This window comes from Brachyhypopomus gauderio, chromosome 4, assembly GCF_052324685.1.
Source record: "Brachyhypopomus gauderio isolate BG-103 chromosome 4, BGAUD_0.2, whole genome shotgun sequence".
In the NCBI taxonomy this organism is placed as follows: Eukaryota; Metazoa; Chordata; class Actinopteri; order Gymnotiformes; family Hypopomidae; genus Brachyhypopomus; species Brachyhypopomus gauderio.
In genome coordinates, this window is record NC_135214.1 from 7,139,189 (window position 1) to 7,211,277 (window position 72,089).

Here is a 72,089-nt window from a genome sequence, read left to right on the forward strand (position 1 = left end):
GGGCTGAGCTGTTATTGTTATGGGACTGAGCTGGTAACATGGAGCTGAGCTGCTAATGTTGTGAGCTGTGCTGCTAATGTTATGGAATGCTTCTAGCATTATGGAGCTGAGCTGCTAATGTTATGAGCTGATCTGCTAACGTTATGGAGCTGATTTGCTAATGTTATGGAGCTGATCTACTAATGTTATGGAGCTGATCTACTAATGTTATGGACCTGAGCTACTGACGTTATGGAGCTGATCTGCTAACATTATGGAGCTGAGCTGCTAATGTTATAGAGCTGAGCTGCTAATATTATGGAGCTGATCTGCTAACGTTATGGAGCTGATCTGCTGTTATAGAGCTGATCTCCTAACATTATGGAGCTGAGCTGCTAATGTTATAGAGCTGAGCTGCTAACATTATGGAGCGGATCTGCTAATATTATGGAGCTGATCTGCTAATATTATAGAGCTGATCTGATAACGTTATGGAGCTGAGCTGCTAATGTTATAGAGCTGAGCTGCTAATATTTTGGAGCTGATCTGCTAACATTATGGAGCTGATCTGCTAGCATTATGGAGCTGATCTGATGTGCTAATGTTATGGAACCGAGCTGCTTTGCTCTTCCTCAGCCTGCTGATGCTTCTTCATTAGAAAATATTAATTATTAAAAAGGATTTGAAGTAGGGCTAAGAAATAGTACTGGCCTTGAAAAACTCTTCTCTCTGTCTCTGTCTCTCTCCCTCTTTATCTCTCTCTCTCTCACTGTCTCTGTCCCCCCCAACCTCAGCTGGCTCGATCAGGTGCAGGGTCTGCAGACATAGGTCACATCCAGTGCTCTCTCTCAAATTGCTGGGCAGAAGAACTTGTATGCTTTTAAAATCATGGAGGGTGATTTTCTATAGAAGTGACAGCCACAGTGATACATTCTGTCCAATAATTAAGTTAATCTGAGTTAGTCTTACTTACAGTCTTGTTGGTATTGCGATCAAAATGAAACAGTATCCTGGTGATACTGAGAAACTGAGGACTGCAGGAATTGTGACTAATGATATCAAAGGACACACTAAAGTACAACAAGGTGTTATGCACATACATCAGATAGGAGCCAAAAGTGTAACAGCCCATGACAACAGGTTTGTCAAGAGAGTAACATCATAGAAACACGAGCAAAGTTACTGCTGGTCAAATATCACTGGTGCCTGCATTCACGGTTAAGCAATGAAAAACAATACCTTGTAAAATTGAGTTGCAATTTAGTATTCTTTCTGCTTCATGTATCTTTGCAGATGTCATTAAATTCAAAGGTTTGATCTAAAAGATTTAAATGATGTGAAGATGCAATCACAGCCTTAAATTGGGAGTTCTGGTCCAACAGTTTCTTTTGTAAATGTTGATGTGGTGTTGTGAGTGTCTCCTCTCAAACAGCCTGAGTGGTATAGATTTGTGGGTGGACAGATTGCACTGAACTGCCTCATGGTTCTCGCATGGAGAAATGATCAGAGTGCAGTGACAGGATCAATATGAGCACCAGACTGCAGAACCTTTAATGTCTTTAATCCAGCTCTGGTTCAGGTGAGACAGCTTACAGGTACACACACACACACACACACACACACACACACACACACACACACACACACACACACACACACAGACAAATTAATAGTGAAAAAAGAGAAAGAAGGATAAAGAAAGCTAAGGAAGCTATGAAGTGAACATTTAGGAATGCAGTATGAATGGTGTGAGTGGAGAGCACTGAACGCTGGTGGAAAGCCCCGTGGATGTCCTGCGTTCAGGAGAAGGTGTGTGAACGGCCACAGGCTCCACGGTGGGGTGGCAGGAACAGCAACAATTACACCAGCCACCTGACTCCATGCCTGCAAGAGAGAGGCATTCTTACCATAGCCGTAGCTCCCTCTGGCAAACACCAATCAAATTACAGCCCACAGAATACACCAGTGTCCACACACTACTGTTACTCTCTCTTCTACAGCCGCCTAACCTGACCTGGTTTCCCAATGATTTTATGCTGTTTTAATGAAGACCAAGCTGAGCTGTGCACACTTCAGTCACATTGTTAGTTAGACTGGTCTCCAGTGCGCACTGGAGGTGTTAATACAGTACTGCTGTTAAAACCTGAAAGTCCAAAATAACAATGTGTAAAACCTTTTAGCCTTCTCAAGGTCGCAAATGTTCTCCTGGTGGTCTCTCAAGGGAAGGGAAGCCCACTTAAGTTCTGAGGACTGAACAGGGCGCTATAATGGCAGTGCTGCATTGGTTACCATAAGGCAGGTAGCCGGGTCTTTGTTATCTATCGTTCTTCTCTTTCTATATATTTCTCTTTTTCTTTTTCAAATAAAATCAAATGTACTTTATTGGCATGACAGTAGCACTGCTGATACACACACACACACACACACACAATAATAATAATCATGAGGAAAGATGAGAAGAACATCAGCATGATCCAAAATTAAAGACAACAATAACAGTAAATCAAGACTTTAGACAGACTCTGTCTGTTTCTCTCACTCTCGTTCTCTCTCTCCACCCTCCCCTCTCTCTTTGTCTCTCTCTGTCTCGCACCACCATCTCCCCTTCTTTCTGTCTATCTCTCTCTCTAACTGGAGGTCTACCATCTATGCATCTGGCCCACTGTAAACAGGTCAGTTTTTGTGAAGAGGTCCATTTAAGGAGGTCAAAAAAGACATTTAGGTACATTTAGTTCCATTCTCCATTATACCTAAATGAAATATCTGAGTGATTAGTAGTGCTGCCTTAAATAGCCCACAGATGTTTCTTCCATCATGGCAACCCCCACTATATTGGCTAGTAACTTCATTAGGCTTTGAAGCAGCAGGTATTTAATGGTCATTTAGTCAAAGTATCATTGCACAAGTGTTATTACATGTTGGTAAGTGAAGCCCTGCGGTTGGCTTTGGGCCAAATAGTTAGACTTAACTACAATGATATACTGTATAATCTATCAGTTCACTTTGGATATCCTTGTGGTCTGGCTATTTTATTAAATAAAAAACAAACAGTGCCAAAGCAGTTAATCATGACTTGTGCATTAACAACAAGATATATAAAGATCCTCATTTGAAATGATGCTGTATTGGAGGTTCCTTAGAGCAGACATCATTATATGGAGAGTTGTGATTTAGCTTTCACACAGGAGCATTCTGTTTGTGACTGGTGTTTCTTCCTACAAAAACACACACACACACACACACACACACACACACACACACACACACACACACACACACACACACACACACACAAAGCTTATTGACTGTCAGACTGGTTTCTTGGGTGTGTAGAGACGGACCCAGATATTCTGCAGGAAAATCAAACAAGGACCCATTAGTTCATTTTAACCAATTCATTAATGATTTTTTAAATAAACTTTGTTTACATTATAAACTTTGTTTAAGCAAACAATGGGTCCAACAATGTCAACTTTCAGCAATCCCTTTTGTCTATTAAAGCAAAAACAATCAATTAAAAATATAAAAGTATATTCTTATATAAAAGTATTCTGGCAAAGTCAGTGGGCAAACATAGAATGAAAGATCTGACTCTCTTACCTTATCACATCATAAACATTCTTTCTTTCTTTCACACAAAAACTTTGATCTGTTTTCAATGCTAAGCAGTAAGTGTTTGGCTCTATATATGGTGCTTCACACACACATACACACACACACACACACACACACACACACACACACACACACACACACACACACACACACACGTCCTTTTTTTTCTAAACTCAAATCCTCAGCTCCAATTGCCCTCTCACATCTTTTTTCAAGTATCCCAAACAACTGTGACCATTTACACCTTTTAGATGTTACACAACACTGTGCAAGATGCAATCATGACAGTGTAGAGTTGGACGTCCCGTGGGTCTTTTTCATCTGGGTCTGCACAGCAGAAACGGAAAGTGTGATATTCATAACAGTAAAAGCTAAAGACGGAATGTTTACTACCACAAAGTTTCACCTAAATAAAGCAATGACTCACAGAAAGTAAATCATCTGTGTTTTTGTGTCTTCTTTTAGACGCCTTATGAGGGGAGCGCTCTGACTCTTTCAGGTTCTGTCATCTGTTCTCACTTCAGTGAAAGTTCTACCATATTAATACAACACCCCTGCCCCAGGAGACCTCCCCCAAACCAGCTGTACCTCTCCCTCTCTCTCTCTCTCTCTCTCTCTCTCTCTCTCTCTCTCTCACACACACACACACACACACACACACACAAACACACATACACACATACACACACATTGAAAATGAAAATGACTATGCAGCCTGTAAGTTCTCTTCTCTAGGTTGGATGTTTAAGCAAACAATGAATAGATTAATTAAAAGCACCGATAGCGAAGGAACCACTTCGTATTCTGCACGGCGCGGCAGCCGCTTCTGAAGGTGAAAGCACTGAACCGTGCCCACAACACGACAACCCGCCTCAACACTCCAGCACACCTGCTCATTTCAGCCTTGCATCTCAGCCACTTCTCAAAATGACCCCATAATCAACGCACTTTTCTGAACACAGCTATTCTAGTCCTAATGTTGCAGAACAGCATTAACGTCTAGTTGAACCATTACGAATCTGCAGGGGGAATAAAAACATTTCTCAGTTCTAAGCAAATGATTATAGACTTCATAAATATGCAGCTATAATGTTGCATCTTTCAACATCACACGTCTGCGTGACATACAGGGACCTCTGTCTGAGGTTGACAGCAAAGTTTGAGACAGCCCTTGTGTCTCATCACAAAGCCACCAGCAGGGGGCGTGCCACTGACTCCGAGAGCACATGTCATTTCAAAGACAAGGTCACGAGTGAGCGTGAACAGATAAAGAGGACATGAGAAGATTTATAGGTCTCATAAATAAAAATTGTAGCGAATTTAAATAAAACTTATTTTCACTCTAATGCCATATCGCCAGTCACCCTAAATGTTTACCTCTGATGACCAATACAGAGTTCAGTGATGCACTAAAATGAATAGCCTGTTGTCCTTGCAGGATTACAATGTAGGCCCAATAAGCCCAGGTACCTGGGAACACAGGTGTGGCATTCTCTTACTGTAACAATTGCAATGACCAAAGTGAAATGCATCAGGTTGTACATTAAAATATGCAACAATTTTATAGCACAAGTTGGTTACAACAAGACCAAAAACATTATACATGAGTGGTGTATGTTTCTTTAATTGCATCAGACCAGGCTAAAATCAGTTTGTGTCTATACTCTAAAACCTTTTTTTTCATCCATTTTCTATTTTATGAGAAAGACTTCCTTGTGTCACTGCACATGTCTTGGGCCACATTGTGAAGGAGTACACAGGCGTGTCCAGAGTGACTGGAGATATTGCAGCACAAGCCTGGACCATCTGACGCTCTCCTGGAGAGGCAGGCATGGAATCAGTGAGCATGCAGGTCTTGATGACCTCTGCTGGAAACCTCTGCTGGAAACCTCTGCTGAAGAACCTCTGCTGGAGAACCTCTGCTGAAGAACCTCTGCTGGAGAACCTCTTCTGAAGAACCTCTGCTGAAGAACCTCTGCTGGGATCCTCTGCTGGAGAACCTCTGCTGAAGAACCTCTGCTGAAGAACCTCTTCTGAAGAACCTCTTCTGAAGAACCTCTGCTGGGATCCTCTGCTGGAGAACCTCTGCTGAAGAACCTCTGCTGAAGAACCTCTTCTGAAGAACCTCTGCTGGGAACCTCTGCTGAAGAACATGTGTCCAGTGTGCATCTTCACTTGATGTTATACGTATTGATTTTGCAAAAAGGTGCATATAAAGACTTGTGGCTTATAGTTACAAAGACCCATAATAACGTAATAATTTTCAAAGTGAAGTCACTGATACAGAGAAAATAGGGAAATGAGCTATTTTTTATGTTACAGTGAGGACTGTCTAACATGAAATCATTAAAGCAATAAGGCGTCAGCAGGAATAGGTGTGTAGCACCAGGTCTGAGGATAGACTTCATACCAAAGATGTGATCACAGTGAAACGGAGACTTACTGGTGACAAACAAGCTGATCTGAATGGTGCCTCCTTCACTCTGAACTGCTTCTAGAATGAGATCACACACAATGGTGCAAATCATAAAACCACCACCACCACCAGTATGTGATGACTGTAGGGGAGGGAATGCCTTGTTGATGAGAGAGTGAACAATGGCCATACTGGTTTGAGCTGATGTGAATGTTATTGTAACCACATGGTATTGTAAGTAACCACTTTTTAAAACTGCATTGCCATGGTTGTCTCCACACCTGCATGTCCCCAGGTCTCCGTGTCCCCTGAGCACTAGTACATGTCGCTAGTTTCTCATCATCATCATCATCATCAGGGAGATGATTCATGTGCTCTGTGTTCCCTCACTTGTGAATCACACCATTGTCTGCTGTTTTGTGAATGCCCAGAGTTGGTCCCAAACCCCATTAGTCTTCCAGTATCTCATTGGTTGCTGCTGTACCGTGAGCACGAGTCCTTCGACTCCCATGAGCCTTTGGGAACGGATACCACATGAGATCAAGCAGCATCAAGAGCCGTCAGTAAGGATTCAGTGATTCTAACTGAGTGCTTCTCAAACCTTCTGTTAGCCTTTCTTTGAAGAAACAAAAAGCTGACAAAACAGACAAGATTATATTCCCTTTATGTTTATAAAATATAATGTGTTTATAAAATATAAAATGCAACTCCCACTTCAACATCTTTTTAGTCATTTTCCTGGAACGATAATCAAGTTTGTAAACTCTTTGTCAGCACTTGAGTGGTGTAACGACTCAACTGGAGTGTTGTTTCTCTTGGTTTCTTATTTAATTTTTAATGTAAAACTGTCTTTTTCAAGTATAAAACACCCACTGGTCTGTAACGCCACTGTGAACACACCCCCCTGTGTTCCCTCTGTGTGGGGAGGGCCGAGTGAGGGACTACAGGACCTGACAAATCAAACATGTAGATCGATCAAGGCCTGGGTTAGCATGGACCGCCACTGTTGGCCAGCAGGGACAGCCAGAGAGATGAGGATAGCAGACAGGAGAAGAGGGAGAGGTGGCACGAGTCCAAGAGGGAGGTGGCAAAGGCAAAGGAAAAGAGAGTTATATGAGAGGTTTGGATGCTAAGGAAGGAGGAAAGTACTCGCTCTGATTGGCTATCACGAGGCTCAGAGCTGGCCGGGATGTGTAGGAGGATAGAATGATGATGAAGGATGAAGAATGGGAGCGTGCTGATCAATGACCATGTGTGGAGCAGGTGGACGGAGCTCTCTGAGGGGCTGATGAGTGAGGAGCGTGAGGAACAGGGAGACGAGGAAGCGTGGTGTGGGAGATAAGACGGGCAGCTGCGACTGACAGCACTGTGGTTTGCTGCCAAGTAAGAGCATTATGGATGCAGTGTTTGTTCTGGGAGATTCTGATGGAGAAGTGTGTCGGTGCAGAAGGAGTTTCTTTAGCTCTAGAGAAAGTCGTAGCAGTAGCAGAATAGTATGTAACAGTGGTGTAAGATCAGTGTGGAGGTCAAACGGTCTGAAAATGGAGCGATGGAGCCCTCTCTTGTTTCCATTGGCGACCGACAGGTTGACGGATGAGATCAGGTGGGACTCTCTGTGGACTACGATGACTGCAGATGACGCCGTAATCCACAGTAGAGCAGACTGGAGAGTCTGGAGAGTCTGGAGAGGTGGAGGTGTTTCTAGGAGGGTCTGGAGAGGTGGAGGTGTTTCTAGGAGGGTCTGAGGAGGTGGAGGTGTTTCTAGGATGGTCTGGCGAGGTGGAGCTGTTTCTAGGAGAACCTAGAGGGGTGGAGGTGTTTCTAGGAGGGTCTGGAGAGGTGGAGGTGTGCTAGGAGGGTCTGGAGGGGTGGAGGTGTGCTAGGAGGGTCTGGAGGGGTGGAGGTTTTCTAGGAGGGCCTAGAGGGGTGGAGGTGTGCTAGGAGGCGTAGGCGCTGGCTGGAGGATGCAGCTCACCTCTTTGCTGCATACACAGACCACCAGGAACCTCGTCTGCATCCACTGCAGGCAGGTAGGGTTGGTCCCTCACCAGTCTCACCTGCGTTATTTCTTACAGACCACGCTCTAAAATCGTCATCTCTGTCCCGTATGAATGATCCTGAGCCTGGAGACCCCACACTCGCCACCCGTTTGCCATATGTCACCTGTTTACATGGCGCAGGACACTCCAGCATGGTACATCCCTAACAGCCAATAGCTGGCCACTGTTGGCCTACCCTTCAAACAACGCAGCCTACAAACAACATACAGCAACACGCGACCTCTTGTGTGGCGTGTGCCTGACCCAGGACACCATACTCAGCTGCCTGCAGGGAACCTGGGGCTTCTGTCTGGGCTGCACAACTCCCTGGACCATCACTGACCTCCCTGTCTGGAGGAAATACATCCATGCCAGCAATGGTTGATTGTTTTTCTAAAGACTGTGGTCTTCCAGGTTTCAATACTGCTAGCCAGATGGCAGAAGCAGTAATTTCACCACATGTTCTGCTATTTTGGACCACCTGGGGTTCTGTGTTGGCCAAAGGGTCCGAAAACAACAAAACAACAAAAAGCAAGATGAGACAGGGTTAGGCACACTTGTAATAAACACACACACACACACACACACACACACACACACACACACACACACACACACACACACACACACAGGATTGCATGTAGCATGGGCGGCCCTTTAAGGTCTTCCAGCAGGTCTCTTATCTTTAAATTCCCAGGTCACCTATGACTTTTTCTTTCTCCCCATATCTGTCTCGTCATGCCTGCTGTACCACGTCCTTTTGGGAGATTGAGCCCTTGAAACACACCAACCCCGAGCATGGTGGTACCTGATAAACTGAAAGGGTTACAGCCCAGAGGAGAGGTCCAGCGCTCCTGCTGATGTTATGATAGATGCTATGATGAGCTCCGAGTCCCACCTGCGCAGCACCTGGTGGGGGGGATTCTGTCACACTTCCTCTACACCTTCTCCTTCTCCACGCTCCAGCTGAGCACCGCTCCCCCTTCCCTCTGTGCTTGGTCTCAGTGTAGCTGGTGATCCATGCCACCATCACACCACTCTGTCACGCCACCACGCCGTTACACCACCACCCCGTCACGCCACCACGCCATTACACTACCACTCTGTCATGCCACTACGCCGTTACACCACCACTCTGTCAGGCCACCACGCCATTACACCACCACTCTGTCACGCCACCACGCCATTACACCACCACTCTCACACCACCACGCCATTACACCACCACCCCGTCACGCCACCACGCCATTACACCACCACCCCGTCACGCCACCACGCCATTACACCACCACCCCGTCACGCCACCACGCCATTACACCACCACTCTGTCACGCCACCACGCCATTACACCACCACTCTGTCACGCCACCACGCCATTACACCACCACCCTATCACACCACCACGCCATTACACCACCACCCCATCACGCCACCACGCCATTACACCACCACTCTGTCACGCCACCACGCCATTACACCACCACAACGTCACGCCACCACGCCATTACACCACCACTCTGTCACGCCACCACGCCATTACACCACCACAACGTCACGCCACCACGCCATTACACCACCACTCTGTCACGCCACCACGCCATTACACCACCACTCTGTCACGCCACCACGCCATTACACCACCACCCTATCACACCACCACGCCATTACACCACCACCCCGTCACGCCACCACGCCATTACACCACCACTCTGTCACGCCACCACGCCATTACACCACCACAACGTCACGCCACCACGCCATTACACCACCACTCTGTCACGCCACCACGCCATTACACCACCACTCTCACACCACCACGCCATTACACCACCACTCTCTCACGCCACCATGCCATTACACCACCACTCTGTCACGCCACCACGCCATTACACCACCACCCCGTCACGCCACCACGCCATTACACCACCACTCTCTCACGCCACCACGCCATTACACCACCACCCCGTCACGCCACCACGCCATTACACCACCACTCTGTCACGCCACCACGCCATTACACCACCACCCCGTCACACCACCACGCCATTACACCACCACTCTGTCACGCCACCACGCCATTACACCACCACTCTGTCACGCCACCACTCTGTCACGCCACCACGCCATTACACCACCACTCTGTCACGCCACCACGCCATTACACCACCACAACGTCACGCCACCACTCTGTCACGCCACCACTCTGTCACGCCACCACGCCATTACACCACCACAACGTCACGCCACCACGCCATTACATCACCACTCTGTCACGCCACCACGCCATTACACCACCACCCCATCACGCCACCACGCCATTACACCACCACTCTGTCACGCCACCACGCCATTACACCACCACTCTGTCACGCCACCACGCCATTACACCACCACAACGTCACGCCACCACGCCATTACACCACCACTCTGTCACGCCACCACGCCATTACACCACCACTCTGTCACGCCACCACGCCATTACACCACCACTCTGTCACGCCACCACGCCATTACACCACCACTCTGTCACACCACCACGCCATTACACCACCACTCTGTCACGCCACCACGCCATTACACCACCACTCTGTCACGCCACCACGCCATTACACCACCACCCCGTCACGCCACCACGCCATTACACCACCACTCTGTCACGCCACCACGCCATTACACCACCACTCTCACACCACCACGCCATTACACCACCACTCTCTCACGCCACCACGCCATTACACCACCACTCTGTCACGCCACCACGCCATTACACCACCACTCTCACACCACCACGCCATTACACCACCACTCTGTCACGCCACCACGCCATTACACCACCACCCCATCACACCACCACGCCATTACACCACCACTCTGTCATACCACCACGCCATTACACCACCATGCCATCATGCCTCCATGCCACCACACCCCTACACTGTCATGCTTTCATGCCACCACACCGTCACACCGTCACGCCACCACGCCACCACGCCATTTCGCCATCACACCATTGTCTGCTCATCTTTTATTTATATTCTGTTTCCATGTTTATCTCTTTGTTTCTGATTGGTTGTGGCTGAGCTCCCAACTCTACTGTGTTTGTTCTGACGATGGCAGACAACTGGGTAATAATAAAGATAGCTACTGTAACATTAGCTGCTTGCTTGGACTACGTAGGCTACCCATCAGTGAAGCTAATGGTATTACTCACTGTGTACTAATGATGGAGCTTCATAGTCAAGGAGAAGTTAGTAGGCTGTTGTTAAAGATGAAAACATATGAATTTCCATGTTTGAGCTGAAAATTAAATTAAGAACACCTGTACACCTGCTAATTTACGTATTTATTCCATCAGCCATTCATATGACAACACTGCAATGTATAAAATAAAGGGTCAAATTCTTCAAATAATGTTCTCATCACTCATCAGATTGGGGGAAAATATGATCCAAGTACCTTTGCACATGGTATGGCTGTGGGTGCCAAAGGATTTGAGAATTTCTGAAATTGTATCTCCTGGAATTTTCCCTTCCAACTCTAAAATGAGTTTACACAGAATGGTGCAGACAGCAAAAACCCCTTCAGTCAATGACGGCAGTGCAGGTGGGAATGCCTTACAGTGGAGAGATGTCAGGATAGAATAGCCAGACTTGTTCGATGTGACAGAAATGTTACTTTTTACTGCGGCGGTGATCGTAAAAGCATGAAGCTTAAGAAAAGCTTTTAGATTTCTGAAGTACACAATACAGACTGGGTGGCCCAACTTCATTTTAATAAAAAGGACAAATCTATGTGACATTCTGCACGTCAATCAGACAGGCTTGCAGAACAGTCAGAGGTCAGTGTCTCTTCACACACTTCTCTACAGCAGGTGGGTGCCAACCCAAATTCAGTTACTGTGGCATTCTGTTAATCCCATCTAGCAGAAGATGTCTTTGCAGCCATTTTGGGCATTATTTGAATTTAGGACATGTTCAGTGTTATCCTCAAATAGACTTCCTAAGTTAGGGGGTTCTTAAGATAGAACACTTCCTTAGCATAGTCATTATCTTACAGTAAGACACTGGTTTGTCCCTAAAATCCTTTTTTCTGTCATTTCCAGCCAGGCCTCCATCATAGCCTCCATCATATGTGCACCACCAGGTAAACAGTGACTCCAACACCAGCGGCTACGTCAGGCGTTTGGCACACATCCACTCCATCATCTGCGTGAAGGTGGTGGGCACGTCTACTGCTGTAGACCTTGTGTGAAGGGTACTGCTGTCTGCTAACAGGATCCGCTGCTAATGAAACACTGCAGTCTTGCTAAAATATCATTCTATAATTTTTTTTCACCTTTAATTGGATGCCAAGCAACCTCTCTCTGAAAACAGAGATAGAAATAACTTATCTCACCGCCCCCTTCGTACCCGTTGTGATCAGTACCCATTTCCTGATATTTTCGTCCTGTCATTGCTGATAGGATGACTCTGCCACCTGATCCCCCTCTGCTCAGGGCGTCAGTTTCGTGGGTCATCGTTATAGGGGGCTATGACGCATAGCTGGTTTGGTGTAGGGGCATCAGATATCCAGTGAGCAGCTTCTGACTGGATGACTATGTCCTCTTATTACACCCACACTGTTGGGGTGGGCGTGGCTTCGCTGTTCAGCACATTGTTGGGGTGGGCGTGGCTTCTCTGTTCAGCACACTGTTGGGGTGGGCGTGGCTTCTGTGTTCAGCACTTTACCTCACAACCTTCCTTTCCTCCATGACCTCTAAACAACAACCTTACCCTTATTCCCTTATCTGCATTTGAATCATAATCATAAAAAATATCTAGACTAGCGGTTAAAAAGTTAAAAATATCTCAATGCCCTCTGAATGCCCTCTGAATGAATGTTCAGCAATGAAAAACAGTATCAGTTTTGAAAATGTATCAAAAGTTACAAAAGTAGGCTTCATAGTTAGTAATAATAATAAAGATGCTACCCCCACATTTGGACGGCTTGACTGTGACTGATTACAGTTTGCTGATGGAGCCTCCTGCCTCCTCAGTCCTGCTCTGCGACTGCAGTTGACAGACCTCATGACTAGAAGAGCTCAGAGGTGAACTGGACAGTCAACAGGACAGGCTTTAGCTCAGCATCCATCTTGTATCATCAGGTCGTGACTGGGCCCACAGGGCCTCCGTAGCTGCTCTCACAGACCTCCTTCTTGTTGGCTGCAGTGTGTGCTGACTTCCTGGACCCTCCACACTGCCGCTGTTGGGCGCAGGGTGGGTTGGGGAGCTGTGACCCAGTGTGGCAGGAGCCCACATGGTCTGATATGAAACATACAGTGCTAAATCTTGGAATTCTTCATGTCGCCTGTTGTAGTCTTATACAGCTGTGATCTGGTTGGCCTCTTCAGCACCACAGTCCAGGTACACACAGTACTGGACATGACTCTGTGCCCACATAGCCTACTCCCATCACAGCAAAGACATAGGTTCAATCATCTTTTAAAAATCGTGTTGCCCTTTTCATTTTAACTGATTAAATGTTCAAATAAAACAATTCACAACGTTAAACAAATGCTAATAAAAAAAATTATTGTTTTATTATTGTTATAATTATTATTGTTGTTGTTGTTGTTTTTGTTGCTAAGCTGTGTGCGCGCTTACACTTGGCACAAGACTGATGCGATATCGCCATCTAGTGGTGAATCTAGAGACACAACCCGCGCACGCGTGTGAGTAGCGCGAGCGGCGCTGTAGTCGTACAGGAAGTTGCTGGCGTCATCACCGTGCGACGGAATGAAGTACATTGAAATGAAGACCACAGCCGATACGAAACTGACAATGTTTCTAACAATGATTTTTCGATTTCGTCACTAATAGAAAATTCATAAAAAGATAGGGTAGTGTTAGTTATATGGAATAATTTGAAACGCGTGATCAAGCACTATGTCTTTCTTCGTAGATTCAGTGATAATGTTCACCTCTCAGGTCAGTGTTTCCTCTGCTGTAATTGTCGCTCACACCAACATTCACCATATAAACGTAAATGTGGTCACTACCTACATAATCTGGCTAGTTTACCCCTCTTCTGTTTCAGGTGCTGTTTTTTGGCTTTGGCTGGCTTTTCTTTATGCGGCAGCTGTTTAAAGATTATGAGGTAAACTGTTAACACACAACAGTCCTTTATCACTTCACACCAGTTTTATAGGGATGCACCACAATAACTGACTAATAGCTCGTGGCCCGATACTTAATCTCGAATGGATTAATTTAATCCCGAAGTGAGCTATTTGGGCACATGCAATCAGCCAGCTTCCTTTAAACTACCCTAAAGAAACGACCCTCGGCACAACAAGTCCAGGACTGAGGGCTGTTCTGAGAGTTCACAAATGTCACCAACACCAGATTATATCTGCTGACAGATTATGCTGCAAAGGAACACGCACGTGGACATGTAAACAGAATGTTGTCCACGTCGTCAACCTGTCTCTTCTTTAATCATTCTTAGATTTTAATTTATTCTTGGATTTATAAACAATCCAGTATAATGTGAGTGCTGCTGACTAGGTCTGTTTGTGGACATGAATTTACTGAAATTCACAAAGAGGAAAGCTAAATCTTCCCACCTGTGTACAGATTTTCAGTGTGTGCAGATTTCCCTCTTGTGTGTCGGTAGCGTACTGCTACATGGCCTTTAGAGCAGTGACGTGATGCTTTATGTTCTGTCAGCAGAAAGGGCTGACCCTGATGAGTGTGTCTTCCCCAGAAAGGGCTGACCCTGATGAGTGTGTCTTCCCCAGAAAGGGCTGACCCTGATGAGTGTGTCTCTTCCCCAGGTGCGTCAGTACGTGGTGCAGGTGGTCTTCTCGGTCACGTTCGCCTTTTCCTGCACCATGTTTGAGCTGATCATCTTTGAAATCCTCGGCGCGCTGAGCGCGACGTAAGTGTCTCGGCCAGGTGGAAAGCTTGTACGTTTGGGTCCTCTTAATGTCTGTTCTTCAAAGTCATGTTTTATTTGCCTTTACAGATCCAGATACTTTCATTGGAAACTGAACTTGTATGTCATACTGCTGGTTCTAATCTTTGTGGTGCCTTTCTACATTGGCTACTTTGTGGTCAGTAATATACGCTTACGTAAGTAGATCCTCAGTTATGTCAAACCTAAATATTCTTTGCGTGTGATTGGTGGTGATGATGAGGTTGTTTCCACTTCTGCAAACACTGCTTCACTGACGACGATCTTCATCTCCTTGTGTGTCCTAGTGCACAAACAGAGGTTGCTCTTCGCGTGCGTGGTTTGGTTCACCTTCATGTATTTCTTCTGGAAGCTGGGAGACCCATTTCCCATACTGAGTCCGAAACACGGTAAGGCTGACGCGTCCCTCGCGGGTGGCGTGATGTTCATTGCTGAAGTTTGACTTCTAAATACTCCACGGTAACGACCCTCTCCGGCCCCCAGGCATTCTCTCTATAGAGCAACTCATAAGCCGTGTGGGGGTCATCGGCGTGACGCTGATGGCTTTGCTGTCTGGCTTCGGTGCTGTCAACTGCCCTTACACGTACATGTCCTATTTCCTGAGGTAGGTGCTCACAGGCAGGTCACAGGCTGTAGAGGCTAGAGCAGTTCGCTGCAGTGCGCTGTTGTCAGGACGTTGTGAGAACGTTGTGCCTCCTCCCCAACAGGAACGTGACGGACAGCGACATCCTGGCCCTGGAGAGGCGCCTCCTTCAGACCATGGACATGATCGTCAGTAAGAAGAAGAGGTGAGATGTGAGGGAAGCCGTTAATGGACGTCGAGAGGGAGAGAGAGGTCGTCCAGGGGTCACCACGCACTCTGAAGCTTCAAGCACGCTGGGCTGATCTTCTCTTCTCTGTCCAGATCAGCACTTCAGCCTCTGACATTAACGCGAGGGGTTTATTTTTCCTAACCAATAGCAGTGCTGCATTAGCCTACACAGGCCTGCCTTGATATCGACCCAGTGCTCTTCCCTGTGTAGGGTTGCCATGACGAGGAGGCAGATGTACCAGCGTGGCGAGGACCAGAACAAGCAGACGGGATTCTGGGGCATGATCAAGAGTGTCACGTCCTCCCCGTCCGCCAGCGAGAGTATCCTCTCACGTCCACGTGGGCACGTGGGCCTCGCCGAGTTGAGATTTGCTGGGTGGCACAGGTCATCTTGGATTTACTCAGATATCTTAATAATGCGGGAGGAGTTGAGGATGTGCACTGCGTAACAGGCTGCGTTTGTGTTGGACATCTGTTGACTGATCTGGGCTTTGCGTCGTGAGCTGAGGAGCTGTGCTTAAAAACAGCAGCTGTAGGGCTTCAACAATACCGTGTGCATCAAACATTTCTATGTTATATAGTCTTATATTCTGCATTCTATATTCTGTGTTTGTAATTTGCTGAGGGGTGAGAATCTGCCAAAGATAATTTTTTTACAGTTAAAAAATTCTTGTTTTTCGCTCATACTATTTATGGTATTAATTTTAAACTATATAAATTTTTAACTAGACTATTTGAATTATTGTCAGATTCCACAGTAGTTGGGACTGACATTCACATTCATCAAGTAGGGGGAATAAAACAGTGTGTGATCTGAGGCTCCTTGATGGTGGACGTCCAGACCTGTCCCTGATTCAACAGGAAGTGGACGCACTGGAGGAACTCAGCAGACAGCTCTTCCTGGAGACGGTGGACCTGCAGGCTACGAAGGTGCCGTGTGCACACCCCACCCACACACACCCCTCCTGCACACACCCCACCCGCACGCACCCCACCCGCACGCACCCCTCCCGCACGCACCCCACCCGCACACACTCCACCCACACACACCCCTGCAACCTTCACTGGGGTCCTGGACAAGGGCAAACCTCTCACTCATGTACACGGGCCAGCCTCTCACTCTTGCTCGATCTCTCTCCCTCTCTCTCTCTCTCCCTCTCTCTCTCTCTCTCTCTCTCGCCCCATCTCTCCTCATCTCTTTTTATCTCAAACACACTCAGACAGTGTTTAAGCTTCTGTGTTATCAACCAGTGTCAATCATGGTCATTTTAAACAATTAGACAGGAAATTTCCTGAATTAAAAAATAATTTTATTTTATTTTTTTTTTATTTTTCACTAATCCTGTTTCATCTCGTCAGCAGGAGCGGATAGAGTACTCAAAGACTTTCCAGGGGAAATACTTCAACTTTTTGGGGTACTTCTTCTCCATTTACTGTGTGTGGAAAATATTCATGGTAAGCATAAATTTGTTTCCCAGTCAAACTCGAACAATGGAACACACACACATACACACACACACACACACACACACACACACTGATTAACTGTCACACACACTGCCATTAACTGAGGGCTGAGAACGTGTCAGGGCTCAGTGACTGAAGTTCAGAGGGTGTGTTCTGGCCACCCTTCTGTTCAGTGGTGTGGCCATATTCCACAGGATGTTGATGTGTGTTCCTGACGGAGGAGGAAGGTGTGAACCTGCCTCTCTTCTTCTGCGCAGGCTACCATAAACATAGTGTTTGACCGTGTGGGAAAGACCGACCCGGTGACGAGGGGGATTGAGATCACGGTCAACTATCTGGGAATTCAGTTTGATGTGAGCCCCTTCCCTGAGCCTGTCCACACACACACGCACACAGACACACGCGTGGGCAAGCACAAGTCTATGCGTTTGCATGTTGCAGACGGTGACTGTGTTCCTGGCCTCTTTCTGCTCTGGTTATGAATTAGTCACCCCCGTGATAGGTTAATGTTTCTCCACCACCAGCCAATGATTGAGCTGCTCACCCTCGGAGCAGGGGGAGGGGTCGCTTCTCCGCCTCTGATCTGAGATCAGCTGTCTGATGTTCTGGCTCTGTCATAGGAAGGTGGTGTTGTTCACGCCTCTGTCATGTTAATTCCTCAAACTTCACTTCTCCACAGGTGAAGTTTTGGTCTCAGCATATATCTTTTATCCTGGTGGGAATCATCATTGTCACGTCTATAAGAGGGCTTTTAATTACTCTCACTAAGGTAAAGTACTTTAATTACACTCAATAAGGTAAAGTACCTTAATTACACTCACTAAGGTACACTCACCTCTCTTGTTTGACTCTTATTTGGGGCTCTGATAACACTTAATGTCCATTAAGTGATAAGTCAGTGTGAGAGATACTCACCAGTGTAGAGTTTAATTTATGTGATCATCCTGGAAACTAACATGGATCTCTTTTCTCCAGTTCTTCTACGCTATCTCCAGCAGCAAGTCCTCCAACGTCATAGTTCTGGTGCTGGCCCAGATCATGGTAACCGACTTGCAGACAACCACAGTTACCGCTGCGTGTCATGGGTGGTGTGTTGCGTGTGGAGGGCTCACGGTTGTCTCCGTCTCGTCTCCGCAGGGCATGTACTTTGTCTCGTGCGTCCTGCTCATACGTATGAGCATGCCCCTGGAGTACCGCACCATCGTCACCGAGGTCCTGGGTGAGCTGCAGTTCAACTTCTACCATCGCTGGTTCGACGTGATCTTCCTCGTCAGCGCCCTTTCCAGCATCCTCTTCCTCTACCTGGCGCACAAGCAGGCGCCCGAGAAGCACATGGCTCTGTGAGCCCGTGAGCGCCACCTAGCGAGGAGGAGGAGGAGGAGGAGGATGAGGGCCGGCGTTCTCCTCCCAACCTGCTCCCTCCTTCCACTCCTTTCTAAGTGACCTTTATTTCTGTTGGGACTGAGTGATTTGGGTTTCTCCTTCGTCTCCGTTGGACCGCTGTGGTGCTGGCAGCCCGTATCGACTTATCTGCGCCGCTTGGACTTGGACTTGCACACACAAGCCAACGCCAAAGCTCACGGTGTGAATGTGATTTGCTCGTGTGGACGTTTAGATGCAGTACACACAACCTCACAGGAAGCGTACAGAGTGCAGAAAGTCAAAGACTTTAGCAAGCAGGTTTGTTTTTACTGGTCAGTTTATTTGGTCTTTAAATCTGGTTTAGATTACCCAGATTGCACAGGGGTGCAGTTCCACTCGTCCATCAGACCTGACATTGACACACCTACATTGACACTGAAATTTGAATGACACTGTCAGTTGAACAGAAAAAATGTGTTAAATATAAGTGTACAGAGTAAAATCAATTCCCAAGAGCATTATTGTGCAAAAAAGCGTAAGATATTGATTTAGTTTACAGAATCATAAAACAGCTCTTCTTCATCACGCCAGGCCGCTGTTGTCAAGGAAGAATCGATGGCTGTACCCAATTCTTCATGTCAGGGATGCTGTCTGGATAAGTGCTTCTTGTTTAAGTTGTTGAATGTTCAGTCTAAATGTGAGGGATGTCCTCCACCGAGAGGGGAGGTCTTCGGACACTCGAATAAATAACTTTTTAATTATGCCTGCTGCTTTTCTTTTGATCAGTATGCAAAGCTGCTATGTCATCGGACGGAGTTTACCACTGTGCTCCAGTCAGATCAGCACCGCAGCTGTTTACTGCTTAAAGTAAAAGCGATTTACCATGATCGTGCAAAACTGATAATGTAAAAAAAAAAAGACATCCGAGTAGTCCAGTGTGAGCAGAAACTCGGCTGTCTTCTCAAAGCCTCTCGTCTACACTGTCTCCCGCCGAGGAGGATGAAGAGGATGAAGAAGGTGTCTAAAATAACAGAAGAAGATTGTTAAAAGAAGCAATGTAGTGTCAGACATTTTAGACAGACACATTTTAGTGTCAGACAGCCGTTCCTCGGCTGCGGTGAGCTTGTTTAATAGGCACTCACCCTCGCGCGAGGTTGACCCGGTGGCGTGGCTGACCTCTGAGGTCCAGGTTCCTCTAGGGTGACCTCAGGCTCCGTCAGCGCGGCCGTCTGGCTCGGGGTCAGCAGGCGCTGGGTGACGGGGATCCCTTTGGCTTTCAGGTAGTCGTACGCCTCCTTCTCGGCCACTAGGAGGACCAGCGTGTCTCCGCTGCTGCGGATCATCCCCACCACCTCCTCGTGCATGCATTTCTCCACATTCAGCCCGTTGACCTCCACCAAGATGTCGTCCTCCGCCAAGCCGGCCCGGTCTGCCGCTCCGCCTTTAACCACCTGACGCGTAGTGGATATTCAGAGATTGTTGAACCAGCTGTGGTTTATTTCTGTATATCTGTATTAGCTGCTTATTAGCTTTCATTTATATGGACGTGATGACGTGGTCTTGCCATAAAAAGCGTCCAAACTAGCACATGGTGCTCTTAAACTCTGGGAATTCCATTGAATAACTCCCACCTGTTTGATATATTGCCCCTGAACTCCTTGGATGCCATTGAGGTGGAAGCCGTATCCAGCTCCAGTCTTCTCCAGCCGACACAGTTTGGGTTTGTAGGCTCGTTCCGCAGGGACGGGCGCGGCAGGGACGGGGTGAGGGTGCGGTTCTGCCTCAGCCTGGATCATCTCGGGGCAGGAAGCCCTCGTTTCCGCCCAGTAGAGCAGAGGAGACGCACCGCCCTGCGGTAGGACAGCACGCCGTCAGCAGCGTCGTTTCTGCTTCGACAGTTACGCGTATTTGAAATCCAACTTACCATCTTGTACATTTTGTCCGTCTCTGCATCGACCACCAGAAGGCAGCACCGGTTCCCAAGCCGGCGTATTTTGTCTACCACCTGTTCGTGTGTGTGGTGGTCCACCTCCTCACCGTCCACCGCCACCACACGGTCCTTCTCCCGTAGGCCTGCCCTCTCTGCAGGACTTCCGGCGTCTATTTCTCCAATGAAATGACCTGCAGGACAGAAATATGCTGCAATATATAGATGTTTCCATGTATAGATGTTTTGTACCGACTCGGACGGACAAGCGTTTTATTTCTTGTGTAGTATACAGTATAGAATATACAGCTGGGTATTTTGTTGAGAGAAGGTTGCGTTGGGAATACTGATGCTGTACAGAATCTTAGTGATGATCAAATTGTTATAACACATTTCTGTCAGGGACATGACATCTCCATGTATGTGTGGTGTTTGGTCTTTTCCACTGCCAATTTTAATCTGTGGTAAAATATGTATTTGTAAATAAATCTATAGGGAGTAATGATCTATTTTCCTGTGTTAAGCACCATATAGAATGCAGTGGTCCCCTTAAATCCATCATGCGCTGGGAATTCTCATATGAGAATGTATATTTAATTTAACATAATTTTAAATCGCCATGTTTTCCTGGGTATTAGTCATGGCATGGTAGTGGGCGTTGCGCTGGTATGATTAAATCAGCGTTGCTGGACTTTTTCGTGTGTCAGTGCCATCGCTGAATTGGGAATGGAACAGATGGCTTCTGTGCAGTGTAACCCTGGAAGGCACGTCTACTAAATAATAGTGGCAAGGCACGCTGCAGCTTTGCAGGATCTGATGATGTTATTGAGGAGTGCACATGATGAATATGGGTGTGTGTTGCAACAGAATAGTGCTACACTACAGTTGGTTGCTATCTTCCTTTCGCATGCTGTCCAAGATGCAAAAAAACCCACTTGGTTACTTATACAAGTAGACGTGCTGCTCTTTGTATGTCTGTAGGGGTGATTCTGCGTTTGTGTCAGGCTTTGCGCTGTATGTGAGAAGATGAGTTGCTCATAAGGGGCAATGTGGGCAGACTAACAGCATCTCACCCTGAACCCTGTGAGAACTGTGAAGTGGAGAACAGGAGGAGGGTGTGGAGCTTTTCCGCTCCAGCCTGGAAAAGCTCAACTACCATATACCTGGCATTTTAGGGTCATCCATAAGGAAGTAGCCGTAACCGTTGGGCCCCTTGGTCATCTCCAAAATGCGGGGGGTCTGTGGGAGATGCTTCACTGTGGCTAGTCCCGCCCCCAGTGTGATGCGTTTATTCTTGTAATATTTATCTGTGGCTGCATCCACCAATAAGAACATCAAACCTCTTTCTGCAGCTTTGACCTAAGTAGACATAGATATAAGCTCCATATTAATGTCATTCTAAAAGAGACCTGTAAGTCAGTAAGAGCCAGGTGTCATGATGGTCTTACTGGTCATTATAGGTCATTACAGGTTTTTACACCGTTATTGTGTTTATAGTGTTAGAATGTTGCTTACTTTTACTACAATTTGATCATGTGCAGCACTCTCCACATTTTCTCCGTTGATCTCCACCAGGCGATCACCTGCTTTGACCCCGGCCTTGTCAGCAACTCCACCCGCGACCACATCCACCATGAACACCCCCGCTTCACCTGGGAACACCAAGGCACGTTTCAGCTCACAGTCTATAAATTACACATCCATGGGCCCATTTAAAAAGGCATAATCTCACCCTTAGTGGATTTGACAGAGAAACCAAAGCCACTGGTGGACTTCTGCAGAAAGCAGAGTTTGAGTTTAGGCGGTGGGGTGGCCACCCCGTTTGTGGTGGGCGGGGCCGCAGTGGGGCGGGACTGGGGGTCTGCCAGGTTCAGTCCTTTGCCTTTGGCCAGTTTATATGCTTCCTCCCCAAGGACATGAAATGTGACACTCATGCCGCTCCTCTTCACCAGATCTGCAACCTGATACAGGTGAATAAAGCAAGCATGCACTTCTCAACTCTGACAACTGTCTGATAAGAGTCATGACCCCACATTATAATCTATAAAGAAGCCATTTCAACTTTAATGTGGAAGCGTCCAAGCTTAAAAGCATGGTTTATAGTTTCAGATTCTAGAACCTGGAGGTGTTCCAGGTCGTCCACGAAAGTTCCATTGATTCTGATGACGCGGTCTCCATCCCTGAGTCCAGCTAGCTCAGCAGGACTGCCCATTTCCAAGGCCCGGATCAGATGGCCCTCCTCCCCGTGCTCGATCCTTAGGAAGAAGCCGAAGCTCTGACCTTCTCGCTTGGTGAGAGCGATCACTCGAGGTTTTGGCACATCCATCCTTCCTAATGGGAACGCACAATTGTGTAGTCTTTAAAGTAACCACACCTAACAGTAAACTCCAGAATGATTCTCCAGAATACCTGTGCAGAACCGTTCTTATCATCACATGTGTATTATGTATTTTATCATCGAAGGCACTCACACCCATCATGTTATACATGCCAAATTACTTTACAGCAGACGATGCTGTAAAAAGGTCAGTGGTGCTGCTCAGGGTTTATCAGTGAGGCGTACTCAAATCTAAGAGTGTAAATACTGGCAGTGACAGCATGTTAGACATGTTTCCATTGGCCAGACTTTTATGTGCGGTTTCTTTTAAACAGTGTCAATTTTAAAACAAAATTGTAGTAATCAGTGATAATTGATTATAATATAGTAGTTAAGTGTAGACATTTTTATATTTCTTAGATCAATCAACTCTTGTGTTGTTTGGACGGTCCAAGATTACTGGAGGTAATTTGAGATTAATAGCATAATCATAGCAATTATCTTCAGCCATAAAAACAAAACTGATTCATTATTGTTCATATAAAATGTACCAGACTGAAAAACATAATAATAATAATAATAATAATAAGATGAAGAAGAAGAAAAAGAAAAAATATGCTAATATGCTGACATTCTCAGAATATGATCCGGCTCTTTGATCGTTAATTGTTAAACTGGATGAGCTCTGACGAAGTGCGCTCCTTGAGGGAATATGTGCACTTTGCCTTGATAATAAAGTCAACAATATCAGTAATAATCTGTGCTGAGCATGACGAGAGAGTAAGGCTAATACCACAGGGGGATGAATCAATAGCTATTCATACACTGTAGAGCATATTTAGAATATTTTATGCAAAGAAGCACCAACATTTCACCTAAACACCGTGTGCTGTAAGCATTACTGATAAGAACTAGAAAATACCTCATTAACCATTAGCGTATGAGCTCTGTCACCCTTACACTGCGTAGGCTAAACCTGATAACTGAAGAACCTATGAAAGAGAAGGTGTACTATAATGAAACGAGAAAAGAAATTCTATGATATACGTGTACCTATGTTTTCACTGGTACATTTTATAAAGACATCAATCCAGACACATTCTTGAAGGTAATATAACATTTACTTTGTGGAGTTATGCATTGGCAGTATGTGTTCTCAAGTCATAATTTGTTCATATTTAAAGTCTCTGATGTGCTGGACAAGCCCGAGGGCCTTTTGTATGGGTCTAGGACTGATGTGAAGCCTCTCGGGTCCTGATGGGATGCCACTCATGTACTGCACAGGACAGGTAGACGCCACTTACCTGTATGTCGTCTTGACGGGCCAGTTGTAAGGAGCTGCTCTCCTCTCTCTGCACAGGTGTTATCTAGTCATGCCTTGGTGTGAAAAGGACTTTGACAGACCAAAGGTTGAGCTAAAGGCTGAGTTATTTAACCACATCTTGTGGCTTGAAGCCTGTTCACTGTGTTGCTATGTATACCCGTAATCAACCCAATGAACTACAGCAAATCCAAACTTTTTTCTGAACATTTTGACCAAAGGTGGCAGAGAGGGGAAAGGTCTGTGCTGTTTGAAACTAATGTTGGATTCCAATGCGATGTGACAATGTGAGTGTTCTTTGCCTGTTTGTTACCGATCCTTGTGCTTTTTCGGATAGTCTTTTTAATGAAAAATGGCTTTTTAAAAAGAGGTTGTTATATTTACAGATGGCTCAGTCCTCATGCTTTTGCACTTTGACTTGATGGCCGCTCATTTAAAGACATTCATTATTTAAAGTTGCTTGCTCATAATAAAAGTTGCTCAAGTTCATTCTTGTAAGCTATTTTCCATTATTGGTTATTTCTTGCTGTTGTTGCTAACTGACTAACAGTCCTGACTAAACTAGGAGACCATTTGTGGATGCTTAGTTCTAGTGTGCCTCCACCATACCAAAGAACACCCCCCACCACCACCATCCCCATAACCCCACCACCACCCCCACTAAACCCACCACCCAAACCACATCTCCACCATCCCCCCACCACCACCCTATTACCAACACAACCATGTCCACCACCCCCACTACCCACACCACCACCCCCACTACCTCCACCACCCCCACCACCACACCACAGGCTGGTGCTACAGTGATCTAAGCTCACATGACCCAAATCCCAGGCTGATTTCAATGTCAGAATTTTCTTTGGTTACACCATCACTCATAATGGAGGAATGTGAACTGCATGCTTTGTATGCATCCACCTGCCATCATGATTGTGCTGGCATCTCCGTCTGGATCAATACCAACATGTTCTCTGTCTGTACGCGTTTCCAAAACAGCTATTTACAGTCTAACATAATACAGCTGCACTAAATGGACAGAACTGAGGCTGAAAGGACAGCACTGACACTATGGTTTGTTTATTTGTTTGTTTACTGTAACAGTGAGATTACAGTGATCCCCAATCCATGAATTCTTATTCTAAGTGCTGTAAGAATACACACACACACACACGCACGCACACACACACACACACACACACACACACACACACACACACACACACACACACACACACACACACACACAAGCAATAACACCCTCAGCAGTCTGTATTTTCAATACTCTTTAATTATTGAGCAGAAGTCTGAATGTGCTGCAGTAACCTTGAAGGACCATCTTTATACCGATCAACAGTTAAACATGGTAGCCTAAGACATCACGAACACTGCACACGGCCCTGACACAGGAAACCAGGATAAAGTAAATATTTTAAAAACGTTTAGTTTTTATTTCTGGGAAATGCTGAAATGTTCCACATTTCAGTAAAAAAAATAGCTCTATTCGTATTGCTCAACTGAAGCAGTTTTGCAATGGCAAACTATTTGAAAAACACGTCTTGCCAAAAACAATTATTCGATTGCTAAGACGCTTAGCGTACTAAACTAATAATTACTGACATTCACGATTCTCAACTTTCAAACGTCATTTAATCGCAGACCTGCGCGAGCACGCCGCTGCGTGACAAACTCGCCGAACCGCCCTCGTCTGAAGGCTAAACGTCTGAAACAAGCGGCGGGTCTTCACAAAAGCGACATTAAAACGTCAAACAAGCCACATATCTAGTCAAAGTCTATTCCCACTTGAGGACATCTCGGTAAATAATATTTTAGTTCTTCGTTTGGGAGTTTTGCTCGTTGGTTTCATTGCGCGCGTGTAGTTTGTGGCCACTAGATGGCGCAAGTGTTTCGCTCCAGACTCGTAGTCGTACGTTTCGGGCTTGGCCGAGAGCTGAGATGTCTTCACACTCTACAAGCTCAAAGCATTCTCTCGTCTCTCCTTCTGCCTCCCTTCTCCTTGCAGCATGTGCGCTAACCCCGACACCAGACCCCTCCCTTTGTGCGAAACCTCAATAAGTTCTCTCGGCGCTCCTCCTTTATCTCCCAAACCGGCAGGACGCGAGTTGATGCCAAGAAGTTGTCTCACTCTCTTCCCCGCGACACACCGGGCTCTCACACTCATATCATTCTTGGACATCCGTCAGCAACGAAAGGGTCACAATTATCAACATAATAACGAGGAAGTTAAACACATTTCAAACAGCAAAATCCAAACTTGTTTTCAAAACAGCTGAAAATACAGTGGGTCTTTGTTGCTGAATGCTCCATTGATGTGTTCTGTGAACAAATAAAAAAACCGCATCTCTTCAGGCATTGTACAGAAACATACAGCTCTGTTTTGGAAGAATACAACCATTTGAACATTTCATTAGTAGCTCCGTCATGGATTTACAAACGCTGAGTGAAATCTTGGAGTGTCTGCGGTTTCTGAACAACACGGTTCTGAACGGGACAGCGAACCTGAGCCTTGAATTAGTCACCAACGGCACCTGTGGAGATGAGCTATTGATCCCTAAAGCCAAGTCCTCGCGTCCAAAAGGTAAGATATCCACTGTATCCCAACAGAACCGATATAAACACCACAAGCTGAGTCTTACTACAGTAAAATGCCGGAGGGGAGATTAGTCATGACAAAAGATGCACCATTCTTTGAAATAACTTGTGTAGACTCAGTTCCCTCCAACGACATTGCTTCAGCTGTTTGCAACTGGGCACCAGCCAAAACATCTATTGGACTGTAGTTTTAAACACTTTTTAAAAACTCTTTTTAGAAAACGTCAGCGACAAATATACTCAAATATCAAATACTTTTTAATAATTGACAAACATTGTTCTCGAACAGATCCCACCCTATATTTCCTTTAAAATGTTTCCCTAAAGTCCCCCTCCCCTTCACCTTAGAACCATTTACAGGTGACACATTAGAGTACGTATCACGCTTATAACAGTGTCCTGTATGTGTCCTGTAAGTGTCCTGTACGTGTCCTGTAAGTGTCCTGTCAAAGCATGTTATTCCACTCTAATATGGGTTTTATTAGAGTGGAATAACATGCTAACATGTTACATAACTACATAACTAAGTCAGGTGGCAGGTGACCATATAAATACGACGTGTGTAAAAATGCACGGAGCGAAACCAACTGACACCTGAAGACAGGCCAGTATACTGCGTTTTAAAAACACTAATATTAATAAATCATTTGCTGGAGACCCGTGGACATCTCAGGATGTAATCAATATTAAATGTAGGAAGGACTCTCTCATTGGACTCGCTTAGATGCCTTCTGCTTGTGACTGAATATTGCCTTTTCCCTACAGACGCGCTCTTACCTTTTGGTAAACAATACATCAATATCAGTTATGGATCGCTGTATGCGTTGACAAAACATGCCACAATGCACTGCTTTGAGTGCAGATTAAGCATTCTTGGATTATTTTCCATAGCCAAAAGGGATTGTCAGTTCTTAAATCCTTTAGACTCCAGGGGCTTAATCTCTGTCCAGAAATGTAGCTCTGCACGCTCGGTCTAATGTTCAGGATTGATCCCTGACGATGCAGCTACACAGAAAATTGAGGGTGCCATCCAACCCCTCGTTGGCACCCTCTTCTCTCTCTGTCTTTGTGTGATTTTAGGAAAAAAGACTCTAAAATGAACATTTAATGATAAAGCCTGAAGAGGTTCGTCCAGCCCTCAACCTGCAGTGTCTGTTATAGAACTGCTCAGATCCCGAGAGTCTTTAATTCCACCCTGACCGTTGTGCTGGTATCATTGCAGCTGTAATGATTCTGCTGTACTGATTCTACCTCGAAGGCTCACGTTTCTTGATGATGAGGATGGTGATAACAGGCAGGAGGAAGATGATGAGTGTGATGCTTCCATCAGAGAACTGAGGATCAGCATAATAACACAATCATTGTCAGAGGCAAAATCTGTTGTCAACCAGAGGTGTCTTCAAACTGCAGTGACCGTTTTCACATTATATCATCTTTTTGGTGCATACACCTATTCTCTGTAATAACTTTTATTTTGCATATTTTATGTAATTATATTTGTCAGATATACAGTGGTTGACAAATATGCAGTTGTTACATACCAAAGAATTATTTCCTTTAAAACCATAAACTGATACCAGTCTAGTAACATGTTAATCGAAGGGCATATGCTCACAAGACACAATGCCTCAAATCTACTGTAAGTATTGGGATCCAGAGACAATAGGCAAATGGACAAAAGCCATTTATTTAGGCTAATATAAGAATGTTCAGCATAGACAGTATGGTTCAGCACACAGGCAAGCAGGCACGCCACAGAAACCAGTGGTCAGAGTTTAAAACACAGGCAGATAAATCAGCAAGCACAGAGCAAGAGGGCTGTAATGACAACAGAAACGACTCAACATAGCAGAGAAGCAAGACCAGTGATGGGTGGGCGGTTACAGGGCGGGGCTTGAAATACAAACTCAGTGATGGTTGGGCGGGTACAGGGCGGAGCGTGAAATACAAACTCAGTTAAGCATCTTGAGAGAGAGAGAAGAGAGAGAGAGAGAGAAAGAGAGAGCAAGAGAGAGAGAAGACAGAGCCTTCACTTAAACATCATAGAGCTTTGCTTTCTTTCCAGTGTAGAAAGAATGATTAGAAACAGTTCACAAAAGTAAATCTGAAGAAAGTAGCTGAGAGGAAGGATGTTAATTGCAGAGCTGGGGAATCTGAAGGGTTGCTAAGAACAGATGGTTCACAAATTAGACTACATCTTTATAAGTATTATATGTTTATAATATAGGGATTAGAAATATAGAGGTTATACTTATTTATAAACCCAAGACTAAACCTTTGAATAGGATTGAATGTTAGGTGATACAGATGCTTGGTACAAACGAAAGGAGTTACAGAACGTCATTATAATAAAACCACACAAACAATGTTTAAATATTGCTCAGTTGGTATTAAGGGGCCCAAAGTGAGTCACTCCTCTGCTACGCTCTCTTCACTGGCTTCCAGTAGTGGCACGCATCAGATATAAAACTTTGATGCTTGCTTACAAAGCCAAAAATTGACTAGCCCCTCCCTACATGATGTCCATGGTCAAAAGCCGATCCGTACAGCGAGCACTCAGAACCTCAAGCGTCTTGACTCGAAACTCCATGCTTAAAGTCTCATGGAAGACAAAGCTCCAGACTATTCTCCGTCCTGGCTCCAAGATGGTGGAACCATCTTCCATTAGCTGTTTGGACTGCAGAGTCTATTGCTATCTTCAAGCGTAGACTGAACACCCACCCGTTTGTTGAGTTCTTAACAGAGCACTAACTCGGCACTTGCTGCTGTTCTCAAATTGTATGTCTGTCTATGGTTATTTGTGCTTCTTGGCAAATGTTTAACTTGCAAAACACTAGGTAATGATATTGACTCATGTAGTTTAGTAGTAGGATGAATTCTGTGATCAAATGCAAAGCACTTTTGTAAGTCGCTCTGGATAAGAGCGTCTGCTAAATGCCGTAAATGTAAATGTAAATGTAAGTATATATGCTTCACCCTATTACACCATCACCACCAGCCTGAACCGTTGATACAAGACAGCATGATTCGGACTTCATGGCCATATTAATGATAAATTGATGAAGCTTCCCATGTAGGCATGGTAGCACTGGGCTGGGAAATGTGGGTGGCTGGACTGGTTTTCATTGATGGGATTTACACTGTAGCGTCTGAGAGAACACATATTGATTTTACTTGAGTTTTCACTCAAAGGAGCTCCATCAGTGCCTATTGGCCACTGTAGCAGGGCTAAGAGTGTGTATACCGTCCCGGTGAGTCTGGGGATGATAATGATGTTAAGGATGTTTATGAAGTTCAGGAGTAGGCCATTTCTTCAGGACCTCATAAAACTGCATTCCAGATAAAATAGATGATGTGAGAGCAGGGAGGGAGTAATTGTGACTCTCCTAGATGTAGCCAGCAATAACTTTTAAGGGGGGGGTAATGAGTGAAAATGCTGAATAAAGCGCATTGTTAAATTAATGTACTTATGTTTGACATCTTTATCAGAACTGAAGAAGAAAAATCCCTATATTAATAAATTAAAAACAATAATAAAACATATATTCTCCTTTTACTTATACTATTTAGTAAATTTTATCATTCACATTTACAGACTTATTCTCTTTTATTATTATTATTATTATTATTGTTGTTATCTTCTGTAGGTGACAGTCTGCACTGCCTTTGTCATTATGTGTCATGGTTATCGTTGTGTCCCACCTGGTATTTGCTGGTCTTGCAGGGAGCTGCCCATAAAGTCTCTTATAGGTAAGAGGTTGTTTTATTGGTTGGATTGTCTTGAGGTCAGTGCAGTTACCAACAACGCCATTCCTCAGGTAGATTTATGGCCGCCATGCCGTCAGAAAGGTCATCCACGCTGACGTGAGCTAACAGTGGACCTGATGTCCTGTTTCAGAAGTCAAATGTTAATGGTGGTGTGTCAGGGAGGACCGGCTCGCTGTCTCAGTCATAAACAGGTGCAGGTGTTTGATGAAGAGGAAGGAGAGAAGATACAGTGCATCACATCACTGTGGTGGTGTCTGGAAGAATGGACTGTACCTATCAACACATATTTACTGTGCTGCCCAGTGATCTTGGTTCAACCTTTTTCTGATACAGACAGCAGAGAATGTGCTACGTTTGGGCGTGGATGGAAGAAAAGTGTGACACTGTGGTAAAGGACAATGTTCCTCCCTTAGGTGTTAATGGTGAACACGGAGGAAAGAGATGGCCTCAGCAAGAAAAATTATAACTGTATTTGTTTCAGCACAGAGAGACAGGGCAGCGTGAATCACTGCAACTTCTCAAACCTGACAACAGGTCAGAGTGTGCACAGATGGCTCTGAGAATATTTACACTCGGTACAGAAGCACACTGACAAATATAAGTGGGGTAGCGTAGAGGGAGAAGTGGTTTGAGAGGACATGAATAGAGTTTGATGATTAAATGGTCTGGATATAATGTACTAGTATACATATGTATATCAGCCCAATGAAAATAATCTCTAAGTACCTTTTAAAGTCCATGTGGATCCAACATTAGAAGTCTGATGTGGAAAGAGAACGCATGTGCACTGAAGCCATCACAGATGTTCCAGAGACATTAAACATCTCCGTGAGATCTCCCAGTGCCATTTTAAACCACACTGAGACTATTATTGAATAGTGCTCCTATATGTTCTAATGTGATGAACCCTCTACGAACAAGAACATTTTGTACCACTCGCTTGTGACATCAGTGGCATTATCACTGAAACGTAAATGTTACTGGTGGCTGGGCTGAAAGTCGGAGAAGTGAGAGAAAGAAAGTTACATGTGTGCAATATGAAGGCACAAAGGGAGAGTGTGGAGGAGACGAGGAGCTCGAGAGACGGAGGAGAGCTGAGGAACCAGCACAGAGCCAGGAGGAGCTCCAGAGGGACAGGTGAGGAGACGAGGGGTCTCGAGGGGTCCACTCCCAAAGCAGCAGGAATACGGCAGAGTTCACTAACCCCTCCCACGCCACGGTGCTGTGGAGAGAACACGAAGGTGACACGTAGAAGGACTCGAATCTGACCTGCATGCCACAGGCACAGAGGCGTGAACAGCATGGGAGACATCCAGGAGAAGTGTGTGGAAGGACAGCAGGACAGGCCTGGGCTCCCCAGGGAGCTCCGTCACACTGCAGTGATCGGCCAGGACCTGTCGCCCGCACAGATGAACACCTCAGCTGCAGGCTGGAAATGACACCCTGTGTCGCTTTGAGGCCCAACCAGGATGCCAGAGTCTTGCTAAACATAGGCTCGGTCAGTCAGTTCAGTTCATTTTAGCCTCTGGATGTCCTAATGAGGTTGAGGACAGGTGTAGACAGGCATGTGCAGGACCCAGACTGAGGCACACTGCACAGCGGATCCGCGGAGGACATTTTGATCTCCCGTCTTCCTTTGTGTGTAGGAAGTGACACGTACACAAACACACCAGTGTGTGTGTGTGTTTATGAGCTGATCCTGCTGATCGAAGCCCCATGTTACACATGTCTACATATACATGTGCATTTTTCTGCCTCTGTTGTAAGTTGCTTTGAAAGAGAGCAAACGGGACTGAGAGGTGCTACAGGCATTTATTATCTCTCTCTCTCTCTCTCTCTCTCTCTCTCTTTCTCTCTTAAATACACACACACACACACACACACACATACACACACACACACTAAAACGCAAACTAAGGAATCCCATTATCACAGCACTTTGTGTGCCTGAACGTCTGTTTATGTCTGTAATGGCTAAATGTGCCTTGTGCTTGTTTTTAGCAGAGTAACATATGTGCGTGATCCAAATGGCGCCATTAGCAGTGTATTACTTTGGTTTTTTCCAAAGCAATGGCCTGTAAGCACACTGGCTTGATAATGTTTTGAGTGACAGCGTAAAGCTCTTAGGGGTAATTGTGTTTGAGGCCACAGTTCACTGTGATTGCCGTGCTAGAGCATACCTAAACACCAGCACAGCAGTCTTCAAGATCTACATGAAAACTCATACACAAACATACACACTCGTACACAAAGCTTCGTAGTAACCATGTCAGTTTAATGCAGCGTATCAGATTGCTTTACTGCGTGTTCTGTTTATACTGAGACACTGTCAAAATCCCACAATGGCAATTCCAGGTTTCATAATTTTTTATGGGTTCCTGAATATGCATATCAACAATAACCGTGCCCGTGTTGTCATCTTGATTCTTTGCCTGGGTCTGGAGAATTTTGATGTGTGTGTTTGGTGGTGGTGTTGCCCTGAGTAAGTGGCATACACACTGTTGATTTCTAATCTCGAGGGGACTTGATGTCTGGAAGTGTATGCAGGGGAATTTCACTCCTATGGACCCAAAGCCACTCAGAATTCTCCAACATTTTCTATTCACATTACACAAAAACACAAGCCTTATAGTCTACATACAGTGAGCTCCTTGACATGTCGACTGATTGTGGTTGAGATCACAAAGTCCAAAAGTTCCAATCCAAATTCCAGTGGACCTCTTCATGCTTGGTCAGTGACTGAACATCTTTGACTGGAATTCTATCAAGCGGGACTGTCGGGGTGACATAATGACTTATTTCCTAACCCAGACATTTCACACAACAAAGTCTCTGTGCACACACACCACTCGTGTCATTATTTATGCCGCCAGGTCAGCCAGACAGGATGTGTGTGTGGATGTGAACAGGCTCTGTTTGCCCTGAGCAGTGGGGTTCCAGCATCGCGTGTAGGGCACAGCCACGTGTCTGGGGCTCAGAACTATAGCTGCACAGTGCACTTCCCACTCAAACCCAGTCTGGGTAAACTGGAACACCCAGACTTAAACATGGGACCAGTCAGAGACATTAGGCCATGATCGTTATCCCATCACCCAAGCAAACAGTAAATGGAGCAGATCAGTATTAGTGGTCAGAATAAGCAAACCATGCGCCATTCAATAAATCACAGAGAGAAAAGAAAGCTGATTAACAGACGTGATTATGAATTATATCCAAAGATATTGTATAATATATAAAGTATTCACTCACCCATCCAAATTATGGGAATCGGGTGTTCCAATCACTTCCATGGCCACACATGTATAAAATTAAGCTCCTAGGCATGTAGACTGTTTTTACAAACATTTGTGAAAGAATGGGTCGCTCTCAGGAGCTCAGTGAATTCCAGCGTGGAACTGGGATAAGATGCCACCTGTGCAACAAATCCAGTCTTGAAATTTTCTTGCTCCTGAATATTCCACAGTCAACTGTCAGCTGTATTATAAGAAAAAGGAAGTGTTTGGGAACGACAGCAACTCTGCCGCGAAGTGGTAGGGCCACGTAAACTGATGGAGCAGGGTCAGCGGATGCTGAAGCACATAGTGCAAAGAGGTCGCCAGATGAGTTCAGGAACAGTGCTCAGAGAGCTTCATGGAATGGTTTTTCACGGTCGAGCAATTGCATCCAAGCCATACATCACCAACGCAATGCAAAGCATTGGATGCAGTGGTGTAAAGCATGCCGCCACTGGTGTAAAGTGTAAAGTTTGGGATTATGGTGTGAGGTTGTTTTTCAGGAGCTGGGCTTGGTCCCTTAGTTCAGAGTGAAAGGAACTCTAAATGCTTCAGCATACCAAGACATTTTGGACAATTTCATGCTCCCAACTTTGTGGGAACAGTTTGGAGCTGGCCACTTCCTCTTCCAACATGACATAGGTACATAAAGACATGGGTGATAGAGTCTGTTGTGGATTAACTTGACTGTCCTGCACAGAGTCCTGACCTCAACCCGATAGATCACTTTTGGGATGAATTAGAGTGGAGACTGAGAGCCAGGCCTTCTTTTCCAACATCAGTATGTGAGTTCACAAATGCACTTCTGGAAGAATGGTCAAAAATCCCCATAAACACACTCCACACTCCTAAACCTTGTGGATAGCCTTCCCAGAAGTGTTGGAGCAACGTCCTACGTCATATTAAAACTTATGGATTAGGAATGGGATGTAATTTAAGCTCGTATGTGAGTCAAGGTAAGCAGGTTGAGGAAGGTGAGCAAATACTTATAAATATATATAATCGCTGACCAAAGCTAAACCCTCTTTTGTAGACTAGATTGTTTTAAAAAATGAAAGACAACCCATTATTGGCACGAGCCAGGTTCGCTTCTCAGGTACGGCCATTTCACACACAGTAAAGTCAGTGTTTAACATCCCACCTCACTTTGGTGTGTCGCATTTATTTACTGAAAATCTCCTATCTCTGTAAATTCATACTTTTAGATGCACTAACCAGGAGGATCCATTAAACATGATAAGATACAATAATAAACCAAATTATGCATTTTTACTGGCGTGTGTGTTTTTTTGTTTGCTTGTTATGTTTTTTAGATTTTAATGAAATATGTGGTTACTTAATTGGAGGCAGGTGTTTGTCAGGTGTTTCAGATCTTTCAGTAAGAATGAGACTTATCAGACATCAGACTTATCACTCTTCGTTTGGCCTATTGATAACTGATTACCACATGGGATGTTAAGCCTATAGATTATTTGACAGCCATGTAATTCCGTGAATTAGCACAGCAATCTAGACTTTGGAATATTGGCATTTTTTCACAGTGTTACAAATGAGGGAATCTGTCCTGATAACACGACTGTAAAGATAACTCATATGTTGTTACTTTCATTAGAACAATTATCTCCCTAAATTCTAATTTGCAATTTGCAATCTAATTCTAACTGTCATTTAGTCACAGATTTAGCATTTAAGCAAGAATTTTTAATTTCTCCGGAAGTCATTTAAGCCACGTGGCCTCTAAATATTTCACTCTAAAACATGCACATATTCACTAATCTTTATTGGTGAGAATTGAACCTTATCCTTGAACAAATATCCCTGTGTTCTTAAAGGGCCAATACTCTACATTTGGCTTCCATTTAATATTTTTCCTTGATGTTTACTTACAACACTTGAGTGGATTCATGTTCCAAAAATAGCCATACTTTATTTTTATCCCTTAGAATCGAATAGGTTCTGTCTAGCCTTTAAGACTGATGATGATAAACAGGCTGTGTTCTGATTGGCTGCCCTGCATTGTGCCTTTTTAAAAAGCACTCTGCACTGAAACAGTTGAGAACTGCAGTGTGACTGGATGGGCTAAAATTGCTCATCCATATGCCCATCTATAAGCTCAATAGGCAGAGATATGCAAATAGGTTTGCTGTTCTGACATAAGAAATAGTGATTTCAATACAGTTTATTCCACATATGCACTGTATGGACTAGGGGAGTGAACATTTTGAAACTTTGACAGTGTTTACATATTACTTCAAAATATTTTATTCAAATGAAGTGAGTTAAATCATGTGATAAATCATAAATCCACCCATTTTGAGGAAGGTGCACTGATTAAACAGACATATCTTGGTTACCAGTAGAATAAGAAAGTTAAAGTTAAATTTTGCTCTATTTCAGAATAAAAGATCATTCTGTTTTTTTTAAAGCAATACACTGTGATATGTCTTAAACCAATTATATTAATGAATCGTATTACAAAGTAAATTGATTTAATTATCACTTATAGCAATATAACATATTTATCACTTATGAGATAAACATAGTTTAATTTAGTTTAGTATAGTTTACTAGGCCTTTTATTTTGCAATATCTATCCCTAGAAGATACTAATATTTTATGCTATATTTACTATTTGTGTTAATACTGTTATTAATTAATTAATTAATTAATTAATTATGAAATTGTAAGTGGAGGAAAATGAGATAATTACAAAACCAAATGTGTCCTGGGGAAATATCTGAATAGTACATCTGATTGGGCTTGATTAAACAGACCCAGTGGGGGAAAAAACACAACAAAAACAAGAGGTCAAAGGGCAGAATGTCAGACTGAGTTCCTTTAATTCAAAGGAGTATTATTGTACTGTGTGAACTACACAGGAATCACATTTATGACCCTGACTGGTTTGTTTGGATTTTTTCAGCATCATGTGTGTGACAGCACTGCACTGGTGTCCTGCACTGGCATCCTGCACTGGTGTCCTGCACTGTTGTCCTGTACTGGTGTCCTGCATTGGCGTCCTGCACTGTTGTCCTGCACTGGCACCTTTGGTCCTCGAGCTGCGAACCAATGATCACGGACTCCGAACGCAAGTCCCGCATCTAGAATCAACTCTGGACATCCTGTTTTCTCTCTCGTGTGTGAAATAATAATGCAGCATCTGGTCTGTGCTGCCCTCAGACGTGCAGCGCTCTATAAGAAGACCTTGAGCACTGGAGAACATAGTCCAGCAGGGCTGGCCACGTCCGCGTGCAACAGATGGGCCACAGGCTGTGATTGTGCATTAATTCACTAACAGAAGCTGTACGGTAGGTGTACCTAATGAAGGGGATGAGGAGCACAGATTGACGTACCTTCAGATACACTACTCTGACGTGGGGCCAACGTCCCCTTCTGTCTTCCCCCACATCTGTGCTTTTGTCACACCTTGGTCTGAAATGCTTGCGTGTATGCAGCAGCACTGGCAGCGTGCCAGGCCACAGAGAGCAGGACTGGAGTTCTGAGTCCTGATACTGGGACACCACTGCTGTCATCGCCACAAAATGGTGGGAAACTTGGGGACCTAAAACAACCAAAATGACCATAAGAAAACTGGTTAATGAGACCTGTCTTTTTCTGCAAGATATTCAACAATTTTAAAATTCACACGGTATTTTAAAGGCTTGTATATTTGAGAGGAGTGGTGGTTGCCGATATCCCTGCGGTGGCTGGTACACCACAGAAGAACAGCATGACCGTTTAACAATCTGGCCCCCATTTCCCAGAAGAATCATTGATCTTCTTAAATGAGAGGACGCATGTTCCGTGTGACACTCGTGTTACTGTTTAACGATTCTTTGTGTTATGATGCTTTTGGGAATTCTGATGAATCTAGTACTGAGACAGAGGCCACAGGATGTGATAGTTAAAGCAGTCAGAACCATGTGACCCAGTTAAAGGTGGTCAAGATTGATCATCAGACCTCAGAGAGCTGCTAACAGGATAAGCTTCCTCAGATCCCATAATCCTCCTGCTCGTGCCACCTATCATTGATTACATACAGCTGCAGTCCAGAACAGAAGGCATTATATGTCTTTGTGTGTGTGTGTGTGTGTGTGTGTGTGTGTGTGTGTGTGTGTGTGTGTGTGTGTGTGTGTGTGTGTGAGAGATGCAAGAGGGAGGGAAGGAAATATTCCAGTTTATACAGTTATCTTGCATTTATACCTTTCATTTATACCACAGACCATCCCAAGTGTTTGTAGAAAGACCATATATTTTGTATTGAAAAAAATCTGTATTTTTTTCCTGTTAGCTCCTACAGGATAGACCCTGTAAGTGGCACTGTTTAAGCACATGAATGAGGGTGTTCATCCTTATCACCTTGACCAATGCGTGAGACTTTTTCAAAAGCCCAAACTCATCCATTTGCAATTTGAGTGACATAATTTAAACCCTGCAATTATTATGCATGTTTTATGTCATCAATCTGTATGCACTTCAGAAACCCTTCATATGTGTATACTACTAAAACATAAGCTTTGCTCTCTGGTGCAAGTTTGGTGTTGTCTCCCAAACGCCGGCACACTGCTCAGTGACTAATTTGTGGCCCTGCATCCTTATAAATCAGTGCTAATTACAGTGCGATTAACTGCTGGAGAGGAAATGATTGATTAAGCCATTCGCAATGGTGCACAAGCACTAATCAAGCAGTCCTTTATATGCTGCAAATAAGATCCTGAAAAGTGAAATAATATTGGCAGAGTCGAGCAGCTTCACTCCTGTACCTTCCATTGTTAAATTTTTATTCTCCAGCATGTAATAATTACTAAAGGTGAACTTAGTTAATCTTGACCTCCCAGAACGCAGAATGTAAAATGAGGAATAGCAAATTAAAAATTAATTGTGATATTTATAAATAGGCATCACTAAAAGCTTTTTTTAATGGGTTTTGGTTCCAACAAAAAAAATGTAGCGTCATTTAATCTCTCATTATCTGGTTGTAGCTTGGACTGTATAGTTGAGCAGTAATCCATCTATGTAACTGCTGTGTGGATGTATCTAGTTACTTATTCTAGTCTATATTTTATATTCATTATTCAACACTACTGTATAAATTAATGAGGACAGTAATCACATGGCTTTCAATAATTTTTCAATTATTTCAAATGCCAAAGCTTGTAACTCATTGTTTCATTTGAGTGACTATGTCAAAATCACTGGGCTGCCAAGCTCTGAACAGAAATCTGATTTGTAGGTACAGAGATTGATTTAAAGGTACAGAGATTGATTTATAGGTACAGATATTGATTTATAGGTACAGAGATTTGCACAGTGTGTTCAGATGAATCAGCCCCAGCCCATCATGACTCAGACATTAATGATGCAAGCACCTCTTTCTGTCTCAGCAGCACTAGCACCTGGTCTGCAGTACAAACGCACAGTCTGCATGACTAACGCACAGTCTACAGGACTAACGCAGAGTCTGCAGGACTAACGCACAGTCTACAGGACTAACACACAGTCTGCAGGACTAACGCACAGTCTACAGGACTAACGCACAGTCTGCAGGACAAACGCACAGTCTGCAGGACAAACACACAGTCTGCAGGACAAACGCACAGTCTGCAGGACTAACGCACAGTCTACAGGACTAATGCACAGTCTACAGGACTAATGCACAGTCTGCAGGACTAACGCACAGTCTGCAGGACTAATGCACAGTCTGCAGGACTAACGTACAGTCTACAGGACTAATACACAGTCTGCAGGACTAACGCACAGTCTACAGGACTAACGCACAGTCTGCAGGACAAACGCACAGTCTGCAGGACAAACACACAGTCTGCAGGACAAACGCACAGTCTGCAGGACTAACGCACAGTCTACAGGACTAATGCACAGTCTGCAGGACTAACGCACAGTCTGCAGGACTAATGCACAGTCTGCAGGACTAACGTACAGTCTGCAGGACTAATGCACAGTCTGCAGGACTAACGTACAGTCTGCAGGACTAACACACAGTCTGCAGGACAAACGCACAGTCTGCTGGACAAACGCACAGTCTGCAGGACTAACGCACAGTCTTCAGGACTAACGCACAGTCTGCAGGACTAACGCACAGTCTGCAGGACTAATGCACAGTCTGCAGGACTAACGTACAGTCTGCAGGACTAATGCACAGTCTGCAGGACTAACGTACAGTCTGCAGGACTAATGCACAGTCTGCAGGACTAACGGACGGTCTGCAGGACTAATACATGGTCTGCAGCAATAGCGCCTGGCCTGCAGGGTTTGTGTCCGGTTCGTGCTAGCTCTTAGCACTTAGCTCTTAGCTTCCCTTATTGATTGTTAAGTTTGAACTCCTCAGCAAACCCTGGGTGAAAGAGTGTTTCAAACAAAACAGATCAATGCCAGTTGAGGCCTGAAAGGGAACCTGAAGCTGATCCTCCATACTACCAGCATCCTGGCTTAGGCAGATCCTGCAAATCTCGATGTATTTCCTGGTATAAGAAAGTAATTCAGTGGATCTTCTCCATAAGCCTGTGTGTGTTCTGCTCTGTAGTTCAGAGTGTGCTTTTCCCATTACGCTCTTCCACATCATCTCGCCCTTCCACGACACTTCGCCGTACGCTGGAAGCTGCGTGTGCCCAACGTTCTCCTAATCTCCCTCGTGTCTTCTCCAGAGATGGATTCGGTACGCATCCTGCTCTACTCCCTCATCTTCCTGCTCAGCGTCTTTGGCAACCTGTTGATCATCGTGGTGTTGGTGGTGAACAAGCGCATGCGGACCATGACAAACACCTTCATGCTGTCGCTGGCGGTGAGCGACCTGATGATGGCCGTCTTCTGCATGCCCTTCACGCTCATCCCCAACCTCCTGGGCGACTTCATCTTCGGGGCCGCCATGTGCAAGATCGTGGCTTATCTCATGGGTAAGACATGCAGCCTCTTCTAGACACGTATTCAGGTTATTAACCTGTTCCATGATTTGAGTGCTGAGAACAAGCTTGGTTTAAATAGGTATGGTGTAATACCTATTTATAGGCTTTAGAGTGAAAAATAAGATGTGTGTGGGTGTGTTCCTGCTGTGAGAGTGTGTTTCAGAGATGTTCATCAGTCACTTTGTACAAATCTTTGGGATGTGAATCTGAATCAAGAATCAAGTCACTTGAACAACAAATGCTCACTATTCCTAAATGTAGGCGGAAACAAAAACTCATCTAGCAGGTCATCTAGAGTTATAATTATAGTTATAATATGTACAAGTAAAGCAGGTAAGAAACCCAGATCATTTAGAGTTATAATATGTACATGTATGTGCTAAGGGGCAGATCACCTCTCAAATGGAATTCAGCACAAAAAATTCCCAGTTAAGAGACTGAAAATGTCTTATCAAGAAACCATTTTATAATGGCTTGTTTTTTTCCCGTTACATTTCCAGAGGCACTTTGGTATTATTGAAATGGGGGTGGGGGTCGTGTGGGGCTTAAATCAAGTTTGTTTGTCCTTTGTGTGTGTGTGTGTGGGGGGGGTTGTGAAAGTAAAGACAGGGTGTGTGAGAAGGTGCTCTCATGCAAATAGTGAGGTCAGACCAATGAAACTGGGAACACGTGCACAGTAATTCTGAGTAGAGCCTTAACAGCATTTCAAAGTACTGAGAGCTTTATGTGTGTAAAATGAGAGAGAGAGAGAGAGAGAGAGAGAGAGAGAGAGAGAGAGTGGGAGAGAGAGAGAGAGAGAGAGAGAGAGAGAGAGAGTGGGAGAGAGAGAGACAGAGAGAGAGAGAGACAGGTGATGAGCACACCAAAGCTTTAAGTGATCTGGGTGAGAAGGCACAGGCTCTCTGTTACCTTCTCTCCCCATATCTGATGCTGCAGTGTGTACTGCAAAGTGATCCTATTGATCACTGCAGCTTAGCAAAGAACTCAGAGAGAGCAGGTGCTCTATTTGTTGAACTGTGTTCAAACTTCTAAGTGCTCTTATCCAGCTGAATTAAAGAGTGTCTCGTGTTTGAAATCTGTCTTTCTACACCCCAGGAATCTCGGTCAGCATCTCCACCCTCAGTCTCATGGCAGTAGCGATCGAGAGATACAATGCCATCTGTAACCCTCTGAAGTCCCGCGCCTGGCAGACCCGCTCCCACGCGTACAGGGTCATCGCCCTGACCTGGGTGCTGTCATTCTTCATCATGACTCCGTACCCAGTCTTCTCCACGCTCATTAGCTACACCAAACCCAACAACCTCACGGCACACATGTGTCGTCACGACTGGCCCAAGGAACAGGTGAATCAGGCCTGGTGAGTAGGTGCTTTAACTTTTGATTGAAAATTAATTGTGTGCGCCTGATGGGAATAAAGATGAATTGCCTTGAGTTTCACAATGATGTCTGGACTATAATTGCAGAGCAGAGGAGCATGTCTGATTGTGTAGGGCACTTCATTCAGGGGCTGAAGACACTAAACCTGGATAATCACGTCATCGCATTTCTTTGTGTTGCCGGAGATGAAAGCGTCTTGTGCCTGAACCGTTTGTCTCTCCTCAGACACAGAGTGTTGTGATCTAGCCGGGCCACGTAGGACAGAAAGTACCGAAAACACTGACAGGATTTGGTGCTATTCAGTCAAAATCTGAATTCATTTAGGCGTATTGTGGACACGAGTTTATTGTTTTTAGTGATTTATTCGCTTTTTTATGTATGATTAGGTTGGGTATGTCCCAATACTGGAAACTGTTATTGAGTTCACATAATTAACATGTTGATAAAAATATGCAAACAAATCCCACCCTAAATTATTACAAAACTTAGTTTTCAATGTCCGTTCTATTTAACATCTCATTGATCTTCTAAATAGCAGGGTTAAATCAGATGCATTGTAACAGGAAAATCCCCAGTCTTCAATTCATTCTCAAGAGTGTGCTGTTGACATTCTCCAAAATCAGTGCATGGAGATTAATGTAGAAGCTAAATAATACTTTTCTCTGAGGCAGTGTTTACCACTTTAGCACACTGGTAATGACTCTCGTGTTAGCTTTGAGGGTGAAAGAGGCTATGGACAAAACACTTCATTAACATGTTTGTCATTCTGGGTAAACCTAAGCTTAAAGAATAAGCATTTGTATACACAGTACAAACACCTGAGAGAGTGATTTCTGTGGGAGCAGACTGCGAGATCTTCGTAGGAAGCACTGATCCTGTATGTCACTCTGCGCAGGTGCATCCTGTTACTGTTTGTCCTGTTCTTCATCCCCGGCGTGGTGATGATCGTCGCTTATGGACTTATATCCAGAGAGCTGTACCGTGGAATGCAGTTTGAGATGGACCAGAGGAAGGACCACTGTGGTGAGGGCCGACCCTCCTGTTCAGATTCATTGATGGGGTTTTAACGAGTACTATGTAACCTGTGAGGAACATGTGGGAGGGGCTTCAGTGGACTAATCCCCAAGGAAACGTTAGCTTCCGTTCTCTGTGAATGGGGGCTATAAATAGACATGGCCACCTCCTGCAAAATGTCACCTAAAAAAATGTCAGTGTTACCTAACTTCATACGTAGGGAAATGTGACATGGGCTTTTTAAAAATGATCTACCATAAATGAAATTACTTTACACAACATTCTGTTTTCAGTTCTGGAGGCTTGTGAGTATCTTGGGGAGCATCTAATTTTAGTAGCTGCTGTTTCGTAGAGATTGTGTCTTGTACTGAGGTCCACTCAACTGCTGGGAATAGGAGGAGCTCTATTAGTGTTATAAATGTGCCTTCATTTCCTCTTGACTCACATGTCCAGCTCTTAAAACGACCCAATCATGGCCAGCATCCATGCTGGTTTTAATAGATGGATTCTCAGAATGTAATTTCCTTTGACATATTTGCTGATAATATTTCTTGCAAATGGATTGGTCTCTTGAATGTAAAAATACCAATTGCCACTCTTGAGGAGTTTGTTTTTCTTCTGTTATTTGACTCACAGCGTTGAATTACTGTCTCCTCAAGTTTTATCCAAGATTTTAACTTTACTGTTTACTGGTGCAGAAGACGTTGGAATGATCAGTGGAGCTTACATTTTTGACATGTCACACTGTAGCTGTTCCTGCGATGGTGTTTCTGGCTATAACTGGTTTCCCTATTTAAGGCCTTGGCGTTGGTATCTGTCCAGGCGTGAAGAACGGTGCCAGTTCCACACTGTCGGCCGGCAGCGACGACGGAGACGGTTGCTATATTCAGGTGTCGAAGAGGCCCAACTCCATGGAGATGTCCACCCTCACCCTCACCAGCTCCGCCAAGGTGGAGCGTCTGCGTAGCACCACCTCCGAGACCACGCTGTTGGCCAAGAAGCGCGTCATCCGAATGCTGATCGTCATCGTGACCATGTTCTTCATATGCTGGATGCCCCTCTACTCCGCCAACACGTGGAAGGCGTTCCACCCGCCCTCCGCCCACCGCGCCCTCTCCGGAGCCCCCATCTCCTTCATCCACCTGCTGTCGTACACCTCCGCCTGCGTCAACCCCGTCATCTACTGCTTCATGAACAAGCGCTTCCGTAAGGCGGTGCTGACCACCTTCTCCTGCTGCTGCAGACCACGACACCGTCGCCGCTTCCGGGAGGCGGAGGACGACGTCATGGCCACGGGTGCGTCTGTGTCCAAGTTCACCTACACCACCGTCAGCTCCACGGGGCCCTGCTGACTCCTCGAGCACAGAGGCAGGCAGCACCACCAGTCAGGGATGGAGACAGAGATAGGTCAGGGGCGGGGTCAGGGGCGGGATCAGGGGAGGGGTCAGGGGCGAGGGTTTGGCTTTGCATCGAGAGAGATGGTGTGCTGTGGAGTTTAACTTAGTAACAGCAGAATCAGCTTGTTATGTCATTACTCTCTTTCGCTTGATAATTTATGATTGTGTTCCTGTACATGTACATGTATTTGTGTATGCTTTTTTATCTACAGTGAGTTTATATTGTGTATATTAAGTGCCTGATTAGTATAGAATTGCAGATATTTTCAGTGTGCTCAATAGGTAAATAGTTTTTAGTATATGATAGAGAGGTTCAAATAAATATGATAATGCTCAAGCCTTCATGTAGCCAACCACAATTTCCTGAAATTCCTGTAAAAACTAAATAAAGAAGATACGTCTCCACAGGCCGGGACTAATAAGCCATTCTATGCTCAGAACCATTAAAAAAACACAACAATTATTTGAGAAGGTAACAGTATGATACAGGAGTGATGTGAAACTGTTGCAGGAGTGGGATTTTAGACACTGCCCATTGTGTTGTTGTAGTTGTGGCTGCAGAGGGTCACTGAGCCCTGGGCTACCTGGCTACAGGCCTGCCTGGCTACAGTTTGTCATTTGGCCCTAGCACACCCCTGTACCCTGTACACCCCTGTACCCTGTAGTCCTGTACCCTGTATACCCCTGTACCCTGTAGTCCTGTACCCTGTAGTCCTGTACCCTGTACACCCCTGTACCCTGTACACCCCTGTACCCTGTAGTCCTGTACCCTGTACACCCCTGTACCCTGTAGTCCTGTACCCTGTAGTCCTGTACCCTGTACACCCCTGTACCCTGTACACCCCTGTACCCTGTAGTCCTGTACCCTGTAGTCCTGTACTCTGCACTCTCCTGTCCTGCATGCTTTCTCCATCCACTCTGCTGCTGGGTGTAGCTGTGACCTCTGCACTGCGGGCTCGTGTGGTCAGGCTTAATTCACCCAGAACTGCCACAGACCCGCAGGCTGATGTCTGGCTGCTCTTGAGTGCTCAGACCTCACATATCGTTAAGATCATTAAAACTCTCCGAGACCTGCTACATCAAATACAGCTAAGGGCACATGGGACAAAACAGGTGGAACAAAAGGGAAACCCAGAGTCCTCCACTGTGTCTCCCTGTTCCCTCACTTAGCATAGAGAAGACAGTGGGGGCACTCTCTTTAATGACACACACATGCCAGGAAAGAAAGATGCAGGATTAAACGTCACAGATCCCATCAGCGTTGGGTCCCATCAGCCCCGGGTCCGCGTGTCATTTCCTCTACTACCTTTCTGCCCGTTTCTCTTATCTCTCGTTTCTTTTTTTTTCTTTTTTTGTGGTAACCCATTCATCTATTTAGATGTTTCTAAGGATCTAAAATATTTCTAAATGGTTCATGGCAAAACCCACTCAGACTGATTCAAGTTCTCTCCAAGTTCACAATGTGCTATTGAATAGACGGAAGTGTCCAGATCAGGGCAGACATGCCTGACACATTCCCATTCACAGCAGAGGCGCTCATGCAGTGACCTGCGGTGCTACGCTGTCCCCTTGAGTAGAACAGCCCTTCCGCTAGTACAATAGCATCATGCTGCAGCATTATCAAACACAGACCCGACAGATCAAGATAACAGAGATGCTATAAGATGCTTTAAGTACACAGAGACATAAGTACACAGAGCCGAATAAGAAAAAATGATTTTATTAAATGAAAGTTAAAGTAGTCTTCAGTTTACTTTTGAAGGCAACACCTACAGTGAAGCTGAACAGGAGGTGTGGCTAGCAGTAGCCGCCACCCACTTCCCCTTTGTTCTGTCTCCTCCCTCTCTCCTGTCTGCACTCATCTGTTGTCTCCTGCTTTGCTCTCATCTCATCCTCCAGTGTTGTTGATTTCTCAGCAAGCTAAACACACTAACGTACAGGCATGTGTTCTCTGTGTCTGCCTCCCACCCTCTGATTACAGTGCAAGTCTGATTACGCCACTGCCTACACCTCTCGAATTCATAAAATTCTGCCCCTCCGGACGCTCGTGCCCCTATGAATTCTGCCGCAGCACATCCCTGGACACGCCCCCCACAGCCAGGATTACAGGCTGTTTGTACAGGCTCACACCCTGAGATTAGTGTTCAGGGGCACCAGTGATGCCCAATTCATTACTTGATGACATTTCCCAACAGCCTCCTGCATTATCTGTGCTATCCATTTTGGACAGGTATGAGTAGGAACAGCTACACCTGGGATGGGGGTTTATGTCTGGGAGTAAAACAGTGTGTAAGCCACTGGACCACTGGAGAGGTCAGCTGCCCTCACACATTTCAAAGGTTCTTGTGACTGACCAGAGGCGAGTAACACCGGACCATTGTAGCGACATATTGAGGTGTTTTTGTCCTTCAGTACACGGTAATCTCAGGTGATTTTCTTCAGTGTGACATTTAGAAACACATTACCTCATAATCCGTGGTATTAACACAAGAGGAATTAATTAAAGCAGCACCAAAATATCTAATATCACTGCACCTTACGTGTGTACCAAGAGACCTGACCTAATCTGAACAAACACCACTGGAGTGGTAAGCCTGAACAGGCACATATGTGGAATCCTTGACAAGTCATTTGTGCTTCATGGATTCCCAAATCCATGCATACATAAGTATCACATTAACATGCACATTGATGCAGGAGTTAGCAGAAACAGATGGACAGGAGTGTCAGAGAGACTCCCTGATGTTTGAAGCAGATGACAGAATCTGCATGGATGACATCAGACCGAAGCTAATGTGTTTCTCGCACTACGGGGAAATATGGTTTTGCTTGGAGGGCGGCTTTTTGCCTCTTTTGTGTCACCACCTACTGACGTGAAAAATCCAGACCTGCCTGAAATAGAGAAACTATTCTGTTTGAACCCTATATGAAACTTTTTCACTGAGTGTAAGTATAGAATGGCTTGTGTAAACTAGACATGGTTACAGTTCAATTTAAGGTAGTTAAATGAATCCCATTACGAGGAAACGATATGTCTAAGCCCAAAAACCGGTAGAAACAATTTGTACTTGAAGATTGAAAGCACTTTTGCCTGTAGAAACTTCCTGTTGTGAATGATCTGAGATGGTATTTGCCCAGACGTCAGAGGCTAAATCCCTGTCTGCATTATCATTAACAATCCGCTCTTATCCACTATTGTAAACGCTTCTAGCTGGAATACTGCAGCTGAAAATAGGCCACACTGTGAAATGTCGGTTTCCCCAAGGTGTCTTTGTGGATGTTTGGCAGAGAGACATTATTTCAGCAGCTTGTCCAAGCCCAGAGAGTAAGCCAGCTTTAGGAGGCACTTCCTGTGGCACTTCTGGGACATCTGGGTTCAGGTCAAAGCATGTGCAAGTGGTCAAGTCTGATCTCACTGAAACAGATATGTTTGGAGACACAAAACACCACGGAAGGACCCATGGAAGACAACGTAAGAAAAAGCCCAAGAAAGTCTGTGCTGATTCCTCTTGTTCAGAGTAACTGCTTGATGTAGTCTGGAGTACTGTGAGATCTTCACTGGAACCACTGGAACCATCAAGGCTTAACCCAGACTCTGAGGCACCCATGACAATGTCAAGTCAGTCATTTTCAGTAAGTGACCTGAAAAATTCGAAGGCTGCCTCGTTACATCTCAGTTATAGCCTGTTTCATTTTAATGTAATATTTTTAATCAACACATGCTGGTTCTTCAAATGCCGCAGTGACTAGATGGACGATTTATTCTATTTTGCTGAAGATTTAATTAAACAGGACTCCACAACACGCAAGAGATCCATCAATGACCATAATCTGAGTGGAAATACTGCACCTAATCTCTTCTTTCATTCATATTTAATAGTCATGTCACTCATTACTTGTAGTAATTAAACATCTAATTATTTTGTGAGAAATGCATTTTGCAAGTTATCATTTATTTTGACTTTCATTTAAAAAACAATGTTATTGAACATCAATTCCCTGCTTTGCAGTGATTTGTACAGCTTCATACTCTGTAATATTTTAATGTGTGGCATATTTTGTGTTTAATTGTAAGAATTAAAAGGATTTTATTTCTGGTACCACATGTATCATGTAGGCAAAGTGAAACAACATAGCCAATAGCAATTTCTCCATAGCATAGGTGTGTTTAGTCTTGTAATGATAAAAAAAGGTATGTAAATGTAGTTTTTGTTGTAAAAAATGAATGTTTAGATGGTGTGATATCAAAGCAGAGATAGATGAAGTGTTTGTACTAGCTTCTGCTGTCATGTACAGCCTCAGAGAATAAAGTACAATCTGAAGCATCATAGTCTACAGGCCACCATGCCTTAAAATTGTCTGGCTGGCTGGTGTGTGTGTGTGTGTGTGGCTAGATCACAGGCTAGATGGCAAGATCACAGGACTGACAGAAGCTAATGGCAGAACCAAAAACAGGGAAAATTGTGTGTGTGTGTGTGCGTGGGTGTGTGTGTGTGTGTGTGTGTGTGTGTGTGTTTGTGTGTGTGTGTGTGTGTGTGTGTGTCTGTCTGTCTGTCTGCATGTGTGTGAAGGCAATGTGTTATATGATTATATACTGATAAGATACAGATATGGCTTTATAATTATAGCTGCATTGTACCTGAATAAATGATTAATTCACAGCCTCAGATTTAAGGGCCTGATATTCCTATAAAACAATCAGTGTTTTTGATTACCTTTGAGGAAGAGACACAGCATGACAAGGGAACAGGAGCAGGTGTGCAATACGCAGGGGGGGGGGGGGTGTTTGTGTGTGTGTGTGTGTGTGTTGGGAGATAGAGAATGAGAGAGCAAGCTTTTACAGATTGGGAGGCAGTACCTCATAACCCCAATTTTTGTGATGTGCGACACAACTGTGTGTCTCTCTCCTCAATCAGAGAGTGTAAACTGTGCTTGTGACCCTAGAGATGGTGACTGGGAGCGTATGCAGCTCTGAAGTTGTATGTATAAATAGTGCATAAGGGACCACTGAAACTAGCTAGTACATTATGAGCCAAGGATGAGAAGAAGCCTCTCCCTGGTTACCACTCTTCTGGCTGCAGTTTGCGCTATTACGCTCAACATCACCCCCTGAAGGTCAGCTGCATGATTGCAACTGAGAAGTTGACATCTTATTACATCAGGGTGTAACATGATAAATGTATTGAAAATCTTGGAAAACAAGGAAACTTCATTTATTTGCCTAAAGTTTCTCTAAATACTGAATCAAATGTATAAACACATTTCAGAATGATTCCAAAATATATTATTATTTATTTAATTTATTGCCTTTATTTTCACAAGGTTTTAATTTAGCTGAAGTCCAGCTCTCTGGAGCATGAGTTGTGATGACAGGCCTCACGTCTCTCTGTTCTGTATCTCCACAGTCGGATCCATGTGGTGTTTGAAGATATCCGTGCACAGAATTCAAGGGAACTGTAATGTCTACCCCTTGTTGTGTCCAAGAGGAAGAATGGTGTTGTTTGGTTTAAACATTGATCTTAAAACCATACATGCCTGAATAACTAGTATTGACTCAAAGGGTGTTTACGTTCTCTGGCTAACCATGTGTATGCCACTTGCATACATATAGAAAAAGTACAGGAGTTAACATAAAGACATGACTGATGAATTGAGTTTAGCATTACAAAACAAGCTGTCCACACCAATCCTAGAATATACATCAGGTCTACTGCACAAAGGATTGGTTACAGCAGTGTAGCTGGAATGCATTGCTAGACCTAATTGCCTTTGATTAGTTTACTATGCAATCATAATCTGCTATAGCTCTATAGGGATTGGCTTGTATGCAACCATAATTCACCCCCCAGTGTTTCAAGTAACTTATTGCAGTTTCAATGAAATTGACTCCCATTATGCCATGATCCTCTGTGCTGATGTTCTTCAGTTAGATTTAATGTTTAAAACGTTATTGGTCCTCATTGGTGCATATCTTTCTGTTTAATCATTGGCATTAATGATGCGGGTTCCCATCACAGACATGTGTTCCCTTTACTGAAGTGTGTTCTCATCACTGAAGAATGTTCTGTTTCCTGAAGCATGTTCTCATCACTGAAGCATGTTCCGTTTACTGAGGCGTGTTTCCTTGACTGAAGCATGTTCTATTTACCGAAGCATGTTCCCATCAGTGAAGCATGTTCAGTTTACTGAAGCATGTTCTCATTACTGAAGCGTGTTTCCTTGACTGAAGCATGTTCCGTTTACTGAAGCATGTTCTCATCACTGAAGCATGTTCCATTTACTGAAGCGTTTTCCATTTACTGAAGCATGTTCGCATCACTGAAGCGTGTTCCATTTACTGAAGCGTTTTCCATTTACTGAAGCGTGTTTCCTTGACTGAAGCATGTTCCTTTCCTCCATTCTCTTCATTTTTACCTCCCTAATTTCAGATTCTATTTCTGTCTCTTTCTAAAGTCTCCTCCTTTGAGCAAAAGAGCCTTTTGAATGAGTGAGTTTTCCTTTGAGTAGAAATGTTTTGCCCCTGAAATACTTTTTTCCTGAGGTCAAGTTTTTCATTTCAATATGTTGCAAAACCACTCTGAAGAGACGGAGAGGAGAGTATCTGTGATACAGTTGAGAAGCTTTCAAGATGCCATTTGTTATTCAATACTTTGTTTTTTAGTTCCCCTTATATTATTGAATGGATTTTGAAGAAGGCCTATTTAAATCACAGTTATGAATCCAAGTGTTTGGGAGTGTGTGTGTGTGTGTGTGCTTATGTGTGTCCTCTCTCTCATACTCCAGCCATCTACTCGCAGAAAGGTTGGTATATAAATAGCGTGCAGTTAAGCACACACAGGTGTGAGCAATTATCATTACCCACTACTTTACCCAAGCAGTCTCTGACATTTAACAAGAAAATTAGTAAACATGACAAAACCACAAACGTGTCCAAAATTTCCCCAGAATAGAATCACTAAACTCCACGGTCCAAGCTCAGAGGAGTGGGAGCATCACGGGATCGGTGTGACGTCATGCTGTAGCGGCCAACCTGTAGCTCTGGGGAGCTGAAACATGGGCCTGTTCCACAACAACAGCAGCACGGTGTGATGACTCACCCCTCATCCTCTCACTCCTCATCCTCTCATCGCCATCCAGATGTGTTTACATGTTATTCAGCTGACGGAAGCTTCTCTATGGTCATGGGTCCTTAATAGGTCTTTGTTTTATAGGAGTCTTTAGGGCCGATGATTGTTTTCTTTTCTTTTCATTTTATTTTTGCAATAATATGCAAATGCAAACAATTTCAGCTGTAAACACACTGATGCAGTTTCCAAGATAATGATCTCATATTTGGAAATACTACAGCAAAAAATTGTGACGCTGGGCGACGACAGACGGACGAGACACAGAATCCGTTCCTTTTTCCGTAACGTCACAATTTATTGTGGACTGTTGCGCAATAGCGCACATTTAAACAACAACATACACAGCCACGTGCAGACTTAGACAACGACGAGCACAGGACACTGCGCGAGCGCACATTAAATAGACAAACCACATTAGCCCCACGTGATCACGAGACGATTCACAGGTGAGACTTATTAATCACACGACTTAACCCGAACCACGAATATCCACTGACGCAGACAAAGCACGTAGACAACGTTAACACACGCCCAAAAGGGAGGGGCCGGGGTCCTCAACGTGACAGACGCCCCCTCCAAGGGCACTACCCGTCCCGGGGTGCCAACAGGACCGAGTGCCCCGAACCCACGACGATGGGCGGATCCGACGCGCTCAGTCCTGCGTCTGGGAGGTGACCGCCCTTGGTGAAGCGTCCGCCACGGACCGCCTAGAACACCCTCCCTGGGAAGACAGGGGAAAAGACGGGAGACACATTAAACGGAACAGAAACAAACACACAGACTGGCATACTCACACACAGAGGCACAAACGGGAACAGGGGGTTTGGCAGACATACGGGAAGACTGACGAACACTGGCACAGACAAACACATAACAGGCGCCATGCTTCGCGCCAGGAGGAGTGCGAGGAGCGGAGAGGGATCGAGAGCAGCGGGTGCTGCAGTGGGCAGCTCCCCGCCTGCCTTTGTTGCAGACCCTCCGTCAGGTGCCGCGCGTCGGGCGGACGCGCCAGGTGCCGCGCGTCGGGCGGACGCGCCAGGTGCCGCGCGTCGGGCGGACGCGCCAGGTGCCGCGCGTCGGGCGGACGCGCCAGGTGCCGCGCGTCGGGCGGACGCGCCAGGTGCCGCGCGTCGGGCGGACGCGCCAGGTGCCGCGCGTCGGGCGGACGCGCCAGGTGCCGCGCGTCGGGCGGACGCGCCAGGTGCCGCGTGGCTGGCGGACGCGCCTGGTGCCGCGCGTCGGGCTGACGCGCCTGGTGCATCGCCTGGGAGTCCCCCGTCGGTCTCCATGGGTTCCTCGCCCTCTAGGATCCCCTCCATGGACTCCACCGGACTCTCACCCCGGGAATAGTCCATAGGGCTTGCCCTGGAGGGTGTGGAAGACGCGTTCTCACCAGGTGTCCGTCGCCCCTTTACGGTTCCCACGGAGGAAGGAAGGCTCTCCTCTTCGTCCTCCGTGTAGGGATCGCAGTCCGTTTGCTCGGACACTCCCGAGCACACGGACGGGGCATAGTCCTCCTGCTCCTCTTCACCGTAGTATACGGTGGGCGCGTCATACACGGACGGGGGATAGTCCGCCTGCTCCTCTTCACCGTAGTCTACGGTGGACGCGTCATACACGGACGGGGCATAGTCCTCCTGCTCCTCTTCACCGTAGTATACGGTGGGCGCGTCATACACGGACGGGGGATAGTCCGCCTGCTCCTCTTCACCGTAGTATACGGTGGACGTGTCATACTCTGACGAGGGATAGTCTGCCTGCTCCTCTTCGCCGTAGTACACGGTGGATGCGTCGTCTTCAGACGGTGGGCAAGCTCCCTCGTCGCCCCCTCCATAATCCACCGTGGGGGCGTGACAGACCGAGGGAGCCGGGTCCTCCGCCTCCTCCTCACCGTGGTCCACGGCTGTGGAGGGGCCCATGGCCGGAGAAAGGTAATCCTCCTCCTCGGACTCCCCCTCATCGAACTCGTTCTCTGGGGTGGATGCCGTGGTATCGATCGCGCAGACACCCACCCTTAGAGGCGAGAGGTCTCGGGAAGGAGTGGAGTGGCGCTCCCTCCAAATCCTGACCGCGCCCTGGCGAAAGAGCTCCGCCAGCTCGGGGTCCCTTTCCTCGACCTTCCGGGCTGAGGCCAGCAGAAGGGCGCATACCGGGTCCTCCTCCATTTGCGACAGCGTCGGCGGGTCTCTGCGGCGCGGGGGAGAGGAGGACGGATGGTGGTGCCGCTTACTGGGCTTCTTGCCCTTCTTAGGCTTGCCCTTGTAGCCCGGCATTTTAGTGTCTCAAAGAGGCTCGTCGTTCTGTGACGCTGGGCGACGACAGACGGACGAGACACAGAATCCGTTCCTTTTTCCGTAACGTCACAATTTATTGTGGACTGTTGCGCAATAGCGCACATTTAAACAACAACATACACAGCCACGTGCAGACTTAGACAACGACGAGCACAGGACACTGCGCGAGCGCACATTAAATAGACAAACCACATTAGCCCCACGTGATCACGAGACGATTCACAGGTGAGACTTATTAATCACACGACTTAACCCGAACCACGAATATCCACTGACGCAGACAAAGCACGTAGACAACGTTAACACACGCCCAAAAGGGAGGGGCCGGGGTCCTCAACGTGACAAAAATCGAATGATACTTCACAACCATTCGGTATTTTCGTTAAACCAATTTCACCAAGTCCATGATCACCAGATCTAAATATAACTGAAGATTCTTTTACAGATTTTGTATAGTGAATGTGTAGTTTGAAGTCCATGATCACCAGATCTAAATATAACTGAAGATTCTTTTACAGATTTTGTATAGTGAATGTGTAGTTTGAAGCAGATTTCTACCTACTTTGTCCCTTAAAGGACTGGCAGCTCTCCTTTCTGGTGTGAGGTGTGTGACAACAGATGCCCCCTACCGGCTACCTTCGCCAGCACTGTCACTATTTGCTGTCCTGTGTTTTTTTTTTGTTGTGTAGAATGCCTCTTGGGTGGGTGGTACTCATTAGTGAGTTGTCCACCCGAGGGTCGTCTGTGTGTCTCTATATATGCCGTATCCTTGAACCAGCTTGTCACTGGTTATTGTTTGTTATAATTTTACCATCACAGTTTTTGTGTTGGAGCACCATTTGTGTTATTAAATCCCCATTTTGTTTTTGTTCAACCCGTAACATGTAGTGTTGCCACCTGTCCCGGTTTTCCTGGGACTGTCCCGGTTTTCACGTGCCTGTCCCGGTTTGTCCCGGTTTTTCTTCTTTTTAATATTCGGTCCCGGCAAAAAAACCAGGTTAGTTCAAAACATGATTCAGACTATTTCTGCACACTTTAAATCTGTTATTTTTTCTCGCTGTGTCCATTTTAAACCCCTCCGGTAACATTTTACGTTCGACACCCCCCCCCCCCCCCCCTCGCTCAACAACTTACGTGTCAGTATGACAGTGTCCTTGTTTTTTGTCAGACCTAGGTGGCAACCCTAGTAACATGGTGGTTGTAGCTTTGTGATGCTAATGCATTGACAAGATACCTCTATATCCCTATATCCCTCTCTATCTCTTTATCCTTCTCTATCCCTCTTTATCCCTCTCTATGTGAAAGTGTGAATTTCCCACCGGGATTAAATAAACTTCTATCTATCTATCTATCTATCTATCTATCTATCTATCTATCTATCTATCTATCTATCTATCTATCTATCTATCTATCTGTCTGTCTATCTATCTGTCTATCTGTCTGTCTTTCTCTGCCTATGTACAAACCAATCCTGCCCACATTTACATGGAGTTCACTCTTGGAACTTGAGCACAGAATCCATGGCTGAAATCACAGCACAACAGTGGTCTGCACTTTGTTTCGATGACGATCATTGGAAGAGCTGTCTTTGTTTATAAACATTAAACAAAGTGTCAGCTTGTTTCATGAATAAACTGACCAGACCACAGCAGGCACAGGGATTGTTGAAACCATAACACACAGAGAAAAGAAACATACAACAAAGCAAAGAAACACTGAAACATAACTGACACATTTAGATAAACTTTGAATACAATGGCCTACACATCACACCTTATACTGGATGTACCTAGAATCAAATACAACTGCAGTCTGGGAAAGTCTTCCTGAGGAAGCACTATAGGTCTACTTTTGTTTAGCAGATATGGCTTGAAACTACTTGGCTTGAAAAAGCTTCGTTCTGCTCTTAATAATGTCCCACTGGACCAATGAAGGCATCCTGTACACTAAGAAACTTTGTTTCTGTAGGTATCAGAATTCAAAGGCCTGAACTGGTATTCGATTCCATCAACGAAAAGTAAACTAGCTGGGGCATATGGTATAACATGAAGGGTGAGATTAAACTCAGTGTAAACACACTCACAACTCCTTCAATGTGCTCTCAGGCAAGAGGAGGAGAAGCATCACGCAGCAGGACACACTGTCAATACACCCTGTTGTGTTTTCTGCATTTACAGGGCGAGTTTTTCATGTTTGAGGTTTACTATTAGTAATTAGGCAAATGCTGTTAGCAAATGTTCACTGCAAACAGGAAATCCCAAGACACTTACAGTAAATTCTGCACCATTTAAGAACTGTTAATGAAGAGCATCTTCTCAGAGCAATGGCGGAAGGATAAACATTAAAGGAATCCTTTGCGGTTTTAGGTAATCCTCTTAAAATATGCTGCACCCAACGCTTTGTAGAGTGCGACAGTAGATATTTACGCTGCGATCGAATTTCTCTGCATAACAGCTGTTCTATGACTACCAATGAGTATTGGAAAGTTATTCTGCCATGTAACTAAGGTTACGCTGCAGGCTACGAATATACTATGAATGTATTATGAATGTGCTATGAATGTGTTGTAAATGTGCTATGAATGTGTTATAAATGTGCTATGAATGTGTTATCAATGTGCAATGTATGTCTTATCAAGGTGTTATGAATGTTCTATGAATGTGATATGAATGTGCTATGAATTTGTTATGTATTTGTTATGTATGTGTTACGAATGTGTTATGAATGTGCTATGAATGTGTTGTGGACATAACATCTGATTAGATTCAGTGCCATGACTTTGGTGAGAGCTCACAAGATACATCATACAGATACATCATACTATATTAATGATAAAAAGCAGCTTCGCTTTCCTCAGCCATATTGATTACACCATCAAGTGCTTGTTTGTCTTTATAACACGTGGCAAAACTATATTCCAGTATTCCACCATCTCTGTGTCACTCGAAAAGTCAGAGCAGGAGAAATGCAAATAAATGCAGCAAAGAGAAGATTGTGTTGGGGAAGGTTTTGTTTTGGTTGCTTTGGCTCTAAGAGCTATGCTTCACTTCATTGTGACAGGTTTTTGCATTTTAGCCCAAAGCTCCCTGTTGAGTGCAGTATAACAGTGTACACACTTCACATCACTTAGCCAAACGTAGCAAAGGCAGCAGGGAAGGAGTGATTGCTACCTGGGGCTCCTCCACTTCTGTCTGGATCTTTGAAACATTTCATAAAATGTAATGTTGCAAATGCATTTTCCTGATCAAGGCCAATGGGAACTGGTGATCGAGCATTTAGCATTTTACACATTTAGCAGCATTCATCTAAAATGACTAGTGTGTTTTGCAAGGCAAAGGAAGCATCAGTCTGGCAGCCTTTAGTTCATTCTGCTTTCCTGACATTTGTAATCTTTCATTACACCCCCCACCCCCCATTCACACACACCCCCTATAGGCTGAAGTAAAAACTCTCATGTTTCTCCTCATGAGGGTCACTAAGATGTTTGAAGGACACCCACACACAATTTGACAGCATTTTAGGTTCAGACAGCTCTTTTCAGGTTCAGACGGCTCATTTCAGGTCCAGACGGCTCATTTCTTTGTTGTGATTTTTTTCCCCAAGCCTGTGAAGTTCAGCTGTGAGAGGCTGGGGCCACACCACCTTCTCCAGGAGAATCTGCCCATGTCTCGGTGGACAGTGTACATTATGGTAGAATATATTTCATACAGTTGAGGAGGTTACGTATTCATTCAATTGGACTTTTAGATTCGCGTCTCCTAGAATCCGTTTTTCAGAACAGCTCCTGAATCTTAAAGGAACAGATTGATACTTCATGCAAATTGCAATCACTTTATCAATGTTTGTCATGATGGGGATTGTTTTGAGTTTGAGTCTAGAGGATCTTTTAACATGCATGATGTAAGCATGAACTTTTAATAAACTTCTTCCTCTACAAATAGAAATTAAAATAAAATTTAATAAAAGTTAAAATAAGATAAATAAAATTAAATATTTCTAATTTTTTCAAGTGCAAAACAAAAAGATATTCTCTGTCAATACAGAGTGCAAACAGAGCCTGACCAAGTATGTCACTGACAATTTGCTGCAACTACACTGCCATGTTCATTTTAAAGAAAATTAGCATGTCCACATATAAGCATATTAACATCGCCACACTGCTCCCGATATCCTTCGCTGTCTCAACTTGCCAAAGCGCCGTTCTGTCCCTGCTACCTGTTCAAGTGAGATATGTTGATTTGAGTACTGAGCTGTGGTGCTGCTGTAAATGTATCTGCATCGTGCTCATATTAACCGCGGTGACTGGCAATATTTTTATACAATGTTTGAATACGGTCCGTGTCTTATCAATCACTCTCTTGCCATTTATCATTTCCGCCGGGTACCCAAAATGCTGCCGAACAAACGATTTGAAAGTGGCGGGGGCATCTTCAATAGTAATAGCTGTATTTTCCGACGTCATTCTGGCTGCTTGCAGGACCACAAATCCCGCGAGACCCGAGATGACCCGAGATCTCGTCACACCCCTACTCACCAGGTCTGTTTTAGCATAAGGGGCTGATTCCAGGTCAGAAGTTGCTCTGTTGTTGTCAGTGTATGGGTACAAATATTGACATGTGACCTGCCTTATTGTGAAAAGTGTATTTTTAAATGTTGACACGAGCTGGCTTGTCTAGAATCTTCCTAAATATCCTGATTATATCTGGTTTTGATTACAGTTAACAAAGGTTCTGGGAAACTGGTCCTATATCACTTCACCAGCATTGAATAAAAACCCACTGAGCGAGCAAGAGGTTACACTTCCCTGAGCTACAGGGTTAAGAGTTATAATAAAACATTTCAAAATGCATGTGCAACTTGATTAAATAAAAGTTGTCCAGTCATATAATTTGTCATTTTAGTTTTCTTAAAATCTCATCTCGTCTCGTTCTCGTGACCCCAATATCGCGTCTCGTCTTGTGAACTGAGTGTATCGTCACACCCCTACTGGTGAGTGGTCTTGGGAAGCCAGTTTCCCCCTCTAGTCGATACACACCAGGAAAATCTTAAAAGGCACCGGACGGCTGCGCTAAGAACGAATGCCAATAGAAGCATGAAACAGAAAAGGTGAAATGAATTGGCCTGCAAGCCTTAAAGGTGGGATCAAGGCTAAAGCAATAGATACAGCGATGAGTGAAATAGATTGGTAGGTATTTTGCTAAATGTCAGACATGACTCTGAGGAACGGAGCAACATTTATTATTCCTTCCTGTATCTCTCAGCACTGTTGATTTCCTGTTTTGATGCCACGTATAACATTAGCAGTAGCGTCCCCTGTTCCTCAGGCAGGCGTGCCTTCTGGAAAAAAAAGACACAAGCCAAACCTAAGCCAATATTTATTTTATCGGATGTTCTACAGGTTGTACAGTCCTCCTCAGAATGAGCAGGATTATATAGATTAATGGTGAGACTAGGAAACCATGATGAAAAATAGAGCAATTCTACTGAGCTCCTAGCCATGCTTGATCTATGAGAGCCAGGCCAGGCAGGTTTGCTTCTGTAGAGAAACAAAGCCACTCATAAATCAGTCCTTCCCCAAAGACCTTCCCAAAGACAGGAAATGAATTACAGGAATGAAACCCTACTGGATAAGTAATCAAGTAAACACTGACCAAAAGAACATTACTGAATGGAAACTAATAATGATGTTATATACTACTCACAGTGTACCCACAGAACCTGATCACTGGTGGAACACCTCTGCATTCTTGCACCCCTCTACTCCTCCACCCCTCCACTCCTCCACCCCTGTACTCCTCCACCCCTCCACCCCTCCACTCCTCCACCCCTCTACTCCTCCACCCCTCCACCCCTCCACCCCTCCACCCCTCCACCCCTCCATTCCTCCACCCCTCTACTCCTCCACCCCTCCACCCCTCCACTCCTCCACCCCTGTACTCCCCCACCCTTCTACTCCTCCACCCCTCTACTCCTCCACCCCTCTACTCCTCCACCCCTCCACTCCTCCACCCCTGTACTCCTCCACCCCTCCACTCCTTCACCCCTCTACTCCTCCACTCCTTCACCCCTCCACCCTTCCACTCCTCCACCCCTCCACACCTCCACCCTCTACTCCTCCACCCCTGTACTCCTCCACCCCTCCACTCCTCCACTCCTTCACCCCTCCACCCCTGTACTCCTCCACCCCTCCACTCCTCCACCCCTGTACTCCTCCACTCCTCCACCCCTCCACTTCTCCACCCCTGTACTCCTCCACCCCTCCACTCCTCCACCCCTCTACTCCTCCACCCCTTCACTCCTCCACCCCTCTGCAAATCTGATCTAGTAGTTCTATACTCATTCTAGAACTAGTTCTAAACTAGTTCTTAAACCAGTTCTTAAACCCTACTTGGGATTTGGGAACCATTAGACCCACAGGGTTAAAGGACTGAGGAGTCACCACTCGCAACACTTCAATATATGCTGGCAAGCTGTGTGATGTTTTATTATTGCAGCACTGCAGAAGAATTGAGCCTCTTCATTATGTCAAAGGTGAAGGATTTGAAATGTTAAGGACCAACCTTACGTCATCCGTGTGTCCCAGCATGCCGCAGTGTCAGGTATAAATAGCAGCACAGACCGCATGGACTGAAACTTCAATCGTAGGTCTATAATGACCATCGTAAAAAATTATGATCACCAAGAAAAAAATTAATGTTTATCTGTCAGCAGACATCAGACAATGAACTGTTTTTTCAGTCACTATAGTGATGCTTGCTCCCATCATCATCGTTGTCATCATCATCATCATCATCATCATCATCATCATTAACATCATCATCAACAGTGTATTAGCTTTGGAACGTTTAAGACATTATCTGTTGATCACAGAAAAAATTTATTTGCCGTCACTGCTGTCGTCTGTCGCATGTACATTCACGGAATTGTGAATGAGCATGCGGGTTTTGAAATGCTGAAAGAGCAGGTGGATGGTGTGAACGTAATAACATATGCAGAGAAGGAGAGAGGAAGAGAGAGAGAGAGAGAGAGAGAGCAAGCATGGCGATTGCATTATTACCTCAACAACCAAATCTAAAGAGACACAACAACCCAATTTAATAAGAGCCATACATAATTCAAGCTGAACAGAACATGCATGGATTCAATTTGCAATCACACACTTTATCAGCCCAACCTTGTGCATTGACAACCAACACCTTGCAAAGGACCGAGGACCCCGCCTCCTGTCTCCTCGGTCCCAAATGAACAGAACGAATGAAGCAGTCTGTGGTGGAGTGACATCACGAAAGGTCACCTGTCAGTCACACAAGGATGGATGAAAAGTGACCCTTGAATAATGAGAGTACCCCCCCCCCCCCTTCCTTTGAACAGCACATCCTAAATGAAGAAAACATCAGGTTGGTTCCACTGTCTGGGACAGAGTCGTGTAGAGCATCATCATGAATTTCAATGAGTCTGTGTCAGTCACTAACAATTTCACTTTCTGTCAGATTAGATGACTTTAATAACTTTGTTCATTAGAAGTTCATCAAGGTTTAAAATGGACGGGAAACATGAAATAAATAAAAAACATGGGGGTAGAAAACCAAGGGGGTAAAAAACAATGGGGGTAAAAACCAAGACACTACTGTAGGACTGAGAATCTCTTGGCACACATTCACTGGGACTTACTGGTTCCTCTGTGATTGCAAACCGCTAATGTTCAGCTAGCAAAGCTGACCAATCACCAGCAAGTCTGGCCTCCTCTGCCAGGTTTTAGGTTGGGTTTTTTTTTGTTTTCAATGTTGCTATGGTGTTTTCCTTCAACCAAATATGAGCTAAAACCTTTAGCTTTAGTCACACTGTCCACAGAGAACTATTTCATGTAATACAACCCCTAGCTGCAAATACAGCACCTACCTGGTCTTCAGTCAACCTGAGACCCTTTTGCAGCCTGAGACCCTTTTGCTGAGTGTTTTTTCTTATGACTCACTCTTTAAATACAAGTGTGTATAGAGTGTATAGATTCTTAGGGCTATAGATTTTATATGGACTATTCTTCACTCTAGAGTTTGAGCGTTCTGGGTCAAGCACATGTGTCTGTAGGACAAACACGCGGATGCAGAGAGTGTTCCTCTGTTCGTGCTGTTACAGGAAAAGCCAGTGGAACATGGTTTGATGCAGGTAGATACCAGAGCTACTACACTTTATTCCCTCTGTGAACACATTTTCAATTAAATGGGATAAATAGGGCAAGTGAACTCTTCTAAATTCCACATTAGTTTAATGAACAACAGAGTTAATGAACAACAGAACAGGAAGGCAGAATAAGTCATAGTGGTAAATTGATCTGTAAACCATTTCATGCCTTCTAGGTGGTTTAATTATTGCATTTGATTGTTGTGGTAGTTTTGGCTCTCTGCCATAAGTAAAGTGTTAGGTGGGGATTCTGTCCCTGCACTCGACATTGGTGTTGCTCTTTAAAAAAACGTGCTACTTTCTAGACATAAACAAAACATTAATAAAGATTAACTGATATTATTGCTTTGTAGATGTACATTCTAGATGTACATTCTGTCTGGCTGGTCTGACTGGTCTATGCAGTCTATCTTGTGGTCAGGGTCTCTGCAGTCTGTCTCATGGTCAGGGCTTCTGCAGTCTGTGGCGTCTGCCCAACTTGTGTGTGTCCATATCCATGTGCCACTTGGTTTGGTTTTGTTTCCTTTCTCCACCTGCTTGCCATGTGAATTATTCATCCGCCTTCACCTTTAATAACAATCCGCTCTGTGTCCCCAGAATGTGTATATAAGTTTGTTTTGTTCTTTGGCCAGTGTTAAGTGTCTGTTGTGTGCTCTCATGCGTTAGCTCCGACTGTAGGCTAAGCTTGCTAAGTGCGTGTGTGGTCTTAGTGTTAGCGTGTTTGTTCTGTCCTCACGCTCCGTTACTTGTTTGTGTGCATATCTTGTAGCCTTGTTTTGTTTTTTTTGTTTGTTTTTTTGTTATATCTACTATTCCGAGCTGAGGATCTGGATTAAAGTAAAATAATTTTAAAATAAAGGAATCTTAAGGTACAGGAATCTTAAAGTAAAGGAATCTTAAAGTAATGGAAACTTAAAGTAAAGGAATCTCTTGTGTGCACCCTGATTTCAGCTGTTGCTAGATGTTGCACTGGTTTGTGACTTCTATCTGAATGGCTAGTCTTGGGCCGGTACAATCATTTAATTGGTCATTGGACTGGTCATTGGACTGGTCATCACACTGGTCATTAGACAGGTCATCAAACTGGTCATCAGACAGGTCATCAAACTGGTCATTGGACTGGTCATCAGACTTGTCACTGGAGATGGTCATAGTCACTGGACATTTTGTCTCATGTGGAATTGTTTGTTGTTTGTTCGTTTTTGCTGTTGTTTAGGGAACTCTGTACTGACATTTGATATTTTGTGGCCATGACTGTAGAAACTTTAGATTATTTGTATATTTAGAGAAAATGAGTTATTTATATCTTACATTTGAATTCCTTCTTCCCTGGTTGCTGAGCTGCTCAAAAGCAGAGAGAAAGAGCCCAAGCATGTCACTGAACAGCTATTTCCTAAATATAAAAATGCTCGAATTAAAGACAGTTGTCACCAGTAATCAAATATGGTGGTCAGAGGCAATTAGCCTCATTCTGACTGTCCAATCAAAACACTGACTTTCAGACAACAGCTGCTGGCAGGTTCCACACTACAGCACTATGTGAAATCCTTCAGATTCCTCACTCCTGACACACATGCTAAAAACGTAATTCTAAAATAATTCATACATTTGAATCTATTGCAAATTTACCCACATTTCTTGAGCCTTGAGTCGTGTACCATTGTAATAACAGAGAACACTTGAAAAAAGACTTGTGATAAGTGATATGTGAGTGAAGAATGAGGCCATGTGATCATTTCATTGTTTTAATGGGCCACACTCTTTATGCCATTATGATAATATGATAATTATGTAAAAAGCAGAACCTGAACCATGTTAATCATTTATGCGAACTCATTTGAATTCCAGGACAGGATACAACAGCTTCACATCATCTGTAATGCAAATTGAAATCATATGCACAGTTACAGGTCACAATGTGTCACCATGACCTATTAGACATGGGTTACCTCTCAATTAAATGTTATGATTCATATTATTTTTACCCCCAGCAATGAATCGCTTGTCATCTACACTAGTTGTCATGAAATGCTTGAACAATTCAATGGCTTTGTTCACAATGACAAATACTACACTGCCACATTAATGTATGGTTGAGTCTGAGCTCTAGTAACAAGTATTTATTTTGTATAAACACAATACTGTTATGTTCATCTTTACTGAGGGTCTTTCCTTTGTCAGTCAGCTTTTACATTCATATACACTATATTGCCAAAAGTATTCGCTCACCTTCCTTGATTCACATATTAGCTTAAGTGACATCACATTCCACTATAGGGTTCAGTATGACATAGGACGTAGCTTTAGATAGATAGATAGATAGATAGATAGATAGATAGATAGATAGATAGATAGATAGATAGATAGATAGATAGATAGATAGATAGATAGATAGATAGATAGATACTTTATTGATCCCAGAGGGAAATTCTCTGGGAACACTTCTGGGAAGGCTGTCCACGAGGTTTAGGAGCGTGGAGTGTGTTTATGGGGATTTTTGACCATTCTTGCAGAAATGCATTTTTGAGGTCACATATTGATGTACAACGAGAAGGCCTGGCTCTCAGCCTCTGCTCTAATTCATCCCAAAGGTGATTTATCGGGTTGAGGTCATGACTCTGTGCAGGACAGTCAAGTTCATCCACACCAGACTCTGCCATCCATGTCTTGGACCTTGCTTAGTGCACTGGTGCACAGTCATGTTGGAAGAGTTTGGAGCATATAATTGTCCAAAATATCTTGGTATACTGAAGAATTCAGAGTTCCTTTCACTGGAACTAAGGGGCCAAGCCCAACTCCTGAAAAACAACCCCACACCATAATCCCCCTCCACCAAACTTTACACTAGGCACAGTGTAGTCAGACAAGTACTGTTCTCCTGGCAACCACCAAACCCAGACTCGTTCATCAGATTGCCAGATGGAGAAGCGCAATTCGTCACTCCAGAGAACGTACCTCCACCCCTCTAGAGTCCAGTGGTAACGTGTTTTACACCACTGCATCCGACGCTTTGCATTGCACTTGGTGATGTGTGGTTTGGATGCAGCTGTTCGACCATGGAAACCCATTCCATGAAGCTCTCTGCACACTGTTTGGATGTCTGTAGTGATTGACTCTGCAGAAAGTTGGTGACCTCTTCACACTATTGTGCTTCAGCATCTGCTGACCTGCTCCATCAGTTTACGTGGCCTACCACTTCACGGCTGAGTTGCTGTCATTCCCAAACACTTCCATTTTCTTATAATACAGCTTACAGTTGACTGTGGAATATTTAGGAGCGAGGAAATTCCACGACAGGATTTGTTGCACAGGTGGCATCCTATCGCAGTACCACGCTGGAATTCACTGAGCTCATGAGAGCGACCCATTCTTTCATAAACGTTTGTAATGTTATGTCTGCATGCCTAGGTGCTTAATTGTATACACCTGTGATTGGTACACCTGATTCCGATAATTTGGATTGGTGAACGAATACTTAATATATAGTGTATATAATGAACCTTAACTTTCATCATTCTAACTTATATAGTGTAAACTGCCGACTCTGTCACAGACTACGTAAAAAATGTAGTCTATCTAGCTTTTTTGGCTTTTTCATTCTCAAAATGTCACGCAGGCTGTGAAACACGTTCAGAGACCTGGGAGCATCACTGCATAAATAAATAAATAAATAGATAAATAAATGCAGCCTTTGAGCTTCTTTGAGTTTTCACTTCCATTTTACCTCAAGGCTTCAGAGTCACAAGCACATCACTTTGAAAGCAACCAGGGGATTCGCATAAGGGCCGGTGTTCATAAAAACCTCAGAGAGTTGCAATTCACTCTTAACTACCTCAAAACTCTGAGGGACACAAATTCCTCTCGACTTTCAGCCCTTGCTTGCGTGCAGGGTGTATCAAATAGGCTGGATTATGTTTGTTGTTTTTTGGAATTCACTTAAATTATTTAGGCCCAGCTGTTTTAAATGATAGGACAGAATTAACTTTATTCATCTTTAACAACGTGCAGAACCCTAGACCACCAGTTGTTGTTTTGAATAGGCAAATGTTCTTGACTTACATATTAGCTCATACAACTCCACTGGAGCCTGGCACTGTATATATATATATATATATATATATATATATATATATATATATATATATATATATATATATATATATATATAATATACAGTACTCAATTCAACTTTATTCAATTCAATGTCATACATATATTATACTGTACAGGCCTGTATTGGTATAATCAGCCCCGTTGACAGGGGGGGACAACCGGGTCTGTTGTCCCGGGCCCCAGGGCCAGGGGGGCCCATCAAAGAGCCCAGCAATTTATTTTTTATTTAAAGTCTATAATTTTTAAATTATCTTGAAATCTTTCATTAATATAAAATTCTGTACTCAAAATAAACTCAATGGCTAAAATATATGTTTTTTAACCTATCTGCATATTTTCCATTAAGTGCATACACCCCCGCATCCCACTGGAAAATGGTTTGATCCAGCACCGACCGTAACTGGCTGGTACCCGCACAACAGCGGGAAATACAGTGGTGGATAGTTAAAGTAAATACAGAAATCTGGAGCGCAGAAAAGAAAGGAAAACATTTACCTGACGAATTTTAATGTTGCATTGTGTTCCAGGTTTGAAAAGTGCTGGAATTTAGGCTAAAGTACTTGAATATGCTTGAAAGTAACTACTTTGTTTCACAACAAATAGCTGTCTGACTGAACAGTTCTCGTGAAGACGTTAAGATAATAATAAAATAATAATAAAAAAATAATAATAATAAATAATGTGATAAAAAGCGAATTATTTCGAGTAAATGTATAAATATTTAACTCAATTAAGTTTAACGTGTTGGAAAATATTGAAATTGACCTTTAAAGTGAAGTACAAGTGCTTTAATTCCACATTATAAAGGTGTATGAACCCTGCAAACATGACTTTGTTCATTGCGCTGAAGCGCGTCGCGCGCGAAGTTACAAAAGTCAAGAGGTGCACGACCTCGCATGGACAGCGCGCGAGGCCCTCGCACACGGTCGGTGCCACTGCGATTACGTCATTTTCGCGCGAACCCTCGCACCGCTCGCGACGCGTCAAGTATATAACCAGTCAGCTGTCAGAAACAGCTTTGATGTGTGGCTATATTGTCAAATGACGAAATTCAAATGACGTGGGGGGGGGGGGGGGGGGGGGCGCACATTAGACTTTCTTGTCCCGGGCCCTAGCAAGACTGTCAACGGGCCTGGGTATAATGACAATGAAGTTTTATTAATTTGTATTTTATTTAACTGAATCTTGAGATGTCGTTAATGGACAGTTTTAGTTTAAGCATCCAGCAGAAACAATCAACTGTAAATGATATTTTCAAACAGTAACAGATATTAAAGTATCCTTTCAAAAGTATATCATGTTCATCTGATCAGCTCAATTAAGGTTCCTGATTTACAAGTGTTATACTCACTGTGTTCACTAACCACTTCTGTTAAAAGGTAAAAGTTTGGTCTTCACTCTGGTGTTTTGATCAACTAGTTGCCACTGGGGAGCCATTCACCAAATGCAAATGAAAACCCATTTGAAATCCTCTCTCACTGTTCTGTTGACGCTCCAGGCGTGATTTAGGAGGGCAAAGGCACGAAGTTTCAGAAATCCCAATCACCACTTTAGACAGCACATCTGCTGTCTGCGTTCACACTGACGTCAGAGTTCAGGGACAGATCACACAGACTGAATAAATGAAGAGAAGAACAAGCCAGCTGAAAGCCAGTCAGACAGCTAAGAGTTCAGTTACGATCATATATCCACTATGTATGCATTGCTAAGCTAATAGCCAATATACTGCCGCACCCATGTGCAGAACTCATGTGCAGAAGAGGTACCATGCACGATGGAGAGTGATCAGGAGTGTGGGGTGAAGAGTTAATGTTAGTGACACAGCAATCACTTTATACAGGAGACCTGGTGTAGTCTTTTTCCAGTTTTTTTTCACAAATGTGCAGTCAGTCTTGAGGTCAGAAAAGTAAAGGGACACATAAACCTGCTGATGTACTCAGGACGAATGCAGTGCAGGGGTGAACGGAAACATCACAACAAATCAATAAACTAATAAATAACCAAGCTTAGATAGATGGCTGTGGGCCATTAGCCCGGCCAGGACGAAGGAACGAAAGGGCGGCAGCCTGCAGTTTTATAAACACAGATTCAGTTCCACTAGTGCTACTTTTGAATGGACAACAGCAACAATACACATTTACCTAATTTCTGTGTGTCATGTATGTTTGTCTCCAATCATATATTCGTTTTATGAACTGATGTGTTAAAGGCAGTAACACTCTGTGGGTAGTTTACAGGAGTTGAAATGATAGCTGTTGTTGTCACGGTGCTGAGGCCCCCTGCCGGCCGCCCCCGTCAGCAGCGGCAGTAATCTACATCTGTCCTGTTGTTGCATTGTGTTTGTCCCTCAGCGTGGCCCATTAGGGAGTTCGCCACCTGAGGGTCGTTTGTCTGTTTATTAATGTCTTGTCTGGTTATTTATGTACCGATTGACTGCTGGTTATTTTATCCTTCATTTGGACTATGACACGGGTTTTGCATTGGAACATTTTATTGATTAAATACTCCATATTCCCTGAGACTGGCGTGATTGCTTCCTTCTTTTTTACACCCCTTCGCCCGTCACAGTTGTAGTACTAGAACCTTCTACTGTGCTGTAGCCTCGTGTCTTGGAGAAAGCAATGAGGGTGAATCCAGATAATTTTATAATTCTTTAATGATATAATTCTGTACGTTTGTGAGTGCAGACGGTATTTGTGATTGGTTGTAGTTTGAGGAGTGAATGTGAAATTGTAGAAGCAGGAAAAAGAACTGTGAGGTGAAGATGAGGGCTGGCTCTGCTTTGTGCTGGAAGGCCAGGGAGGAGTCATGGAGAAAGGGAGGAGTCAAGAAGAGACAAGGAGGAGTCAAGAAGAGAGAGGGAGGAGTCAAGGAGAGACAGGGAGGTGTCAAGAAGAGACAAGGAGGAGTCAAGAAGAGACAGGGAGGAGTCATGAAGAGAGAGGGAGGAGTCAAGAAGAGACAGGGAGGAGTCATGAAGAGAGAGGGAGGAGTCAAGAAGAGACAGGGAGGAGTCAAGAACAGAGAGGGAGGAGATGCAGAGGTGGTGCAGAGTAGATTAGATTTTACTCTCACAAACAGTTCTTACATAACCCTGATTGAAAATTCGTCATGATTAATGATTGTAATACTTTTGAGCATAAATAACACAAAAAGTAACATAAAACCACAAATGAATGGGATGACGGGGTGGTGGGTTGGGTGGGAGTGTAATCAGGGAAGGTAACCCAAATGCTGCAGTGTGGAAGAGGGCAAAGATCATGACAGTATAATGGTTTTAATACACTTGGAGCCCCTGGACATAAAAGAATATAACTGTAATAATATAACTTTAATATAAAATGACCATGGGGGTAACAGAAATCTTTTCATTACCGAAGTATCAGAGCAAATGTACTGACCAGCACTCACTACGGTCCGGAGCAGAGGGGCAGCGCACAGCCTTGTGGGATGCGCACAGGGGAGGAGCGCACGGCCTTGTGGGATGCGCACAGGACAGGAATCAAAATGTATTACAGCACACTTACTAATGATGGGGGGGAAAGAGTGCAAATGGTCCCCTGATTGGCAGGAAAAGATTTTCAGTTCAGCACGTTGAGTATGTTCAGTACGTTCCGTAAGTTAATGGGCACGTTTGGTTAAACGAGCCAAATGCCTGTAGTTACAATCTTGTGACATTTAACGACAACTCCTAAAAAAGGGGGGGGGGGGGGGGGGTGCTGTTGATAACGTAGGGATATGGTACTCTGCAGGAGATGTATGGAGGCTCTGCTGGACAGAGGGACTCTCTCCGATCTCCCTTTAGAAGAGGAGCCAGTACTGTCCATCTTCTGAGAAACACAAGGCTGTACACTCGGTGGAGGACATTATGATGTTTATGTTGCCGTTCCTTTGTTAAAACTCCAGAGTCATTTCATGAAACTCATATAAAACAAACAAATATAAAAGAAGTATTTACAGGCTATTTGCAGATAGGCAAAATATTTTTGTGGGGATTTTATGTACTACAAACACAGAAAATGGTGTTGGCTGCTGCATTGTGTACATATTTGTTTTCCTTCATTTCAGCAGTCCTCAAATTCTTAAATGTATAATAAAAATGTATGTCTGTGAAATTGGATTTGACATTCTTGTCAGAATTAATCCAGCTGAGACTTCTGACTCCTTCAGTAAATCACTTCCTCTCTCTCTCTCATTCTCTCTTGGAAGCCCGTTAACTAAATGCCCATATGAAGCAGCTAGAGAGTCAGTACTCCTGTGGTTACTGCAATCATAATCCTTAATGAGGTGATTTCACCCACTGTGCCAATGCACCAGAGGACTTTCAAAAGTATTAACAAGTAGCATGCTACATTTAATAGCTATTCTAAAACTATAGACCTCTAAGTAAAAACTAAAAAATTGTACAAAGCAATTTAATCACAATTATGAATTTGTACAAATGTTTTACAAATATGCTTATTTGGCAAGCAGATGATTCAACCATATTTGTTATGTACAAACTCCCATCCTGCATGTCAGCAGTGCTCTGCCTCTCCTGAACACCTGTCACATGGTCCAGGCTCGATAACAGCTAACACCACCTGCAACGTCTCAGCAGTGTGGGGTGTGAACATGGTTCACTGTGTGTTTACTGCGCCATTTCATTCCTAGGCATGCCTGTGATCTCTCTCTCTCTCTCTCTCTCTCTCTCTCTCTCATACTCTCTCTCCGTGTTTGTTTGTTTGTTCTTTGTTTGTCTCTATCAAGGTAACGTGCTTCACAGAAGAGCACGCCTCTGAGGTGCTCACTGCAGGAGAATCTCCACCAGGTGCAAGCCTAAAACATCATCGTTGCCTAGCAAAGCCTCCCCGAGACACAGCAAGAACAACTTTTGCACTGTTTTTGCCCACCTGCCTGAGGGAAGACTGTCTGCCAAGGAAACGTTCTCACCGCTGCCAGAGTGTCTTTCTCTCTGCACATGGGCCAGTCAGACACTGTGCTAGCTGGCCAGCATGATGTTTCTCCCATTGAGCTACTCACTTTGTTAGGGGCTGTGTTCTTAAAATGGCAGGGGAAACTCAAAACACAGTCTGAGGTAGTGTTCTTTTTGACGAAACTTACTTCAACTATAACAAGATTAATCAGCAACTCCTAGCCCTAGCCATCAAGGCCTTGGAGTCACTGGATGAATATGACTTATTCCCTCACCAACCATTATTAATAATAACAATCTTTATTTGTGTAGCACATTTCATACATACATGCACTCACTGACATTGCTACATAATGTTGAAATGGAACAGCATTAGACAGATAGCTAATAACAGCAATCAATAGTAATCAACCAATCAATGATCAATAGTGTAAAGTGAACAATAGTGGACAGAAGTGCCAGTATTCATAAAGCTACGAAAGCATCTGTGTCACACCATATTCTTGCATTCCTTCTTTCTACGTATCAATGACACAACTTTAGTTAACCTCTCTCTTGTCTCTTCCTAACGACCTCGAGATGGGAGGTTCAAACCACCGCAGATTCACGCACGTCACCAAACGTCACTTCATTCCCGCTAAGTGATGTTAGCTAGATTGAAATGTGTCTCACCAGAGTCCCTGCAAGTTCCAGACATTGGACACATTCAATCAGTCATCCAATCAGTGACCGAAAATGTCTGTTCTAGGCAAAATATATAAAAAAAAATAAAATAAAATATATATATATATATATATATATATATATATATATATATATATATATATATATATATATATATATATATATATATATAATATATCAAATAAAGACAAACATCTGACTGTTTTGAA

General features: G+C 44.3%; 3 protein-coding genes and 1 long non-coding RNA gene across 6 annotated transcripts; 3 read left to right on the plus strand and 1 right to left on the minus strand.

Annotated features, from left to right (window-relative positions):
* Nucleotides 1–13,790: 13,790 nt before the first annotated feature.
* Nucleotides 13,791–19,516, plus strand: LOC143512035 (Golgi pH regulator). The gene is made up of 14 exons (XM_077001900.1): nt 13,791–14,015; nt 14,125–14,184; nt 14,864–14,967; nt 15,055–15,161; nt 15,291–15,392; nt 15,487–15,607; nt 15,711–15,791; nt 16,026–16,135; nt 16,656–16,744; nt 17,177–17,269; nt 17,539–17,634; nt 17,961–18,050; nt 18,257–18,322; nt 18,419–19,516. Exons 1-14 carry the CDS (start codon nt 13,974–13,976, stop codon nt 18,623–18,625), a joined length of 1,368 nt encoding a protein of 455 aa, XP_076858015.1. The 5' UTR covers nt 13,791–13,973; the 3' UTR covers nt 18,626–19,516.
* pdzk1 (PDZ domain containing 1) lies at nt 18,950–24,276 on the minus strand. The gene is made up of 9 exons (XM_077001899.1): nt 24,192–24,276; nt 22,690–22,901; nt 22,303–22,531; nt 22,086–22,222; nt 21,734–21,929; nt 20,568–20,764; nt 20,275–20,493; nt 19,786–20,094; nt 18,950–19,664 (listed from the first exon to the last, which is right to left on the minus strand). Exons 2-9 carry the CDS (start codon nt 22,894–22,896, stop codon nt 19,605–19,607), a joined length of 1,554 nt encoding a protein of 517 aa, XP_076858014.1. The 5' UTR covers nt 22,897–22,901; nt 24,192–24,276; the 3' UTR covers nt 18,950–19,604.
* On the plus strand, nt 19,752–24,697 carry LOC143512036 (uncharacterized). Its single transcript, XR_013130343.1, has 3 exons — nt 19,752–20,498; nt 22,146–22,540; nt 22,674–24,697. It is a non-coding gene; the product is annotated as an uncharacterized LOC143512036 (long non-coding RNA).
* Nucleotides 24,698–25,917: 1,220 nt separating this feature from the next.
* Nucleotides 25,918–44,573, plus strand: cckbrb (cholecystokinin B receptor b). 3 transcript variants are annotated; one of them, XM_077001903.1, is made up of 6 exons: nt 26,669–26,807; nt 36,785–37,169; nt 40,524–40,772; nt 41,877–42,138; nt 43,054–43,181; nt 43,971–44,573. In XM_077001903.1, the coding sequence occupies exons 3-6, from the start codon at nt 40,526–40,528 to the stop codon at nt 44,522–44,524; spliced, it is 1,191 nt and encodes a 396-aa protein (XP_076858018.1). In that variant the 5' UTR covers nt 26,669–26,807; nt 36,785–37,169; nt 40,524–40,525; the 3' UTR covers nt 44,525–44,573. The 3 variants fall into 3 exon arrangements, with proteins under 3 accessions (XP_076858016.1, XP_076858017.1, XP_076858018.1); XM_077001901.1 differs by lacking the exon at nt 36,785–37,169 and having other exon boundaries at nt 25,918–26,807; XM_077001902.1 differs by lacking the exon at nt 36,785–37,169 and having other exon boundaries at nt 25,918–26,807; nt 43,995–44,573.
* Nucleotides 44,574–72,089: the final 27,516 nt, after the last annotated feature.

Excerpts from the sequence above, each read along its gene's own strand:
- cckbrb (XM_077001901.1), top strand. The coding sequence starts at position 26,651 with ATGGATTTACAAACGCTGAGTGAAATCTTGGAGTGTCTGCGGTTTCTG. Across the intron at positions 26,808-40,523 it reads CAAGTCCTCGCGTCCAAAAG|AGATGGATTCGGTACGCATC; the intron begins GTAAGATATCCA and ends TGTCTTCTCCAG. Across the intron at positions 40,773-41,876 it reads GATCGTGGCTTATCTCATGG|GAATCTCGGTCAGCATCTCC; the intron begins GTAAGACATGCA and ends TCTACACCCCAG.
- LOC143512035 (XM_077001900.1), top strand. The coding sequence starts at position 13,974 with ATGTCTTTCTTCGTAGATTCAGTGATAATGTTCACCTCTCAG. Across the intron at positions 15,162-15,290 it reads GGTCAGTAATATACGCTTAC|TGCACAAACAGAGGTTGCTC; the intron begins GTAAGTAGATCC and ends TGTGTGTCCTAG. Across the intron at positions 18,051-18,256 it reads TTTTAATTACTCTCACTAAG|TTCTTCTACGCTATCTCCAG; the intron begins GTAAAGTACTTT and ends TCTTTTCTCCAG.
- pdzk1 (XM_077001899.1), bottom strand. The coding sequence starts at position 22,896 with ATGGATGTGCCAAAACCTCGAGTGATCGCTCTCACCAAGCGAGAAGGT. Across the intron at positions 21,930-22,085 it reads ATGATCAAATTGTAGTAAAA|GTCAAAGCTGCAGAAAGAGG; the intron begins GTAAGCAACATT and ends ATGTCTACTTAG. Across the intron at positions 20,765-21,733 it reads GGATGACCCTAAAATGCCAG|GTCATTTCATTGGAGAAATA; the intron begins GTATATGGTAGT and ends TCTGTCCTGCAG.